This window comes from Rhodamnia argentea, chromosome 5 (genome assembly GCF_020921035.1).
Source record: "Rhodamnia argentea isolate NSW1041297 chromosome 5, ASM2092103v1, whole genome shotgun sequence".
Taxonomy (NCBI): Eukaryota; Viridiplantae; Streptophyta; class Magnoliopsida; order Myrtales; family Myrtaceae; genus Rhodamnia; species Rhodamnia argentea.
The window spans coordinates 27,318,415-27,390,503 of NC_063154.1; the positions used below are offsets into that span (position 1 = coordinate 27,318,415).

Here is a 72,089-nt window from a genome sequence, read left to right on the forward strand (position 1 = left end):
AGGTACACTATCAACTTACGAAATTACGGCACATGCGAAACGTGCAACTCTCCCAAACAATCAAGATTAGCGGGATAAAATAGTAGGAAGATCACGACAATCATTTCACAAAATATGATTTCATTAATAAAGCAATAGCAGATGAATTTTAATCCTACGGAGCTACAGTAAACAAATACAACCCCGTGCTTCGGGCGGCTCACTTGGGATCTCAAAAAGACACATTGTTGGGTAAGGTTAAACCCTCATCTACTCTCAAAAGATCCTATAACGACCCTCGCCTTAACATCCACGGGCTCCATCACTGCTTGAAAATGGTTAACAACGACGAGGTGAGAAATGAATCTCAGTGAGTCAACGCATAAGCTCGGCTAGGGCTCTGATTCGCTCGGACGTCCTAACAAACAATCACGTCAACAAAGAATAGATATTTCAACCACATGTAAGCTTACCCTCTAGGCCATACATAATGCGATGCAGATCCGACTCAACAGTCAAATCAACCAAACCAATTCAATCAATTGGCAAAACATCACAACACTTGCATGCACAGGACACCACATGTAATCCATTTATTATCAGTAACGACCCGTAAGTCCAGCACATTAGTCAATTGGTGCTCTCCCGATAGTACCAAGCATCGTTCCTTGTTTTCAAGGTTGTTAGAGCAAGCAAAGGTTGGACATATGGAGCAAATCTATGTTCCTACGACTGTTTCAAAGTGAGCCGTCCTGGTTATGCCCTAACAGAACAAAAAGGACCGTTGACTTGACCTGGCTTGAACTCCACCCATTAAAATCTGCCAACCGCAATTTGTTATTTGATTATCAGACTTTTTTTTAAAAATGCACTTGTCTAAATTGTGAAATAGACCTACTTTTTTTGGGGGGGGTCGAAAGAAATAAACCTACTTATCTGACAAAAAAAGAAAATAGACCTACTTATTTCTTTGCATTATTTTGAATTGACTGTGATTTTATCTTGTGAATCAGACACTTGTCCAACTTCGAGCAAAACAATAGAATAAGGCCAGGAGAATATGTGAAGAGAATATTCTAAAGCAGCACTTAATTCACGACTGAACTTTCATACAAATCAGTATTCCAAATTTTTTTTAAAAAAATCGCACTAGAAGTTTATTTAAACGAAATAGTGGCATTACCTCAAAGGCTTAACTTACAATATTTTTACTAGTAGGTGAAATGCGATGCCTGCAAACTCTATTATATACTCGTAGCCAAAGATTTCAAAACTCTATGGAATCAAGAATACTTTCGTATTCACATTTACATCATTTGGCTACTGCTTCGCACAAACACCTAGAAAGACTCAAGCTGAGAACAATCTGTTGCAAACCTCATGGACCTTCCCTATGGAGATCGGGTTTTGTCCAGGTTATTCTCGTGCCTAACCACTATCATTCTTCTGTTATGTAGTGTCCTAGCTTCAGCAGAAACTGGCAAGGACGAGACTGATCGGCTCGCTTTGCTGGAATTCAAGGCTCAATTAGCCGATCCTGGCGGTGTCTTGAGCTCGTGGAATGTTACTAGCCACTTCTGCAAGTGGTACGGTGTCACATGCGGTCATAGACACCGAAGAGTCACCGTATTGAACTTCCAGTCCAAGCAACTCTCTAGAGTCTTGACACCCCACATTGGTAACCTGAGCTTTTTGATGGAAGTTTATCTGCAGAACAATAGTTTCTATTCCGAAATTCCCCCGCATTTTGGCCGCTTATTTCGGTTGCAGAAGTTGTTCCTTAATAACAACTCGTTCAATGGACAAATCACTTCGAATCTCTCCCATTGCTCTAATTTGCTTGTTCTTAACATAGGCTTCAACATGCTGGAAGGAAAATTGCCTACACAACTCAGCTCCTTGTCCAAGCTCCAACGACTCATACTTGGTGTCAACAGCTTGACGGGAAACATTCCGCCGTCCTTTGGAAACTTATCCTCTCTTCAAGCCTTCATACCAGCAGAAAATAACCTCGGCGGTACAATCCCAGAGACTTTCGGCTGGTTGAGAAATCCAAACATCCTTGCTCTTGGTGGGAATAAATTTGTCGGTACGATTCCTATCTCCATTTTCAATATATCCACTTTGACGATCCTTGATGTGTCTGAAAACCAATTAGAAGGGAGTTTACCCAACGACTTAAGCTTCACTCTTCCGAATCTCAACAAAATTGGTTTGAGTGACAACCACCTCATTGGAGCCATTCCTCAGTCAATACCCAACGTCACAAATCTCGGTGTAATCGCAATCGGGTTGAACAACTTTAACGGAAAATTTCCTTCGTTTCCAAAGATGAGAGAACTCAATTGGCTTAACATCAGCGGTAACAACCTAGGATGTTGGTGATGTTCTGATTTGGACTTTCTCTGCTCTTTAACCAATTCCACAAACTTGAAAATGTTGGGAATAGCTGACAACGCTTTTGGAGGACCGATACCCGATTGTGTTGGTAACCTCTCTATCACCCTTTCCGTTATTGGGTTAGGTGATAATCATATTTCTGGAACCTTACCTTATGGAATCGGAAAACTCATCAATTTGGAGTTCCCGGGCATGGGGGGCAACAACATCTCGGGAAACATTCCTTTTGAGATTGGAAATCTAAGCAAAATGAAGTTTATGGATCTCGGCCTAAATAATTTTTTGGGGCAAATACCAGAATCTATCGGGAATTTAAGGATGTTAATCGAATTGTACTTGGATGGCAATAATCTTGGGGGCTCGATACCATCGTTTCTAGGAAATTGCCGGAATCTACTTCTCTTAGACCTTTCGACCAACGACCTTAGCGGTAACATACCCTTAGAAATTGTGGGCCTCTTATCATTGTCGATTTATCTCAACTTGTCTCAAAATAGTCTTATAGGATCCCTTCCAGGAGAAGTCGGAAACTTGAAAAATGTCGGCATATTAAGCCTTGACCGAAACAAATTATCTCAACAGATTCCAAGCAGTATTGGCAATTGAATATCCATTGAATTCTTATACATACAAGATAATTTCTTCGAAGGGCCCCTACCATCAACTTTGAGTTCCATGAGAGGCCTTCAGGTTTTGAATGCTTCCAACAACCGATTGTCTGGCCAAATCCTGAAATATTTAGGGTCCATGAATCTGATGAATTTGTGCCTATCTTACAATGATTTCGAGGGTGCATTGCCTACAAGAGGAGTTTTCAGAAATGCCACCTCTACTTCAGTTGTTGGAAACAAGAAGCTTTGTAGGGATCTACCAGATTTTCAACTACCGAGATGTGACTATAAAGAGTCAAAATGAAGGAGCATAAATGGAACATCAAAAGTTCTAATTTCCATAGTCTCTATTTTTGTAGGAGTGGCCTGCATGCTCTCTTTGTTATACTTCTTCCGACATGGACACAATAAGAAAACATCAGCTTTAAGCTCTTCTGAAGACGGGCTTTTGCATGTTTCTTATCATAGTGTACTCAAAGCGACAGCTGGATTCTCGTCCACCAATCTACTCAGCATGGGCAGCTTTGGGTCTATGTATAGAGGGTTTCTTGATCAGACTCAGTCAATCGTTGCCATTAATATTCTCGACCTTACACGTCAAGGAGCTTCCAAAAGCTTCATAGCCGAGTGTGGGGCGTTGAGAAGAATCCGACACCGTAATCTCGTGAAGGTACTCACGGTATGTTCTGGGTTTGATTTTAATGGAAATGATTTCAAGGCACTTGTCTATGAGTTCATGTCGAATGGGAGCCTGGATGAATGGTTGCACCCAAGTGCATCACAATGTATAGCAAGAAGCAAGTTGAGTCTACTTGAGAAAGTGAATATTGCAATTGATGTTGCTTGTGCACTAGATTATCTCCATCATCACTGTGAAACGCTGATAGTTCATTGTGATCTAAAGCCAAGCAATGTCCTTCTAGACGATGAAAAGACTGGACATGTAGGTGATTTCAGGCTTGCTAGGTTCTTCCCAGAAGCAACACATAAGTTACTAGCCGATCAATCAAGCTCTGTCGGAGTAAAAGGATCTTTTGGCTATTTAGCTCCAGGTAATGATGCGGAAGTTGAGTCTTTCAGTTTATATTCTATATTGAGCACGTAATTGGACAAAAAGGTATAGACATGAAACATCACCTATATTTCAATCTCAATTATTCACCTTGCATCAATATGCGCTGTTTATTGTTGTAGAATATGGCGGGGGAAGTGCAATATCCACAAAAGGAGATGTGTACAGCTTCGGAGTCCCCATTTTGGAGATGTTCACAGGCAAGAGGCCGACCGATGACATGTTTGAGAAAGGGCTGAACCTACATTGCTTCGCAAAAGCAGCTTTGGAAGACCAAGTGGAGAAGGCAATCGATCTGGTTCTACTTCAGGAAATTGAGGTGCTGGTCAAGAGACAAACAGTCACTCTGGAGGGGAATAACAAATGCTTGTGTAGTATTCAGGAGTGTTTGGTTTTGATCATTGAAATAGGCGTCACTTCCTCTTTCGAGTCTCCGAGGTCACGAATGGACATCAGCGATGCATCGAATAAACTCCAAGGAATCAGGAAGAAACTTCTTGAGTTCATTGTCATTGCCTAGTTTATGTAAAATGTAAACTTCATATGGAGTCGTGTGGTCTTCGTGGCCATTGCTTTGTCTGGAATTGGATATGGAATTTTACCATTCACAGACGATTTGACTCTGGCAACAGCAAAACCATAAGTAAAGGCGACTCGTAACTTAGCAGTCCAAGACAGATCAAAATTGGTTATGTTGTCTCAAGCAAAAGATTACTGTCCTTCAGCTGGATGAAAAACAAAGTAACCAGATTGAATATCTGCATGAAACCTCTTTTATCATGTATTCATACAAATATGGTGGACGCTCTTTCTTGTAAGCGATCTTTGATGTGGTACCCTTTTATTGACTATCTACATTTGAAAGATGAAAAAAACTTACCAGGATTGACGATTCAAATCCAAAAAGCTCGAGCTAATCAAAACTAGCATGGGGCTTTGGGAAAGTAGGCTGCCAATATGGAAAGATTGGCAGCCTACAAAGGCATGGGAATTGAATGAAACATTGCAACTACATGGAAAGATCAGAATCTGTCTCACCGTTAGGGAGAGGCGGTTAAAGTAAATTTCCTTGAAGTTGATTTACCAATTCTTGCTGATGATTGATCAGGTGTCCAGGCATTTTACTCGCGGGGTAATGGCTCTCTCTGCTGCTACATTTGCATTCTGGAACGTGTTTGGTTCGCGAATTCTACCTGCTGCTCGTAATCAAGGAAGTCCTGTATCTTTGGCACTGCAGCTTTCATGCAGTGTTCTGGTATGTCAGAACTTCCTCTGATGTTGTGTTTTCACCTCATGTGCTCACGTGATGCTGCGATGCTTTTGTTAATTCCGTTATATGGTCACCGATAATTTAGTGAACCCTCATTGCATTTCTGAATCTTGATGTCACGAGCATCCATTTCTAGTCCGGGCTATTACTCATCCAGCTTTCTTCTTTTGTCTTTTGAGATTGGTAAATTGAAATTAATTACAGTGAGATCATCACTTTGTACTTTTGGTTTGACATTCTAGTACCTTTTTATTACTTTTGATAATAGTTTAATGTATTTTAGTAGCTACATAATGTGCAATTGGTGTTGGTATTATATGTATTATCTTTTAATCCTTAGGACAGACCATGAGCTTCTGATATACGACAGGCTTGAACTCCGCCGGGGTAAGTTTTGTCCCTCGGGTTGGACCCTAGCCTAGCCACAATGAAGGACTAGGGGATGGGGTGTGCAATGTAGTCAACGACCCTGAGTAAATTTTTTGTTAAGTTGAATCCCTATGAAATGAATCCTAGAAGAAATTACTTTTCCGGAATACAGGAGAAAAAAGTTTGGGATAAATGTATCACAATGTGCATAGTTAAGGATTTTTGGTTACTTTTTTCCTATTTAAAATGGTCAATGTTATCCGTCGATCATGTCATATAGGACAGCATGTGCGCCATTTCCTACCCAAATTATGACTTTTAGTAGCAATCGCGCCATTGTCCCTCCAATGGATTGTCAAGAAATCATCGATCAAGACGGTGAACATGTCTTGTTATTAAAGGATTCACCCAACTGGCTCGAGCATATAAGTTGTTAGGTAAGGTTAGATAAGGATCGGTGATGTGTGTCCAATGATTAGTTAATTTTGGTATTGCTACTTTACATAATCCGGGACCTTTTTCAATTCATTGTTTTCACGGAAATGAAGGGCAAACGAAGGTTGGACATATGGAACAAATCCACGTGCCTAACACTTTCAAATGGGAGTCATGCATTTTTAGAACATGGAGAAGGAGGACCGTTGCATTGACTTGGCTGGAACTGCCGCACTTCTTCAATTAAATATCATGTGCTTACCGCGACTTGTTTACCTTTATAACAGCTATATACTATTCATTTTGTCCCACCGCCGGCAGCCGATCACTCGCCAACGGCCCATGAAAGTCGCAAGCTACAGGCAATGATTGTGATGCCTTTGTGCATATTTGGGCGAGGCTCCCAGATCGTCCTCACCCAAATCAGGTGACGGTGTCGCAGCCCTTGCCACACCCTTGTAGGCCATCACCGAGGTCCTGACGAACTGCAAAGTGAAGAAGATGAACCGTAGAAGGAAATAATAGTACAAAAAAGAAAGAAAGAAAAGAAAAGAAACTAGATTTAGAAAGCTTACAAAAAAATTGTAGAACGACGACATTTTATTTAAAATAGTCAATGTTATCCGTCGGACATTCCAAATAGGACGACTTGTGCGCGATTTCCTGCCTAAATTATGATTGTTAGTAGCAATAGTACAGTTGTCCCTCTAATGGATTGTCAAGAGATCACCCATCAAGACGGTCAACATGTCTTGTTATTATAGTATAATATTCACCCATCGGGCTCGGACATAAAATTTGTTAGGTTACGTTAGATAAGGACAAGTGATGTGTGTCAAATGATAAGTTAATTTTGTTATTACTATTTTACATAACCCGGGACCTTTTTTAATTAATTGATTTCAGAACAAGAAGAACAAGGACTGTTGACTTGACTTGGCTTGAACTGCTGCACTTCTTCAATTAAATATCATATGCTGACCGCAACTTGTTTACTATTATAGCATCTGTATACTATTCAATTTTTGCCCTCCGCCGGCTGTCGATTACTCGCCTATTCCCGTGAAAGTCGCCAGCTACAGGCAACGAAAGTGATGCCTTCACGCAAATTTGGGCGAGGGTTCTAGATCACCCTCCCTCAACACAAGTAATGGTGTTACAGCCCTTACCATGCTCTTGTAGGCCATTGCCGAGGTCCTAACGAACCGCAAAGGGAGAAAATGAACTGTAGAATCGTCATTGTTATCCGTTGCCGTACTAGCATGGGAAGGCCTAGGTGATTTCCTACCTAGATTATAGTTTTTAGTAGCAATCGCGCTGTTGTCCCTCCAATGGATTGTCAAGAGACCACCCATCTAGACGGTCAACATGTCTTGTTATCGTAGTGTAATATTCACCCATCGAGCTCGGACATATAACTTGTTGGGTTAGGTTAGATAAGGATAGGTGTTGTGTGTTTAATAATTAGTTAAACTTTACATAAACCGGGACCTTTTTCAATTTGTTGTTTTCAGGGAAATGAAGGGCAAACGAAGGTTGGACATATCGAACAAATCCATCTTCCTAACACTGTTGACTTGACTTGGCTTGAACTCCTGCACTTCTTCAATTAAATATCATATGCCGACCACAACTTGTTTACTTTTATAATAGCTATGTACTATTCAAAGAAGAAATCTAGTGACCAACTTGGTTTTCGAGCAGGTGGACGTTGTGGTGTAGCAACGTGAGCCCGATGGAGGTTGATGGAGATTCAAGTTAAGATATCTTAGTACGTAAGCATACTTGAATTAAGGGGGAGAAAACCTAATATTAGAGCTCACACGTGAGGGGAAGATTGATAGGATATACGTGTGAGTTCTGTTAGAGAACTCTTACATTAGAGAATTGATGTGGTATGAGACAGTTAATATGTCTAAGTTGACCCGTTTCTCATTGGCTTAAGCTCTTAAATAAAGGTGGGTCCAACTAGATTTATTGACGGGCTTGGATTTGGGCTCCTTCTTGGCCTTCTCTTTAGGTAAAGGTATCGGACTTAAATTGAGCTTCTGTAACTTTTCTAATCAAGTCCCTTCTGTTGTTTGGCTAGAACTAAGACCTGGGGGGGGGTGAATAGATTTTTGTGATCAAACTTGATAAAATAATGCAAAATAAACCAAGTCCCTTTTGTTGTTTGGCTAGAACTAACACCTAGAGGGGGTGAATAGATTTTTGTGATCAAACTTGATAAAATATTGCAAAATAAAATGAGCCGTGTAGTGCCTCTACTAAACAGTTAATAGAGGCAAGTAAAGAGTAGAAGACGAGGTACAAGAGATTATAGTAGTTCGGGAGGGGGTGAATAGGTTTTTGTGATCAAACTTGCTAAAATAAAGCAAAATAAAATGAGCTGTGCAAAGTTTCTACTAAACAGTTAATAGAGGCAAGTAAAGAGTGGAAGATGATGTACAAGACATTATAGTGGTTCGGTTTTCTTATTAAATAAAGGGATATGCACCAGATACAACATAACCCACTAATTAATCTATTTCGTCCAAATAAAGGAAAGTATTTATGGATAATTGCCAATCAAGAATTTTCATATGGAAAGCAATGAGAATATCTTTGTGACTGTCGATCAATTAATTTAACTTAGAGACGCAATTCTAACTAGATAATTGAACGTTTGTGAGGGAAATATAACCTGTTAAACAATTAAGACTAAAATAGAACAAACAATGAGGATTAAAAAAGATCAAAATATATCTCTCTATATGAATCTCATATGAACCTGTCTCTACCACGAATCCCGCCTACATCTATCAAAATAAAAGCGTTATGCACATTACATACAAAAGATGCAAAGATATATTTGTAGTAAATCCTCAAACTATAAATCAAAGTCTTTTTAACAAATTATGTGAGTTTTGTTTCTTTCAAAATCAAATATAATTTCCCAAAAACTTCAACTCCAAATCTTATTCCTGGACTTTCGCATTTCTTTTTCTATTTTATTTGGATGACCTATGTGTTCTTTCGATTCTCAATTCTTTTCCCAAAGCGTAGTATGCAAATTAAATTTTAGCATATATTTCATTAGTATTTCTCCCCTTACTAATTCTACGATCTACAAATGATTAATACAAACTTATCTAATAAGTCACAGGAATCTAATCCAACATAAATTAGAAATTTAATCATAGCCACATGTTAGGGAAGTGTGTTCCTTTTTGTTAGCGTCAAATTCAATCTCAATAATCTGTCGAAACTTTGCCCTCACCCAAATTAGGTGATGGTGTCGCTGCCCTTGCCACACCCTTGTAGGCCATCCCCGAGGCCTCGATGATCTGCTGAGGGAAGATGATGAACATTAGAAGGAAATAATACGAGAAAAAAGAAAGACAAAAAAAGTAAAATTTTAGAAAATTTAAAAAAAATGCAAAAAGATCGTTAACGTCAGCCCCCTGCCGGGTCACATAGAATGGCCAATACCGATTGGACTACCACATTAGCAATTGCCTGCCTAAATCAATTTTCTCTTTTTGTAGAAATCATGGCGTCGTCCCTTCAATAATTTATCGAGATATCACTTGTCAAGATGATTGACACATCCCCTTATCAAAGGATAATCTTCATCCATCGGGCTCGGACATTTAACTTGTGAGGTCACAAACAGACACATGGCGTGTCTAATTATTAGTTTTATTTTTATGAGATAGTGGTTAGTTAATTTTGGCCTTATTACTTTGCATAATCGGGGGACCTTTTTTAATTCCTGGTTTTCAGGGAAATGAAGGCCAAACGAAGGTTGAAAATATGGAACAAATCCCCGTTCCTAAGACTGTTCCAATGGGAGTCGGCTTGGTCATGCATTGTCAAGACAAGAAGAGGGACCGTTGACTTGACTTGGCTTGAACTTTCCAGACTTGTTCAATCATATATCATGTGCCGACCGCAGCTTCTTTACTTTACTAATAGCTACATACTTTTCATTTTCCCCTAGGCCGGCCGTCAATTACTCGGCAATGGCCCATAAAGGTCGCCAGCTACAGGCAATTGTCCCAGATCGTCCGAGCCCAAATCAGGTGATGGTTTCGCAATCCTTGTCAGCCCTCGTAGGTCATAGCCGAGGCCCGGGCGAATGGCGGAGGGAAGAAGATGAACGATAGAAGAAAATGACAAAAAAGAAAGAAAAGAAAAGTAAAGAAACACTCAAAATTTAAAAAAAAAAAATCTACAAATCGACATCATTTCATTTAAGATTGTTCGTGTCATCTGCCAGCCTTGCCATATAAGACATTTGGCACCAATTGAACTTCCACGTCCGTGACTTTCTACACAAGTTACTTTTTTAGTAGCAATCATGACGCTGTCCCTTCAATGATTAATGCAAAGCATAGGTTCGTCGAGAGATTACTCGTCAAGATGGCCGACACGTCCCGTTATCAATCGATAAACTTCACCTGTGGGGCTCGAACATGTAACTTGTTATTCCTCTGCTATCACTTTCCATAATTTGGGACCTTTTTAATTAAGAGCTAACAAAGGTTGGACATATGGAACAAATCCACGTTCCTAAGACTGTTCCAATGGGAGCCGGCACTGTCAGGACAAGAAGAAGAAGGACCGTTGACTTGGCTTGAACTCCCCCATTTCTTCAATTAAACTAATAGCTATATTAAATTGTTAATACTTATAATATAGTAGCTAAACTTTGTCGTTATTAACTAGGTTAAAAGCCGGCCTAAATTCTTGTACTAAATTTTTGCTCCCATTTCAGTATAAGCACTATTTCAACCGAATAAAACAATACAGTAAGGCCAAGAAATAGGTCAAGAGTATATTCTAAGGAAGCAGTTAATTTACGACTAAACTTACGTACAAATAATTATTCCATACAAAAACAAACAAAAATCGCATTAGAAGTATGTTCAAAAGAAACGGTAGCATCACTTGAAAGGCTTCATTTTCAATATTTGCAGCTAGTGGAAGGCGATGCCTGCAAACATTTTAATACAATCGTAGTCAAAGATTCAAAACTTCATGAAACCAAGAATATTCTGATATTCAACATTTATATAATTCGGATACTGCTTCGCACAAACACACAGAGAGACTCGAGTTGAGAAACACTTCGTTACAAGTCCTCATGGACCTTCCCTATGGAGATTGGGTTTTATCCGGGTCACTATCATGCCTAGGTACCATCATTCTTTTATTGTGGAGTGTCTTAGCTTCAGCAGAAACTGGCTGGGACGAGACCGATCGGCTCGCCTTGCTGGAATTTAAGGCTCAAATAGTAGATCCCGGTGGTGTTTTGAGCTCATGGAATGATACTAGCCACTTCTGCGAGTGGTATGGCATGACATGCGGTCGTAGACACCGAAGAATCACCATACCGGACCTCAACTCCAAGAACCTCTCTGGACTCGTGGCACCCCATATTGGTAACCCGAGCTTTCTAAGGGAAGTCTATTTGCATAACAATAGCTTTTGTTCTGAAATTCCCCCCCCCATTTAGGCCGCTTGTTTCGGTTGCAGAAGTTGTTCCTTGACAACAACTCGTTCAGTGGGCAAATCCCTTCAAATCTCTCCCATTGCTCTAATTTGCTCGTTCTCAACTTAGGCTTCAACATGCTTGAAGGAAATTTTCCTACAGAACTCGGCTTCTTGTCCAAGCTCCAACAACTTATACTTCAAGCCAATTTCTTGATGGGAAACATTCCGCCATCCTTTGGAAACTTATTCTCTCTTCAAGTACTCGCAACATATTCAAATAACCTCGATGGCATGATCCCAGAGACTCTTACCCTGCTTTTTAAATGGATCAGAGTTGATACTCCTTCCTCATTGGCTGAACTCACCAAGTTTTGGATTGGTGCTCTTATCTACAAGGATCGGTTTTGTGTCATCAATTAAAAAATGAAGACTCCTTTTATAGAATAGTCATCAGAACAGATCTAGAGATGGAAAAAGCTTGCGAAATTGTATTTCCCATTGTGATCTATTGTGGGTTCCCAGAATTTTGTAATTTGATCAGTAAGGTCTAGCTGAGTGATTTTGGGCAATAACTGCTCTAGCATTTGGTTAGTTTGTATGCTTAGGATCGATTAGCTCTAGAAACATAAGCTTTCTCATTTTTTGGAACATGAGATGCTTCTTTGCTACAATTTCTTGACATTTCATATGTTATCGTTACTATCCTCGACATGATAATGCCATAACGAAGTAAGGATATTCATATCATATAAGTGTAGAGGCAAAAATCACCTTGATTTTGCTTTTCATATGAATATCTTCCTCACATTTCAAAATCTACATTGTGCATCTCCTCAACCTAAATTGACCAATTTGCCCTTATGCACGCCTAAGATCTCCAACCAAAATGTTGAATCCAACGTTGAGGGGGTAATTCAAGAAATATGTGCGGGTGGGTAATGCAACTTGAAATCTATTTAAAAAAAAAGGGTTAATACCATGAAAAACTCTAAACTGGTACACATGTGACAAATTTACCCTAAATTATTTTTTTGACCACGAAAAACCCCAAACTGGTACACCTATGACAAATTTACTCCAAATTATTTTTTTGACCACCAAAAATCCTAAACTGGTATATCTGTGACAAATTTACCTTAAACTAATTCTTTTGAACACGAAATGCCCCAAACTGGTACACTTGTGATAAATTTACCCCCCGTTAAATTGATTTAATATCACGAAAAATCCCAAATTGATAAACCTGTGACAAACAGAGGGTGAAAACCCCATACTGGTATACCCGTCAACTGTCACATGTCACCAAATCAACAATTTGACAGTTAAATTTTAAAAAAAATCACGGAGGGTAAATTTGTCACATGTGTACCAGTTTATGGTAAATTTGTCACGAGTATACCAGTTTGGGATTTTTTGTGATAAAAAAAATGGTTTGGAGTAAATTTGTCATAAGTGTACCAATTTCGGGTTTTCCGTGGTATTAACCAAAAAAAAAAAAAAGCGAGAATGGCAATTGTAGGCTTTGAAATGTGAGAATGTGATGTTTGATATGCGGAGCAAAGTTGAGGACGATATGTGTAAATTTCCCTGTAAAACAAAATAACCCCGAGAATAATATTTTTAACGCAGGTGGTTGTTGACAAGTTTTCTGGTTGCTGTCGTGGATTTGGATTTGGAGATTTTGATGATAAGCAATTCAATGGAAGGGGCTATAGAGGCTAAGAATGGGATGAACTTGGATGGGAGAAACATCATTGTGGAAACGAAAGGTTGGAAGGGTGAAACACGTTGCTACTACTTTTCCCATTTTCCCATGTCAAAAGCAAACCAAAGGTTGGACAGATGAAACACGTTTTCTTTGACTTTTCCCATGTAAATTTGTCAATGGAAGAGTAAGGGGAAGAAGGATCGTTGACTTGACTTGACTTGACTTGACTTTAACTATGGCACTTTTCCAATTTAATATCATCTGCCAGCTGCTACTTATTTACTTTTTGACAAGCTATACACCTTTTGGATTAAATACGTACCCAGTTTTTTAACATTCCAATAAATTTTTAAATAACCCTGTGACTAGACATGGCCAAAATGAACCGGGGCTCGGAACCGGCCCGTTGACCGGGCCTACGGTTCCATAAATGTCCGAACCGGCCCAAAACCGCCGGTTCTAACCCGATTTTTTTTAAAAAAAGGAGGAGGCCCGGGAAAAAGAGCCGTTAAGCCTAAGAACCGGCGATTCCGAACCGGAACCGGAACCGGCCCTTCAAGGGCCGGTTCCTGTTCCACCTTTTTAAGGAACCGGCCACGTCTACCCGTGACTACATTAAAATGTCGAAATTCATAATATAAATAGCACCGAGCTTGTCATTATTAATTAGTAATTCATAATGTATATTACAATTTAAAAATGAAATTAAAGTTGATTGTCAATTGTGAAATAGACCTACTTGCAAGTTACATGTACGGTTAACAATAAGCTGCTTCCGAGCACCGGAAAGTCAAGATTTTATATGTTCGCGGAAAAGAATGAAGTCGTTGCCCCTACCAAACGGCCCGGAAATTCAGGGATTGGAAAGACGCCATTGACAATGAACAAAAGTAGAACCCCAATGGTGTTTCACCTTTCATTGACTGACTTGATCATCAATTATTAACTTGCTTGTCACGGCCTTATAATTTTCTCAACTTGAGATGACCATGAAAGATCTGTCATGATATTCTCCCATATGTTGTCCGCTATTATATAATCGCAAATTGTAATACTGAAAGACACTCGAGCTGAATGCGTTTTGCTATTGTCAGCACTCAAAATAATTCGCTGCCGAAACATATGATGCACATGTGAGAGATTGATACACGCATGGATCATGTGAGGAACCAACACACGCGCAAAGCATGTGAGGAGTCGACACACGATCGGGATACGTGAAGAGTCGACACACGTGACAAATTGACTATTAATGTAAAATGGAATTTGCATATTAATGCAATAAGTTAAATGCCGGTCCAACATGGATCTTAAAAAGTACTATTTTTTTTATATGAGCTCTTCTTCACCATATTAGAGATTTTGTTCTCGTTTATCTGTAAGCACTTCTTCAAATTTCACGCATAGCCTCTTTAAAAAATTTCAACGGAAAACTGTAACAATTGTTTCAACACCGTGTGGAGAAATGAACCATACTGTCCTAACATTGTAAATAATAGAAAATATTTACAATTGGAAGCAAAGTTGATTATGGGACCTTTCTTAAGAAATGCACTTGCTTAAATTGGGAAATAGACCGACTTTTACTTTAGGAAGAAAAAAAATGAAGAAGCTGCGGTCCTCAATAAGTTATGTAATTTGACTAAGATATGTTAGTAATACATTATATATCTTCATTATCTTTATCGTAACTAAAAAATCATGTCTCATTCCAACTACGTAATGGAAAAGACACATGCTCCGATCGCACCGCACTTTCGACAAGTGAAGTTCCGCGTACTCGTTTTAGAAAATCTTGGGAAACTTACACAAGTGGTCCCTATATTATTATCCACCTTTCTTTTTATCCTCAAGAAGTTATGTAATTTCCCGAAAAAGAGTTCATGGATCTGGAAACTGTCCCCGTACATACGTTACTTCTCTTTGACAAGCAAGGTGGCACGTAGCGAATGGGACAAGAACGTCCATGGAAAATGATAGTCTTGCCTGTGTCATGTATAGACAGAAACTACCAGTTGAATTTAAGGGCTTGGTTGGAAGACGGGGAAAATTGTCAAAAAAGTCTTAAATCTGTCGTACTTTTATCAATTCACTCATATTCTTCAGAAATCGCTGACGTGGATGCTGCTCGTCCTACGTGACACTGTTGGCGTTGACGTGGATAATTTTTAATAAATTCTAAATATCTTTATTTGAAAAAAAATCTATATTTTTTTCCCGTTTTTTCCTTTGCTAGCTTCAAGGCCGGCGACCCCAGCCGGATTGGGGCAGGCAGGGGTTGCCGGCCTCTTGGTGTGATATCATTAAGGGCATATTTGGTTCACTGAAAACTTTATGAAAAGGAAAATGATTTGTAGGATTTTATTTTCTAGGAAAACGGTTTGCTTTCCTTTGCTTGATAATATGTGATCGAAAATGTTTTTTGGTGTTCAATTCTCATTTAAAAAATAATTTTAATCTCATAACTTTATCTTAGGCCAAAAAATAAATTTGAAATTCCTAATTTTTTTTTTTATTTTTTCTTCTACTTCACTAGTCACCAGGCCACACCGAGGCTTGGCCTCATTCATTACGGGTGAAGCAAAGCCTCGCTGGGCAACCTCAAGATAGAGAGTCACCGGGATCCGGTGAAGTAGGCTCGAGCCTCGCCCGGCTGATCCAGTTGTTCACTAGCTTTCGCCAAGGCCCATGCCTATGGCTCATTGGCTGTCGGCAATGCCCGTGCCTATGGCTCACCTATCGTCGCCAAGGCCGGGTGACTAGTGAGGGAAAGAAAAAATAGAAAAAAGAAAAGATAATATAAGAAATATTAAAATATACTAAAATGTCAAAATAAATATTAAATAAAAATATTGAAACATTCAAGTGAAGGAATTTCAAAAAGTGTTTTCAACTCTTCAGATTAAGGAAATTGCTTCCTTGATCTTATGCATGAATACTCTCGTTGACACGAAAGTATTTACAGTTGATTTGTCATTTTCGACAAACAAAATGAGTGAAATCAAAAAATACAAGTCAAGATTTCCTGCACGGAAAAGACTAAAGTAGTTGCCCCTACTAAAGGTGCATGTGGTAACATTTCTGTTCTCGAAAACAACTTCTGTATAGAAATAGATTTTTCTATTTTTATTCCTTGGGTGAGTTTCCGAGCAGAAGAACATGTTTGGTAAGCGCAACAATTTATATTCCCAAATTATAAAAAAGAATAGAAATGTGTTTGGTACGACCCTAAAAATATCTATTTCTAATTTTTTTCATTTAATAATATAAATGACAATGAAGATTTAACGGTTCATGTTTGGATAAAACTACACTTTTGTGAGGATTTAACTGATTAAAATATTCTAAGATGGTCTCGGAAAATCCAACGTATTAGTTAGTATGGGTGTCAAAAATACTCTAACCAGCCCCACCAAAAAGTTTTAGGGTTTTTCAGTTTGGGTCGGGTTAGGCCGGGTTATGAGTAACTGATTTAGGGTAGTTTGATGGTTTGGGTCGGGTTTAGGTTTCTTTTTCTATTTTCTTCCCTTCTTACATGCATTCCCAAGAATTCTAGAAAAGCACTATAATTAACCAAAAATATTATATTTAAAGACTCAATCCAAAAAATTGATAATATAAACGAAAAGTAGGACTTAATAAAACTTACGTGTTAACATAATTCGTGTATGTAGATGCAAAGAATTCGAATATGTATTTAAATATTGTTATGTTGTTCTCAATTCTTTCTTGTTGCGTACAAATTTTTCGGTGCGTCTTCTGTAAAATGTATCAGAGGGTGTTGAAAGAAAAATCTTAACATAGAAATTAAAAAGAAATCAAGTTGATTATTTTAAATTTATCTTGACATTATTTTGATCGCAAGTACATTAAGGAAGCCAAAAGTATACATGCTCTTCTGCAAAAAAATAAATAAAAAATTAAACACAACCTGAATCAGCTCGACCCGAACCGACTATCTAGGTATTTACAGGTTGGGTTACACTAAGCTTTATTATTCTAAAATGACCTTGATTCTCTTTTTATTCCCAGGAACAAAAAAAATATATTAATTTTTTACTTCTCATTTCTGTTCCAAATCTTTTTCTTAGATAGTGATATATTATGGGAAATAGAAAAATTAATTAACGTACATAATGAGACTCTTTCTGTTCCTGAAATAAAAGAACAGAAAAACAGAAGGACAAAAATGTTACCAAACATGCCCTAAACGGCCAGGCAATTTAGGAATTTAAAGATCGATTATACGATAAAGGACACATTCGATAAAGAAGAAAACTAGGGCCCAATGGTGTTTCAATATTCATTGACTGACTTGATCATCCATAGTTACCTTGCTTGTCACGGCCTTCTAATTTTCTCAACTTGAGAGGACCATGAAAGATCTGTCACCACTATTCTTGCATTTGATGACATCACCGTAGCTTAGTATGGAAGATGATGTTGCCCGCTGTTATATATTCGCAAATTGTTTCGAAACAAGGTCGCAAGGAACCCAAAAAAGACTCTAGCTGAGAGCGCTTTGCTGCAAATCTTCATGGCCCTTTTCTATAGAGACCTGGTTTTATCCAGGTCATTCTTTTTCTTTACTACCATCATTCTTCTGTTAGGGAGTGTCCTATCATTAGTAGAACCTAGCGGGAACGAGACCGATCGGCTTGCTTTGCTGGAATTCAAGTCCCGAATAGTTCATCCTAGCATAGTTTCGGGCTCGTGGAATGATTTTAGCCACTTCTGCAAGTGGTACAGTGTCACATGCGGTCATAGACACCGAAGAGTCAACATACTAGATCTCCACTCCGAGAACCTGGCCGGGGTCGTGCCGCCCGACATTGGTAACCTGAGCTTTCTGAGGGAAGTATATCTGCAGAACAACAGTTTCCACTCCGAAATACCCCCACAATTTGGCCGCTTGTTTCGGTTGCAGAAGTTGTTCCTTAACAACAACTCGTTTAGCGGACAAATCCCTTCGAATCTGTCCCGGTGCTCTAATTTGCTCATTCTTAATTTAGGCTACAACACACTCCAAGGAAATTTGCCTACAGAACTCAGCTCCTTATCCAAGCTCCGAAAGCTTGGACTTCAGGACAACAACTTGATAGGAAATATTCCGCCATCGTTTGGAAATTTATCCTCTCTTCAAGTCATCGCAGCAGCAGAAAACAACCTTGGTGGGATGATCCCAAAGACTCTTGGCCAGCTAAGAAATCTAAGCGCCCTCGCTCTCAGCTCGAATAAATTTGTCGGTACGATTCCTATCTCAATCTTCAATATATCCACTATGAAAATCCTTTTTGCAGACGAAAATCAATTAGAGGGGGGCTTACCTAGTGACTTAGGCTTCACTCTTCCAAATCTTGAGACGATCGGTTTGAGTAAAAACTACCTCACCGGACCCATTCCAGAGTCAATTTCCAACTCCTCTAATCTCCGTCATGTCCAAATTGTGTTTAACAACTTTACTGGGAAAGTTCCTTCTTTCTCGAAGATGAGAGGACTGTACTGGCTTGAAATTAGCCGAAACAATTTAGGAGGTGAGCAACCTGCTAATCTTGACTTCCTCTGCTCTTTAACCAATTCCACAAACTTGGATATATTGAGTATAGTGGGCAATGCTTTCGAAGGACTCATCCCCGACAGTATCAGTAATCTCCCTATCACCCTTTCGTGGTTCACGTTATCGGAAAATCATATTTCTGGAACCTTACCTTCTGGAATTGGAAATCTCATCAATTTGGAGATATTGGAATGAGGGTCAATAACATCTCAGGAAACATTCCTCTAGAGATTGGAAATATGAACAAAATGAAGCTTTTGTATCTAAGTGAAAATAACTTCTTGGGGAAGATACTAGAATCTATTGGGAATTTAAGGTTGTTAACTGAATTGGACTTGGCTAGCAATAATCTCCAAGGCTCGATACCACCGTCTCTAGGAAACTGCCAGAATCTACTTCTCTTGAACCTATCAACCAACAACCTCAGCGGTAATATTCCCCCAGAAATTGCAGGCCTCTCATCTTTGTCGATTTACCTCGACTTGTCTCATAATCTTACCGGCTCCCTTCAAAAAGAAGTTGGAAAATTGCAAAATCTCGGGGAACTACGTCTTGACAAGAATATATTATCTCAACATATTCCAAGCAGTATTGGTAGTTGTATAAGCATGGAACGCCTATATATGCAGGATAACTTTTTAGAAGGGCCTCTACCATCGACTATGAGATCCATGAGAGGCCTTCGGGTTTTGAATTTTTTGAACAACCGATTGTCCGGCCAAATACCAGACTTTTTAGGGTCGCTAAATTTGACGAATTTGAGCCTTTCTTACAACGATTTCGAGGGCGCATTACCAACAAGAGGAGTTTTTGTAAGCTCCATTTCAACATCAATTGTTGGAAACAAGAAGCTCTGCGGGGGTCTACCAGATTTTCAACTACCGAAATGCGATTACGAAGAGTCAAAACGGAGGAGAACAAGCGAAACTGCAAAAGTTCTTATATCTATAGTCTCTGCTATTATAGGAGTGGCCTCCATGCTCTCTTTGTTATACTTCTTTTGGTACAAACACAATAATAAAGCATCAACTTCAAGAGCTTCTCAAGATGGACTTTTGCATGTTTCTTATCATAGTCTATTGAAAGCAACAGGTGGATTCTCCTCCACCAATCCGCTTGGCATGGGCAGTTTTGGGTCAGTGTACAAAGGGCTTCTCGATCAAACTCAGTCGATCGTGGCCATCAAGATTCTCGACCTTACACGTCATGGTGCTTCCAAGAGCTTCATAGCCGAGTGCGAGGCCCCGAGAAGAATCAGACACCGTAATCTCGTAAAGGTACTCACAGCATGTTCTGGGTTTGATTTCAATGGAAATGATTTCAAGGCATTAGTCTATGAATTCATGTCAAACAGTAGTTTGGATGAATGGCTACACCCAAATGCATCGCAATATATGGCGAGAAGCAAGTTGAGTCTACTTGAAAGAGTGAATATTGCCATCGATGTTGCTTGTGCACTGGATTATCTCCATCATCAATGTGAAATGTCGATAGTCCATTGCGATCTGAAGCCAAGCAATGTCGTTCTTGATGATGAGAAGAACGGACATGTAGGTGATTTCGGTCTTGCCAGGTTCCTGCCAGAAGCAGCACATAAGTTATTGATCGATCAATCAAGCTCTATTGGAGTAAAAGGATCTTTCGGCTATGTAGCTCCAGGTAATGATGCACAAATTGGGTCTTTCAGTTAGTTCCTTACACTGAACATGTAATTTGAAGATCGATCCTTGGACAAAAAGGCATAAACATGAAACATCACCAAGACTATATTTCAATCTCAATTATTAACTATCAATCACTATGCTCCGTTGATTGTTGTAGAGTACGGCTCAGGTAGTGCGGTAGCCATAGAAGGAGATGTATACAGCTTCAGAGTCCTCGTTTTGGAGATGTTCACAGGCAAGAGACCGACTAATGACATGTTTGAAAATGGACTGAACCTTCATCACTTTGCAAAGGCAGCTCTGGCAGGCCAAGTGCAAAAGGTAATCGACCCCCTTTTGCTTCAGGAAAACCAAGAGTGGGAGAAGAGTCAAACCGTTGCTCCGGATGGCAAGAACACAAGCTGGTTTAGTATCCTGGAGTGTTTGGTTTCAATCATCGACATAGGAGTCACTTGCTCTTCTGAGTCTCCAAGGGAACGAATTGACATTAGTGATGCGTTGACTAAACTTAAAGGAATCAGGAAGAAACTTCTTGAGTTCATTATCATTGCCTAGTTGATGTCAGATGTGAACTTGATATGCAGTGATGTGGTCTTCATGGTCATTGCTTTGTCTGGAATAGGATGTGGAACTCGGCCATTCACAGACAATTTGGATCTGGCGACAGCAAAACCACAAGTGATGGAGACTAGTGGCTTAGCATTCCAAGGAAGATCAAAATAGTTTATGTTGTCTTAAGCAAAAGATATCACCGTCTTTCAGCTGTGTGAAAAATAAATGTACTTTGTTTCGCTTTATACCAAGAGATAGAATTTTAAACTGTTTTGAGAGTTGCACCGAGAAAATGTAGTAAAACGAAAAATCACAAGCATGGATCCTAATACAAGTACCTTTAGATATCTGGTAATATGGACTTTCGTCTTTCTCTCTTGCAAACTTGGCCTGTTTGTTTTGGCTTTTAAAACAATATGAAAATATTACTGAATGACTTTCCCCAAAAAGTTAAATAATGTCTAGATTTATAAATGCTTATGAAAAAAGGAGTATGTGATGACATGGATCCATATTTGTTCATCTTATATCTATAGGTGAAGCCGGAACCGAGAGAATGTGAGTTTCTTTCATCTCTACATGGCAAACTTTACCTCTATGATTGCCACGAGACAAGTCGTATGGCTTATGTGGGTGAACAGTCATCTGCTGGCTTACGCATTTTGTCCGGTCGTAGATGTTAAGAGAAATAAGGTGTTGAGTGATCTCTTATGTGGTGGAAAGAATTGCGGGAGAACTGGCTTCCATCATATTTTTCTGTGGTGACATTTGAACCCAGCGTGTTTCTTCTTTTTTCTGCTCGAACATTAAACAACATCAAGTTTCCGCCGCCAGTGTCGATCCCACTGTTAGAAATATGCCCTAAAACAACTATGTGATAGTTACGTATTTGGGTATTTCAATTGAACTTTCAAATTATTAATGGCAAGACGTATTTATTCATTTGTCCAAATATTTATATATGAATAAATTCCATAAGATCAGTTGTGACCGGACTTATTCTTAAGACGTTGAGAATATGTATGTGACAGGTTCACGGTTAGACTGAATCTTTAAAGCTGTTCCCGATCGATGGATTATTGAAGGGATATCAATTATCCTGTTGAGATCGGTATGTTCTTAACTTCATAATTAAGTATTAGATACTTAAGGAATGACGAGTCACAAGTCATTGGATATTGTGATATCCGAGTTAGAACATAGGTGCTTGTACTGGACAAGTTCATCGAACGTGACAACACTGAATGATTAGCGACATGGAAGCTTTAAGCGTGGTCAATGACTAATCGTTCACGTTTTGGTATTGTGTAAATAATCCTTCGACTTGAGGCATAGTGTTGGCTTGTGTGTTGGGTGGCTGTGGTTCACAAATGCGCATATTGGCGGGTCGTTGATTCGTCTCTGTATTTGATGGTCATAGTTCATTCACGTACGAAGTCACACGTATGCGCAAAATAGAATCTGTCTCCTTTTTAAAGGTTTGATGTCCTATGTGATCTAAATTGTGACTGCATTGAAATCCTCGGCCGGGGTTGTTGTTATAGAGAATGAAATGTTCATGTCTCGTATAAATGCATGTCGAGTTAGATTTGTACATATGATCGAATTGGCGGCTTGACAAATATTCCATGGCCTTTGTTCGATCGGGACATGGTAAGACAGAGGGATTGAATTACACTGTAGCCAAAACCGACGGGTTCATTATGTTCTTAAAGAATTCACATTGACCGGGTAGCCATGACATATTGCTAGATGTCACTCATGGCTTGTAGGACCTAGAGGTTGATGGGGACAATCGATTCTCTTGGAAGTACTAATGTGTTAGTGCATTTCTTACTGCCAGCTCAATGATGAACCTAGGAATGTCACACACCTTAACCAAATTATGATGACGGAAAGACGACATTGCAAATCTGTTTGCAAATTTGTATACCGAATTTTTAGTAAAGTTAAAATTAAATGGGATTTAATTTTATTTCACATTTTGGTCACATGTGCATACGATGCACACATATGCTCTACGTGTATATACGATATACATATTTTTTTTACTGTATGGTAAAATTATTTTTTACTCTTGCATTAATAAATAATAATAATGATTATTATTTTTTAAAGAGCACTTTGTTAGTGCTTTTTAGATAGCATTTATTAAATTGTGCGTGCTATTTTTAGATAGCATTTATTAAATTGTTAGTGCTACTTTAAATAGCACTTATTGATTAATGCTTTGTTAGATAGCTAATATAAATTGTTAGTGCTATTTTAAATATCATTTATTTATTATAAATAGTGAGTGCTAATTTTAGATAGCATTTAATAATTTGTTTATGCTACTTTAAATAGCACTTATTGTTAGTGCTATTGTTAGGAAGCATTTATAAATTGATAGTGCTATTTTTAGATAGCATTTATTTATGATAAATTGTGAGTGATATTTTTATATAGCATTTATAATTTGTTAGTGCTATTTTTATATAGCATTTATTTATTATAAAATGAAAGATGTTCTTGGCTATTTAAAGAGGGCAAGAGTTTTGAGAAATGTTGATGAAGGTGAAGAGTATGCAGAATTTTTGAGAGCTTTGAGAGAAAAACACAAACACTCTCTTCATTCTCATATTCTTGAAGTGAACAAAATATAATCAAATTTGGAATACTGATTCCACAAACTGCTAGCACAATCGTTGTGGAATTTGTTGTCGTCTTCTTCGTTCGTCGATTGGTGGTGTGTCTGAACTAGAGGCCCGACGCTTGTGGGGCTCGGATCAAAGAACATTTGTATCTCTACCGGTTCAAGCACGCTACGAGAGGTAATATATTATCTCCCTCTGATAAATATATTTTCGATTAAAATGCACGAACTACGCCTCCGGAGATACATGTATGGGTTGTTTTTATTTCCGCTGCGCTTATTAATTTTTAAAGTTGCCCGTACATGTCTACGTGAATCCCAACAGTGGTATCAGAGCCAATCCTTAGGCGTTTTCGTGCATTTAATTGATTTTGTTCGTAGCAATTTTTGCAATACTATGGCCAATTTGTATTAACGAATTGTTCGTCTTACGTGGCTAATAGAGGTTGATTATTTTATACAATAAATTAATCAAAGTAGCAAAAATTGAGACTAAATCAATTTTGAATCGAAAATTTTATGGTTCTATTATATTACGTACGAATTGTGATTCAACGTGGAATTTTTTATTGTGCCTTCCGAAGTTTTAAATTGTGAATTTATTACTTACGTGGAAGGGTGGTGATCATGGAAAAATCCCAAATCAATGTGATTGTTGTATGGATGAATGTATGATGATTACAGGTATTCATTTGGGGATTGTAATTATTAAATGGAGGCTGCGCCCTTCTTTTATTTTCATGTAATCTTTAATTTTAGCATAGTCAATTGTTGATGTAAATGCTACAAGGATTACATGGAGGAGCCGTTAAGCCGGTGAGCTCTTTGGGCCCGGTTCACGAAGAGTTCAAGGAACCAAGAAAAAGAGTAGAGCGGCTCTCCATCATTAAAACATTAAAATGATTAAATGTGGTCTCATTGGCTCGAGACCCATTAAATCATAATTCCATGATCACCACGTAGGATAGATGTTTAATTGTTTGACATCTATTTATTTATTATGTTTACGTGAGCATGTTAAACCGGTTAATGTGCAAAGTGAGACCTCGATAATGACCGAAACCTCCTTTAAATTAATATTAAGTCGTAGCGGGTTTTGGACTCGTGGCCTTCCGTCGTCGTGGTTTGATCCTATATTATAGTGGTTGATTGACCGGTTATGGATACATAGGGGTCAATTGTCATATATAATACTGGACCACTCCATTAAATCATATGATGTTGTGGGGTTGAAACCGAACGATTTTCAATAACTGTTAGGTGAGGGGATCGTTTGCGTTTTCAATACTTACATGTGACGATGGGTTTAACTTAACTATGATCATGGAGTCAATAACCGTCAGGTGAGATTTTCATGATCTAGAGGCCAAAGTTATGATTGGGACTCGTATAAGATACGTTGAATAAGCTGATTCACTCACTAAGTTTATAGAACACCAATAACTGTTAGGTGAGGTGAACTATAGACTGGTGGGACTCCAATCCCCACTAGTAATCTAATCCCAACAAAGATTACCGTTTCTCATTTTAAGGAGTATGAGATCCGCGTATAAATTAGTGGGAGACTCTATTTCATTTAAAGGCCAAAGTGAAATAGTTATTTTGAAAGACAACTTCTAACAATTTAATTTTATGCACAGATATAAATTACTCTGAAAATGGTGAATACAAACCCGCTCGCTTCGATACTCGACAAGAATTGTTTGACTGGACCCAATTTCACCGATTGGGCAAGGAATTTGAGAATTGTTCTCAATTCTGAAAAACTCGGGTATGTGCTTGATGAAAATATGCCAACCTCTTTTCCCGAGGGTGGGACCCAAGAGGAACGCATCACTTATGATAAATGGCATGATGATGACTTAAAAGTTAGGTCATATATGCTTGCTTCGATGAACAATGATTTTCAAAAAAAAAAAATACGAAGCAATGGTAAATGCGAGGTCGATCATGATGCACTTAAAAGAATTCTTTGATGAGAATGGTCGAACCTCTAGATATGAGATATCAAAAGCATTGTACCGCATGAGGATGGCTGAGAAATCATCGGTTAATGATCATGTTTTAAAAATGATCTGGCACATCGAAGAATTGGCTAGGCTGAATCTTATCATGGATAATGACTTAGCTGTGGATTTGATCCTCCAATCTTTACCCGATTCCTTCTCTAGTTTTGTTCAAAACTTCCACATGCATAATATGGAGAAAACTCTTGCTGAGTTACATAGTATGTTGGTAATTTATGAGAAGGAAATGCACAACACAAGACCAAATGTTATGGCTTTGGCTAAAGCTTCTTGTTCAAATAGTAAGACTATTTTGAAGAAAAAGAACTGGAAGAAGCCTGTGAAAGCAGTTGTGCAACCAAAGCCCAAAATTGAAAAAGGGAAATGTCATTACTGTGGTGTCATGGGGCATCGGAAGAGGAACTGTAAGAAGTACCTCGCGGGCTTGAAAGTCAAGCAAAAGAACCAACCTTCTGAAGGTATGGTGTCTATGCTTATTGAAACTAATCTTATGATTAATGCTGAATCCGACTTATGGGTTCCGGATTCCGCTGCAACCTCACATATTTGTATGTCTCCTGAGAATCTAGAAATAAGCAAGATGCTGGGGCAAAATGAGATTATCCCGACATTTGCAAATGGGGCAAAAGTTGCTGCATTAGCTATGGGGACTTTTCGTTTGTGTTTGCCTTCAGGACATGTTTTGATTTTAAAGAACTGTTTGCATTATAAGAATGCTATTCAGAATATCATCTCAATACCTCGTTTGGTTAAAGAAAATTATGAATTTTCTTTTGTTGATGATATATGTTCTATTTACTATAATAGAATGTGTGTTGGTTCCGGATTATTAACGAATAATCTCTATACCATTACAATGTCCGGTAATACGATTACCAATGTCAATAAGCAAAATGTAAATGTCATAACCAATAAACGCTCTAGAGATAGTCCAAATCCAAAGTATGTTTGGCATCTCCGTTTAGGTCATATTGGAGAAGACAGAATTAACAAGTTGAGTAATGATGGATATATCGATCCAATTGGTTTTGAACCATACTCGACTTGTGATGCATGTCTCCGAGGAAAAATGACCAAATTGCCCTTTGTTGGACATGGTGCACGAGCTGCCGACATATTAGGATTGATACATACGGATGTATGTGGACCAATTAATGAAACTGCTAGAGGTGGGTATTCTTACTTCATTACCTTTACCGATGACCATTCACGGTATGACTATTTGTACTTAATGAAGTATAAATCCGAGTCCTTTGAAAAGTTCAAGGAATTTAGGTCCGAAGTTGAGAAACAGACGGGAAAGAGTATAAAGGCTCTTCGATCCGATCGAGGAGGTGAATACCTTAGTACTGAATTCCTAGATTATCTTAAAGATAATGGCATTTTATCACAATGGACACCTCCCGCAACTCCAGAACATAATGGTGTATCCGAAAGAAGAAACCGCACTTTATTAGATATGGTGCGATCTATGATGAGCTACACTGATTTGCCAGTATCCCTTTGGGGATATGCCCTTGACACAGCCGTATATTTACTGAATAGAGTGCCATCCAAATCTGTTCTAACTACGCCTTATGAGATATGGCATAGTAGGAAACCAAGTCTTAACCATATAAAGATATGGGGTTGTCCAAACTTTTGTCAAAAAGCGAGAACAGAAAAATTGGAGGCAAGGTCCGAACATGGTCGCTTCATTGGATATCCGAATGAGACTTTTGGATATTATTTTTATTTTCACTCTGACCAAAGAGTTTCGGTTAGTAGGCACGCTTCTTTTCCGGAGAATCGGTTCGTTCGGGAAGGAGGTCTTTGGGCGGAAAATAGTCTTACAAGAAGAAAATAATGAAGTATCAAATAAACAAGTTCGGACACCGATCTACGATTCGGTGGGAGCTTCTGATATACAACCTCTTAGGAAGAGTGCGAGAACGTCTCGTATTCCTATTCGTTATAGACACTCGATTGAAAATATTGAGTCACTATTCATTATGAATGATAGTGATCAATTGAGTGATCCGAGCACCTATGAGGAGGCGATGTTAGACATCGATTCCGGTAAATGGCTAGAAGCCATGAAATCCGAAATGGATTCAATGTATTCCAACGATGTTTGGACTCTAGATGATCTGCCTGATGGTATAGTACCAATTGGCTGCAAATGGATCTTCAAGAGGAAGATAAACGCTGATGGTCGGGTTGGAACTTACAAAGCACGGCTGGTAGCGAAAGGGTATCGTCAAAAAGAAGGGATCGATTATGACGAAACTTTCTCACCCGTGGCTATGTTGAAATCCATTTGAATTATGTTGGCTATAGCTGCGCACCTTGATTATGAGATATTCCGGATGGATGTCAAAACGGCTTTTCTAAATGGTTTCCTCGAGGAGGATATCTATATGGAACAACCACGGGGTTTTGAATCTAGTGGTGAAAGTCGAAAGGTGTGTAGGCTTAAGAGATCCATTTATGGACTCAAACAAGCCTCCAGAAGTTGGAACATCCGTTTTGATGAAGTAATCAAATCGTTTGGTTTTATTAAAAATCCGGATGAATCCTGTGTATATAAGAAGATCGGTGGGAGCGCAATTGCGTTTCTGGTCTTGTATGTCGATGATATACTCTTGATCGGGAATGATGTACCGATGATATCATCGATCAAATTATTCTTGTCACAGAAATTCTCCATGAAAGATTTAGGAGATGCAACCTATATTTTAGGTATCAAGATCTATAGAGATAGATCAAGACGATTGATTGGCCTCTCGCAGTCTACGTACATAGACAAAGTGTTAACACGGTTTAACATGCAATGTTCCAAAAGAGGATTATTGCCTTTAAGGCATGGAATCCGTCTTTCCAAAGAGATGTGTCCCAACACTCCTGAAGAAAGAGAGCGGATGGCTAAGATTCCTTACGCATCGGCTGTTGGAAGCATAATGTATGCTATGTTATGTACGCGACCCGATATTGCGCATGCTATAGGCATTGTTAGCAGATATCGATCCGATCCGAGAGAAGAGCACTGGATAGCGATTAAGAATGTCCTTAAGTACTTACGAAGGACTAAGGATTTATTCTTGATTTATGGAGAAGGAGAATTTAAAATTGAAGCGTATATCGATTCCGATTTTCAATCGGATACGAATGACTATAAGTCTACATCCGGGTTTGTTTTTACACTTAATGGTGGTGCAGTTAGTTGGAAGAGTTCCAAACAAAGTATAACCGCTGATTCCACCACCGAGGCAGAGTATGTAGCTGCTTCTGAAGCGGCAAAGGAAGCTGCTTGGATGAAGAAATTCATTTCTGAACTTGGTGTAGTTCCATCTATTGAGCAGCCGATTACATTGTTTTGCGACAACAATGGGGCTATAGCTCAAGCTAAGGAACCGAGGTCTCACCGGAAGTCTAAGCACATTGAGAGACGCTTCCATCTCATCGGAGAAATAGTTGGGAGAGGTGATATCGCCTTGCAGAAAATTGCCTCGGCGGATAACGTGGCGGATCCCTTTACTAAGGCCTTACCTCGGTCTTCTTTTGAAAGACACCTTGACAAAATGAGTTTGAGGTACCGGAATAGTTGGCTTTAGTGCAAGTGGGAGATTGTTAGAAATATGCCCTAAAACAACTATGTGATAGTTACGTATTTGGGTATTTCAATTGAACTTTCAAATTATTAATGGCAAGACGTATTTATTCATTTGTCCAAATATTTATATATGAATAAATTCCATAAGATCAGTTGTGACCGGACTTATTCTTAAGACGTTGAGAATATGTATGTGACAGGTTCACGGTTAGACTGAATCTTTAAAGCTATTCCCGATCGATGGATTATTGAAGGGATATCAATTATCCTGTTGAGATCGGTATGTTCTTAACTTCATAATTAAGTATTAGATACTTAATGAATGACGAGTCACAAGTCATTGGATATTGTGATATCCGAGTTAGAACATAGGTGCTTGTCTTGGACAAGTTCATCGAACGTGACAACACCGAATGATTAGCGACATGGAAGCTTTAAGCGTGGTCAATGACTAATCGTTCACGTTTTGGTATTGTGTAAATAATCCTTCGACTTGAGGCATAGTGTTGGCTTGTGTGTTGGGTGGCTGTGGTTCACAAATGCGCATATTGGCGGGTCGTTGATTCGTCTCTGTATTTGATGGTCATAGTTCATTCACGTACGAAGTCACACGTATGCGCAAAATAGAATCTGTCTCCTTTTTAAAGGTTTGATGTCCTATGTGATCTAAATTGTGACTGCATTGAAATCTTCGGCCGGGGTTGTTGTTATAGAGAATGAAATGTTCATGTCTCGTATAAATGCATGTCGAGTTAGATTTGTACATATGATCGAATTGGCGGCTTGACAAATATTCCATGGCCTTTGTTCGATTGGGACATGGTAAGACAGAGGGATTGAATTACACCGTAGCCAAAACCGACAGGTTCATTATGTTCTTAAAGAATTCACATTGACTGGGTAGCCATGACATATTGCTAGATGTCACTCATGGCTTGTAGGACCTAGAGGTTAATGGGGACAATCGATTCTCTTGGAAGTACTAATGTGTTAGTGCATTTCTTACTGCCAGCTCAATGATGAACCTAGGAATGTCACACACCTTAACCAAATTATGATGACGGAAAGACGACATTGCAAATCTGTTTGCAAATTTGTATACCGAATTTTTAGTAAAGTTAAAATTAAATGGAATTTAATTTTATTTCACATTTTGGTCACATGTGCATACGATGCACACATATGCTCTACGTGTATATACGATATACATATTTTTTTTACTGTATCGTAAAATTATTTTTTACTCTTGCATTAATAAATAATAATAATGATTATTATTTTTTAAAGAGCACTTTGTTAGTGCTTTTTAGATAGCATTTATTAAATTGTGAGTGCTATTTTTAGATAGCATTTATTAAATTGTTAGTGCTACTTTAAATAGCACTTATTGATTAATGCTTTGTTAGATAGCTAATATAAATTGTTAGTGCTATTTTAAATATCATTTATTTATTATAAATAGTGAGTGCTAATTTTAGATAGCATTTAATAATTTGTTTATGCTACTTTAAATAGCACTTATTGTTAGTGCTATTGTTAGGAAGCATTTATAAATTGATAGTGCTATTTTTAGATAGCATTTATTTATGATAAATTGTGAGTGATATTTTTATATAGCATTTATAATTTGTTAGTGCTATTTTTATATAGCATTTATTTATTATAAAATGAAAGATGTTCTTGGCTATTTAAAGAGGGCAAGAGTTTTGAGAAATGTTGATGAAGGTGAAGAGTATGCAGAATTTTTGAGAGCTTTGAGAGAAAAACACAAACACTCTCTTCATTCTCATATTCTTGAAGTGAACAAAATATAATCAAATTCGGAATACTGATTCCACAAACTGCTAGCACAATCGTTGTGGAATTTGTTGTCGTCTTCTTCGTTCGTCGATTGGTGGTGTGTCTGAACTAGAGGCCCGACGCTTGTGGGGCTCGGATCAAAGAACATTTGTATCTCTACCGGTTCAAGCACGCTACGAGAGGTAATATATTATCTCCCTCTGATAAATATATTTTCGATTAAAATGCACGAACTACGCCTCTGGAGATACATGTATGGGTTGTTTTTATTTCCGCTGCGCTTATTAATTTTTAAAGTTGCCCGTACATGTCTACGTGAATCCCAACACCCACAACCGAGACAGCAATTGTATGGCCTGCATCTGAAGCCAAGGCTGTACCTAACTGGCAAATACTCAACATGGAGGTGGAATCTCTGTTGCTCATTGAGATTTTGGGATTTTACAATCCACAGAGTGCCATCATGCGATACAGCAGATACTCTACTTATTGCAGCATTGATTTGGCAGTTTCAATGCATGATAGGAGAGAATAAAAGTTTATAGTTCTGACCAAACTTATGCATAGTATTGATTTATCAATTTGAAACCCTGTGGACCTAGCTAGGGAAAAGGGGCAAATTGTGAAGGATACAATATATTCCTTGCGCTAGCTTTTCTTGCGGGGAAACCATATTCGTCGCAACGGAGACTGAATTGTGGTCCCAGAATTGACTGAACAATTTAATTTGGTGGGTAGTTTTAGACTCCAAGAATCCTCGTTACTTATTCTTGCTGAACGCTTGCAACAAATCTAGTGATGGAAAATGTGTGGGAAGCTGTATTTCCCGTTGTGGGCTAAAGTAGCTCCCCAGCATTTTGTAATATTATCGGTAAGGTCTAGTTTAGTGAGTATGGGCAATAGCTGCTCTAGAAACCTAAGCTTCTCATTGTTTGGAACATGAGATGCTTCTTTGCTGCAATTTCATGAAATTTCATTTGATATGATGATGTGGTGATAAAGTGAGCATATCAATGTCGTATAAGCAAAATTGCAAAATCTACATGGTGCATCTCCCCAAATCATAATTGACCTATTTGCTTTTATGCACACCTTAGATCTACACTTAGAAATTGAAATCCAACGTTGAGGATGGGGTAATCTTTGAAATATGTGTGGGTGGGAAGTGCTTGTGGCAAGCATGGGCATTTTGCAAGGGAGTGTCCGAGTGAAATGGGCAGAGGAGGTGGGTATGGGGGGAGGCATGACCTGCATGGAGGAGGAGGAGGAGGTAGTGGTAGTGGGTGGTATGGTCCTGATCGAAATGGTAATCGATCTGGTGGACGCAATACGGATAGTGGTACTCAAGGACGATCAGGAAATGACTTCTATAATCGGCACCATTCTGGTCCCTATGAACGTCGTGGTGCAGGAAACTTGCATTCGTGACAGAAAGATTGCTCCTGATTGGTAATGCAGACAATTCTTTCCAGTTAAAGCAAAGCTGTTTTTTTTTTTTTTTTTTTTTTTTTTTGATGACCCAGGGAACCCCCGCACGGCCGGCAGCCGGGGGGTAAACCCTGGGGGCAACACGTGCTAGCCACCACACATGTGCCACCGGGTAAGTCACCCTGCGACGCCTCTGGGATTTGAACACTCGACCTTTGTTAAAGCAAAGCTGTTGATTATGTGCTGATTGGAAAAAAAAAAAAAATTGTGCTTGTGGCAGAGCAAATGGAGGTATTGCTATTACTTGCTGCTGGTGTCAAAGTCTCTTCTGTTGTATCTCTTCTTCATTGTTGTCTGGGTGGACAAATCGGCTTGATCAGTCTTTTGATGTGCTGACTATGGCTAAAGATTCAACTGTTTAATGTCCGTGAATGCTCGTTTTGATGTTTTGGTCTGATGACATTGCTTGCTTGACTTCGAGAATAAAATTGTTCTTACTCTATCAATGCTATGATGGGTCCTGGATTCTCTATGTTTTCTTATACACATTTAGCATGTGAGTTTTCTGTCTATAGTTTTTTTCTGTCTATAGTTTGAAAAGCATACAAAGTATGAAAAAGCAAAATAGCCCGAGCCGTATCGGATAAAAGTAACAGAAAGTATAATGGAAAGTATAATCAATAAGGAATCTAAATACCGGGTGTCTCAGGCTGCCTTTAGAGCTCCCATGCCCATTTGCAAGTCCAACCAAACACAGCCTTTATACACGTAAAAATCTAAGAGCATTCGAAAATCAAAACATGGAGAAAAAAAAATTCAACCTTTTTCTTTCTATCCATTTTTATCCCTTTCATTTATTTTAACGATAAAAGGCCAATCAGGTCCGAAGAATAAACTAAATGCTGATCAATCTTGTAATACGATCCCAAATCTTATGAAAATTAGCACCAATGAGGATGTAACCCAGTGATAGATCAACCTTAGGATGAAGTTGTATCCTACTATTTTACCATAGTGGAAGTTCGAAGTGGATTACGGCCCTGTGATTTTTCCCTTCACCTTAGAGGATTTTTCACGTTAAAATTTCGGTGTTATTTACTTTTAATATTTGCCGCTTTCTTCCGATGTTTATCTTATTTAATTTTCAAACAAACAGTAGTGGGAAAATTATCTGGGCGCAAATAACGTTCCTTTTTCCCAACAAAAATTTCATTAATGCCACCACCTTAAATGATTTTAGGTTCTTTGATTAGGGTGATGAGTAATTGCTTTGGCAACGTGTCTAACCCACTAGATAACTCCCCAGATTAGGTCGAGACTCCGGGCCATATATATTAGCAACAAAGCTGTGCTAGTGCTAAGAAAGGTGGAACGAGATTAGTCTCTCCTTTGACAGCGCCACGCTCAACAAGCACGTGCTTGCATTCAATGAATCTTTGAAGACAACGTCAGATTTAGACGAGGAATACCCTCAAGCCGCCCAACTTGGACCGGAAGGTATCTTAAAGAATAGAGGAAAAATAGAGTCCTCAAGCCGCCCAACTTGGACAGGTGGTATCTTAAAGAATAGAGGGAAAATTGTCAAAAGAGTCCCAAGTCTTTCACACTTTTGTCAATTCAGTCGTATACCTTTTAAATTTATCGACTCAATCCTAAACCTTTTCACATTTTGTCGATTCAGTCCAATTAGCCAGAAATCGCTGACATGGAATCGCCGATGCTAATGTAGATAATATTTAACAATTTTTTATTTAACATTTTTGAATTTTTGAATTTTCTTTTTTTTTTTTTTTTGGCTTAGGGGCTAGCGACAATTGACAGCCCTAACCCGACAGGGTGGCCAACCTTGAAGATAGAAACGAAAAAAAAAACCGATTTTTTTAAATAAAAGTATTAAAAATTATTCACGTCGGCGCCAGCATTGCTACGTGGGGCGATCGACGTTCTTGTCAGCGATACCCGGAAAATGGGATATTCATCTATAACTATTTAAGATGTGTAGTGAATTTGCGGAGTAATATAAGAAGACAAACACGGGTCTAAAATGGGTCTAAAAAGTAATATTTTCATATAGATACTTGTTCACCATAGTAGAGATTTTGCTCTTCTTTTCAATCACAGAGTAATATAATACTCGAACTAAAAAAAAACAAACAAACAAACGATATTCCAACCGCATAAGATGTGACATTTTGTGGAGAAATGAACTATTTTATCGTAACATTGCAATTTGTAGAAAGGATGATCTCAAATACTTCATTTCTATTGCAACTTTGACCTTTCTCTGTGCTTTTCATTTTACGCTCTCTGCATGGAAAAGACTGAAGTCGTCGCCCTACAAGACGGCATGGGCAATTCAAAGATTCAAAGGTAGAATGCAGGAGGATATGGACTGAAGTAATGAACAGGGCCACGTGATGTTTCAGCTTTCATTGACTGACTTGATCATCAATAATTTCATTGACTGACTTGATCATCACGGCCTTGTAATTTTCTCAACTTGAGGGGCCCATGAAAGATCTGTCATGGCTATTCTCCCGTTGACGACATCCCCTTTGTCTTAACATCGAATATCATGTTGCCCGTCAATGTATTACTCCAATTGCTCCGAAACAAGGTCCCGCGGACACCTAAAGAGACTTGAGCAGAGAAAGCTTTGTTACTAATCCTCATGGACCTTCCCTATGGAGATCGGGTATTATCCAGGTTACTCTCAAGCTTAACTACCATCATTCTTCTGTTTGGGAGTGTCCTAGCTTTAGCAGAAACTAGCAGGGAAGAGACCGATCGACTCGCTTTGCTGGAATTCAAGTCCCGAATGGTCTATCCTGGCGAGGTTTTGAGCTCATGGAATGATTCTAGCCACTTTTGCGAGTGGTACGGTGTCACGTGCAGTCGTAGACACCGAAGGGTTACTGTATTGGACCTCCGTTCCAAGAACCTGTCGGGAGTCGTGCCGCCCCATATTGGTAACCTGAGCTTTATGAGGGAAGTCCATCTGCAAAACAACAGTTTCCACTCGGCAATTCCCCCGCAATTCGGCCGCTTGTTTCGGTTGCAGAAGTTGATCCTTGCTAACAACTCGTTTAGTGGAAAAATTCCTTTGAATCTCTCCCATTGCTCTAATTTGATCTTTCTTGACTTAGGCTACAATATGCTCGAAGGAAATTTGCCTACAGAACTCAGCTCCTTGTCCAAGCTCCAAGAACTTGTACTTCAAATCAACAGCTTGATGGGAAACATTCCGCCATCATTTGGAAACTTATCTTCTCTTCAAGTCCTCGCAATATCAGAAAACAGCCTTGGTGGTACAATCCCAGAGGCTCTCAGCTTGCTGAGAAATCTAAACATCCTCTTTCTGGCCGTAAATAATTTCGTCGGTATGATTCCTCTCTCAATCTTTAATATATCCACTGTGACCAACCTTGACATGGCTGAAAACCATTTAGAGGGGAGCTTACCCAGTGACTTAGGCTCCACTCTTCCGAATCTGGAGGGAATCTTTTTGAATTACAACCACCTCACTGGAACCATTCCTGAGTCAATATCCAACGTCTCTAATCTCGGTCAAATCCAAATCGCTCTCAACAACTTTATCGGGAAAGTCCCTTCTTTCTCAAAGATGAGAGGACTCGATTGGTTTAGTATTGGTGGAAACAACTTAGGAGGTGGGCAATCTGATCTTGACTTTTTATGCTCTTTAACCAATTCCACAAACTTGAAAGTATTGGGCATAGAGGGCAATGCTTTTGGAGGACCGATACCTGACTGTATCGCTAACCTCTCTATCACCCTTTCCATGTTTGGGTTGAATTACAATTGTATTTCTGGAACCTTGCCTTCTGGAATTGGAAATCTTATCAATTTGGAGGTCTTGGGTATGTGGGGCAACAACATCTCGGGAAACATTCCTTCTGAGATTGGAAATCTAAACAAACTGAAGATTTTGTATCTCAACATAAATAATTTCTCGGGGCAAATACCAGAATCAATCGGGAATTTAAGGCTGTTGACCAAATTGACCTTGGATAGCAATAATCTCTGGGGCTCAATACCATCGTCTCTAGGAAATTGCCAGAATCTACTTCTCTTGGACCTTTCAAACAACAACCTCAGTGGTAACATACCCTCGGAAATTGTGGGAATCTCATCTTTGTCGATTTATCTCAACTTGTCCCGAAATAATCTTACCGGCTCCCTTCCAAGAGAAATTGGAAACTTGAAAAATCTCGCCGTATTAAGTCTTGAAGGGAACAAATTATTTCATCAGATTCCAAGCAGTATTGGTAGTTGTATATCCATGGAATGCCTATATGTACAGGATAACTTTTTTCAAGGGCCCCTACCATTGACTATGAGTTCCATGAGAGGCCTTCGGGTTTTGAATGTTTCCAACAACCGATTGTCGGGTCAAATCCCGAAATATCTAGAGTCGTTGAACTTGACGAATTTGAGCCTATCGTACAACGATTTTGAGGGTGCATTGCCTACGGGAGGAGTTTTCAGAAGTGTCATTTCAACTTCCGTTGTTGGAAATAAGATGCTTTGCGGGGGTCTCCCAGATTTTCAACTCCCCAAATGCAACTATGAAGAGTCTATACATACCAGAATAAATGGAACTGCAAAAAATTCTGATATCCACAGCCTTTGCTCTCCTAGGAGTAGCCTGCATACTATCTTTGTTATACTTCTTCTGGTTTAGACGCAGTAAGAATGCATCGGCTTCAAGCTCTTCTGAAGAAGGGCTTTTGCATGTTTCTTATCAGAGTCTATTGAAAGCGACAGGTGGATTCTCCTCCACCAATTTGCTCGGTGTGGGCAGTTTTGGATCAGTGTACAAAGGGCTTCTTGATCAAACTCAGTTGATCGTGGCCATCAAGATTCTCGACCTTACACGACATGAAGCTTCTAAAAGCTTCATAGCTGAGTGCCAGGCCTTGAGAAGAATCCGACATCGTAATCTTGTCAAGGTACTTACGGCATGTTCTGGGTTTGATTTTAATGGAAATGATTTCAAGGCACTAGTCTATGAATTCATGTCCAATGGGAGCTTGGATGACTGGTTGCACCCAACTGCATCGCAATATATAGTGAGAAGCAAGTTGAGTTTAGTTGAAAGAGTGAATATTGCAATTGATGTTGCTTGTGCATTAGATTATCTCCATCATCACTGTGAAACACCAATAGTTCACTGTGATCTAAAGCCAAGCAATGTCCTTCTGGACGATGAAATGACTGGACATGTAGGTGACTTTGGGCTTGCTAGGTTCCTTCCAGAAGCAACGCATAAGTTATTGGCTGATCAATCTAGCTCTGTTGGGGTAAAAGGATCTTTTGGCTACGTAGCTCCAGGTAATGATGTAGCAGTTAGGGGCTTTCCGTTTATTTCCTTATATCAAACACGCAATTGGAGACTGATCCTTGGACAAAAATGCATAATCATGAAACATCACCAAGACTATATTTCAATCTCAATAATTCTCTATGCATCACTACATTTGTGGACTGTTGTAGAGTACGGCTCAGGAAGGGCGGTATCTAGAGATGGAGATGTATACAGCTTCGGAGTCCTCGTTTTGGAGATGTTCACAGGCAAGAGGCCGACTGATGACATGTTTCAAAATGGGCTGACCCTTCATTGCTTCGCAAAGGCGGCTTTGGCAGGCCGAGTGGAAAAGGTAATCGATCCAGTTCTGCTTCCGGAGCACCAGGAGTCAGAGAAGAGTCGAACCATCGCTCTGGATGGCAAGAACAGGGGCTGGTTTAGTACTTTGGAGTGTTTGGTTTTAATCATTGAAATAGGAGTCGTTTGCTCTTCTGAGTCTCCAAGGGAACGAATGGATATTGGCGATGCAGTGACTAAACTCCAAGGAATCAGGAAGAAACTTCTTGAGCTCATTGTCATTCCCTAGTTGATGTAAAATCTGAACTTCATATGGAGTCATGTGGTCTTCATGGTCATTGCTTTGTCTGGAATTGAATGTGGAATTCAGCCATTCACAGACACTTTGAATCTGGCGACAGCAAAACCACAAGTGATGGAGAATACTGACCTGGCAAACCAAGGGAGATCAAAATAGTTTATGCCGTCTTAAGCAAAAGATTATAGTCCTTCAGCTTTGTGAGAAATAAATGCGCTTTTGTTTTGCTTGAGCTCAAAAGATAGAAGCTGTAACCTGTTTGAAAGTCGCACAAAGAAAATGTAATAAAGGAAGAATTACGAAAGCATGGCTCCTTATGTAAGTACCGCCAGACGTCTTGTAATATGGACTTTTGTCTTGCTCTCTTGCAAAACTTAGCCTGTTCGTTTTGGCTTTTAAAAGAAAACGAAAAGACTACTAAGTGCCTTTCCTCTTAAAGTCCTTCAGGTGTGTGTTGTTTTTTCTGCTCTAACATTGGACAGCCACAAGTATCTGCTGCCAGCGTCAATCTTACTACCAAGATAGCAATTGTATGGCCTGTATCTGAAGCCAAGGTCATATCTGATTGGCAAAAAAAAAAAAAAAGTTCGGAGAAACACTTGCAAAACACTTGACAAATTGTGGCCTTAAGTCTAACTCTTGTGGCTGTTTTATTCAAAGTCTGCTTGCTGCAGTTGAATGAGGCCTGGCTGACATTCGTGAATATCATGGCCGCATATAACCACAGATTTTCTATGTAGATGACCCCATCTACTAGTTGGAAGTACAAGCTTTTTAAATCTCTTTGGTTTGTCACTGGTGTATATCATGAGTTGGGGTTCACTTGCTTAAGGGGCGACCCCTTGTCGTCAATTTGAAAAAACCAAAAACAAAAAACAAAAAAAAAAGGCAAATGAGGGAATGGCAAAGAGGAAAGCTCTTGGGGAATGCTGTAAAAAGTTCTCTTTTGAAATGCAGACTGGCGACTTTAGGACACGAGTAAACCAAGACTAGAGTCGCCGCTAGTGCAGAAACGTTGCTTGCCAAATTATGCCAGCACTTGAGTCGCTACATTAGTCCAAGATGATGCTTGCAATAACTCTACCTTTTCCATGTCTTCTTGACCCAAGTTTCACGTCATTGGCCAGCCTTTGGCTTTACGAATCTCTGTTGCTCAATGAGATTAGTCCAGAAATTCTTACTTCCGGTGAGCTCAACACGGAGGTGGAATCTCTGCTGCACATTGAGATTTAACAAGCCACAGTGTGACATCATCACGTGATACAGAAAATACTGTACTAAGTTGAGTGTTGAAATTTGGCAGTTACAATGCATGACAGTATGTTCCTTTTGCTAGCTTTTCTTGTGGAAATGGAGACTAAATTGACGTCCCTGATTTGACTGAACAATTTAATTTGATAGTTAGTTTTAGATTCCAAGAACCCTCGTTACTTATTCTTGCTGGACGCTTAGATGCAGGTCAGTGGTTGGATTTGAATGAAATATCTCTCATGGTAGTTTTAGAATAGTATTGCTTTTTGAATGGATCAGAGTCGATACTCCATGTTCATTGGCTGGACTCAACATTTCTGGATTGGTGCTCTTATCTACAAATTGGTCTTGTGCATCTATTAAAAAATCGTAGACTCATTTTATAGATCAGTAGACAGAACAAATCCAGTGATGGAAAATGTGTGTGGGAAGTTGTATTTTCCATTGTGATCTAGTGTGGGTCGCAATATCTTGTAATTTGATCGGTAAGATCTAGTTCAGTGAGTACGGCCAATAACTGCTCCCGCATTATGGTTGGTATGTATGTTTAGGATATTAACTCTAGAAACCTAAGCTTCTCTTTTTGGAACACGAGATGCTTCTTTGCTGCAATTTCATGAAATTTCCTTCAGTATCTATACAAACCAACTCCAAGAAGAATATTTTTAATGCAGGTGGTGGTTGACAAGGTCTCTAGAAGCTCTTGTGGATTTGGTTTTGTAAATTTTGATGAGAAGCAAGCAATGGATAAGGCTATTGAGGCTATGAATGTGAGAAAAATCATTTTGGAATAGCTCAGCCTCAAGGTTCAGGTGGAGACCAAGGTGGTAAGTAAAGTCATGATGGTGGTCCTGATCGTGGCATCAATAGGGACTATGGTGGTGGAGGTGGAGGTGGATAGTGCTTGAAGTGTGGCAAGCCTGGGCATTTTGCCAGGGAGTGTCCAAGTGAAAGGGGTGATGGTCCTGATCGAAATGGTGATCACTCCGGCCGGCGCAATAGGGCTAGTGGTAGTCGGGATCAGGAAATGACTTCTATAACCGGGGACATTTCTGGGCACTATGAAGGTGTCGTGGTAAAGGAAACTTCCGCTTGGGGCAGAAAGAATGCTCCTGATAGGCATGCACACCATTGTTTCCAGTTATAGTGGAGCAGTTGACTGTGCTCTAATTGAAAAATATTTCGTGCTTGTAGCAGAGTAATTGGAGGTGCTGCTGTTACTTGCTGGAGGCGTCAAAGTCTCTTCTGTTGCATCTCTTCTTCATGGTTCTCTGGGTGGACAAATCTGCTTGATCTGTCTTTTGACGTGCGAACTTTGGTCAAGAGATTCAACCATTTTGTGTGCATGAATGCTCGTTTTAATGTTTTGGTCTGATGACATTGCTTGCTTGACTTTGACAATCAAATTTTGCCTTACTCTTTCACTGCTAAGATGGGTATTGGATTCTCGATCACTTGGATGCTTTAGCAATTGCAAATGCGTCTGAGATCGATCTTGGTCGACTTCTTCATTGGTATTTGCGACTGCAGAGTGCGGACAGCTGTTGGTAATGCCTTTTCTCTTTGCAAAAGAGAAGCTGCCTTAGAAATGAATGGCGTTTTGGCCGCGATCTTTCATATGTCTCAACTTTTTGAAAAGTACATAAGCGGATAAACTGTATGTTTTCTTATGCACGTTTAGTATTGTTGGAGTTGGCGAATACTTCGGGGACCCTTGTTTCTCACACCGAGTATGCCCACGTGAGCTTAGGGAAACCGAAGTGTTACCCAACGACATATGACCCCTACGCGCGGGATGCGGGGGTTCGGGGGCAACGCCCCGACACGGATGTCCCGCTGCCCGGTCAGCGGACGGCTGCCCCGCTCGCCGGTGAGCGGGCGGGGGTTCGGGGGCAGCGCTCCCGAAACCTCTACGGGTTTGGGCTTTTATTTAAGCTGACCCATATGGTGAAGTTAAGAGGTTTTAGGTTTTTTAGCCCGTTTTTGGGCATATATATTTTGTTCGGTTTTATCATTGTATTGAGTTGAATTGGCTGTAAATCGAAAAAATATAGTGAAATCTCTTTGCGGGACGTAGCCCTAATCTTGGGGTGAACACGGGTAATCTCGTGCGTCTTTCCAATTTTTCTCGATTCTCTGTGTGATTGTCTGATTCGGTTCCGATAAATCCCTTCAATTGGTATCAGAGCCTTGTGTTCGAGAGATTAGGGTTTATCGGAGATGTCGGGAGGGTCAAGGATTGAGATCGAAAAATTTGATGGGACGCGGTTCAATCTGTGGAAGATGAAGATGGAGGATCTACTTTGCGATCGAGATCTTTGATCGGCAATCGAAACGGAAAGGCCTGTTGCTGCGAAGCCTGGTGTCGTGATAAGGGAATCGGGCAAGGAAGCGGGGAAGGATGACGAGACGTCTTCCAAAAGGGCGGATCCAAAGGAGATTGAAGACCGGGATCGGATTGATCAGAAAGCAAAGGGCTTGATTTGGCTTTGTCTCACGTATTCGATTCTGACGAACATGATGAACGAACCTACAGCTAAGGATTTGTGGCAGAAACCGGAGTCTTTGTATCAAAGTAAGTCATTAGTTAATAAGCTATTTTTGAGAAAAAAGCTGTATAATCTTCTGATGCATGAGGGCTACTCGTTTTCTGCACATCCGTATAGCTTTAACACGTTGATTAATCAACTCGTATCAATCGGTGTTAAGTTTGAGGATGATGATAAGGCGATAACACTGCTTTGTTCACTGCCGGATTCATGGGATAACTTGATTGTTGTGATCGGTGGTGGGGATAAAGAATTATCATATGAAAGTATGTGTTTTGCTTTGTTATCCGAGGAGACACGAAGAAAGGGATCGGGAAATTCCGGTAAAGAGGCATTGACGGCTAGGGGAAGGCCAGCAGAGAAGACTACGAATCGGAAAGGGTCCAGGTCCAAATCTCGTGGGCGATCGAAGAGTAGGGAGAGGAGGGGTAAAAGGATCTTGGAGATGTGAAGAATGGGGCCATGTGAAGCGAGACCGTAAAAACAAGCCAGTTTTTAAGAAGGAAGCTGAATCATCCTCGGGTAAAAAGGAGGTCGATGCGGGAGATATGTATTTGGCTGCTGCATGTATGGCGCAATCGGATAAGGATATCCGGTTGATCGATACCGGTGCTTCATACCACATGACGCCTCATAGACACCGGTTTTGTGAATATGGGCAATATAATGGTGGGGATGTCATGCTCGGAGATGATATTGCAGTTCGGATTGTCGGGCGTGGCGGGGTGAAGCCGAGGATGAGTAATGGCACCGTGAAGACTATTCTAGACGTGATGCACATACCCTTGATGAGTAGAAATCTGTTATCGATCGGTACGATGGCTGATTCGGGGGTTACTTTTAGTCGTGATAAGGATTCGTGCAAGATGACTCGTGGTTCTATTGTGATTGCACGATGAGTCCGTTACGGGATATTATACAAGCTGCTCGGGGAAACAGTGACTGTTGGTAGCGGGTTTGTTTCTGAAAAGGCCAAGGAAGATGGACATGATATGTCCATGTTGTGGCATCGGAGGTTAGGGCACATCGGTGAAAAGGGGCTGTCTACCTTAGCTTCGAGTCGGATGGTAGAAGGAGTTCCAAAATGCTCTATGGGTTTCGGGTTACGTGAACACTGTCTCCATGGAAAATGTAACCGAGTTAGCTTCCAACACACCGGTACGAGAGCAAATGAGGTTCTCGAGCCGATTCACGACGACGTTTTTGGACCTACTCCAACTCCATCTATTGGAGGATCCAGGTACTATGTATCATTCATAGATGATTTTTCAAGATATAGCTGGATTAATTTTATTAAGAGTAAATCAGATGTATTCGAGAAATTTCGTGAATTTAATGCCTTTGTTGAAAATCAATTGGGCGGGAAGATCAAGGTCCTTCGTACGGATAACGGAGGTGAATTTTGTTCGGATAAGTTCGAGCAATTTTGTGTAGATAATGGTATTGCAAGGCGGAAGACGACTCCATATACGCCCCAACAGAATGGGATGGCCTAAAGGTTAAATCGGTCACTCATAGAAAAGGCGAGATGCATGCTGAGTTGGGCGGGTTTGGAGCCAGAATTTTGGGCGGAAGGAGCCCAAGAAAGTGGTAGTGCTTGAAGAAAGTTCTAAAGTTAAAACTATGGAGATGGTTCCACAAGACACGCCAGTAGACTCTAATTCTGAATCGGAGCAAGGGGACTCGGTTAATGAAGTCGAGGATATAGATTCGGATGAAGACTCGGATACAGATAGCATGCCGGCTCTCGGGAGATCGACGCGGGAAAGAAAGGTACCACTTCGATACTCCCTTAGTGCTTTGAGTACGTTTCATGCTTTGAGCATTACCGGAGATGATCCTAGTTCCGTAAAAGAGGCGAGATCCATGGATGATGCGAATCGGTGGGAGCTCGCGATGATAGATGAGATGCGATCACTTGATCATAACGAGACATGGAGCTCGTGTAAATTGCCTAAGGATAGAAAGGCAATTGGGTGTAAATGGGTGTTCAAGCGAAAGCTGAAACCGGATGGGACTGTAGAGAAGTACAAGGCTAGGCTTGTAGCCAAGGGGTACTCTCGGATCAAAGGTGTTGACTATGACGAGATTTTCTCTCCCGTGGCGAAATTGACCTCGATACGGTTTGTCCGTCAAGTAGCAGCTGCATATGATCTTGAGGTAGAACAGATGGATGTAAAGACAGTTTTCCTTCATGGGCACTTGGAGGAGGAGATATATATGAGGCAACCAGAAGGCTTTGAAGTAAAAGGAAAAGAAAATCTTGTGTGCAAATTGAAAAAGTCCTTATATGGGCTGAAGCAATCACCGAGGATGTGGTACTAGAAATTTGACACGTATATGCTCGAACTTGATTTTTTGCGTTCAAATTCTGACCATTGTGTTTATGTGAAGAGGATGGGCAATCGGTTTGTCATTCTCACGCTATATGTGGATGATATGTTGTTGATCGGGAATAGCATGAAGATGGTGAAGTCCGTGAAGAGTTTGTTGGCTAAAAAGTTCGAAATGAAAGACTTGGGGCCTGCAAATTTTATTTTGGGCATGCAGATTAGGAGGGACCGTGAGAAACGGAAGTCGTGGCTAGGGCAGAAGAAATACATCAAAGAAATTTTGAAGAAATTCAATATGATAGATTGCAAGCCTATTGGTACCCCTATACCTTTAGGGACCAAGCTATTTGCGGAGCAATGTCCTAAAACGGATGAAGAAGCTGAAGAGATGGCCCGAGTTCCATACGCGAGTGCAGTGGGTAGCTTGATGTATGCTATGGTGTGCACACGTCCGGATATAGCCCAAGCAGTGGGAGTCTTAAGCCGATACATGTCTAACCCAGGTAGAGAACACTGGAATGCGATCAAAAGAGTTTTCGGGTATCTTCGTGGAACTTCGAATTTTTCTTTATGTTATGAAAGTACAGGGAATGGAAATATGCTTGATATCGTAGGCCATGTAGATGCTGATTGGGGTGGGGATATTGATAGTAAACGGTCCACTAGCGGGTTTGTTTTCACATTGTTTGGTGCTGCGTTGAGTTGGATGAGTAAGAGACAAAGCGTGGTAGCGCTTTCTTCTACGTAGGCTGAGTATATGGCTCTTACTCATGCCGGAAAAGAGGCTGTATGGTTACGGCGGTTGTGCTCGGAGCTCGGTTTTGAGCAAGGTGCTGTAGATGTGAGATGTGATAATCAAGGGGCTATTTATTTAGCCAAGAATCCGGCGTTTCACTCACGCACAAAGCACATTGATATTCAATATCATTTCATCAGAGAAAAAGTGGAGAATAATGAGGTTCGACTTGTAAAGGTCGACACGGTAGAAAATAGTTCAGACTTCCTTACTAAAGCCGTCACGGGTGCGAAGTTTGAATGGTGCTCTGCTGCGATTGGATTGAAGAAGAATGATATTAGAAGGGCTCTCATTTGCGCGAAGTATCCACCAAGTGGGAGAATGTTGGAGTTGGCGAATACTTTGGGGACCCTTGTTTCTCACACCGGGTATGCCCACGTGAGCTTAGGGAAACCAAAGTGTTACCCAACGACATATGACCCCTACGCGTGGGATGCGGGGGTTCGGAGGCAGCGCCTCTCGACAGGGGTTCCGCTGCCCGGTCGGCGGACGGCTGCCCCGCTCGCCGGTGAGCAGGCGGGGGTTCGGGGGCAGCACCCCCGAAACCTCTACGGGTTTGGGCTTTTATTTAAGCTGGCCCGTATGGTGAAGTTAAGAGGTTTTAGGTTTTTTAGCCCGTTTTTTGGCATATATATTTTGTTCGGTTTTATCATTGTATTGAGTTGAATTGGCTGTAAACTGAAAAAATATAGTGAAATCTCTTTGCGGGACGTAGCTCTAATCTTGGGGTGAACCCGGGTAATCTCGTGCGTCTTTCCAATTTTTCTCGATTCTCCGTGTGATCGTCTGATTCGGTTCCGATAAATCCCTTCAAGTATGAGAGCTTTCTGTCTATAGATTGCACTATATTAACTCTGCTATTGGCAGGATTCTTGGCTGTTTGTGGTGGCTGTTTTGGTTCATGGTTCCGTTACTTTCATGTCATAGGACGTGGTTTAAGTCTTAAAATTTCTGAAAAGTCCTTTTGGCCACAAGAAGCTATTCCTATATGCAATTTAACTCAGTAAAATTCCATCTCACCTTCCAGGCTCCCGCCCATTGTACTGATGGAGGAGTTCTTTTCTCAGTAAAATGTGATCTTTTGGAAGCTTTGGTGATCATGGCAATTTGATTGCATTGTGCTTCTTCCAAAAGCGATTTCCTGTCTCTTATCACCATCTTCAGTTGAAGAGCGCTGGTCTCCGTCTCCTCCGTGCGCATTGTGCTGCTATCTGGTAAGGTTTCCTGGATAAGTTTCCCTTTCGGGTGTAATGACGGCTCTCCCCTGAATCGGCAATTTTGGTGATAAACACATGGCTCCTTTCGCATGGGCAGCTATGCGTGCATCGGCTTGCATTTCTGCCTTAATGATCATCGCCCCGCAGTTTCAGCTGATTCAGTTGTGCTTGATCATATAGTTTCCTCTAATTCTGTCAGAAGTTGTGCTTGCTCCAATCTGAGTTTGACTCTGGGTTTGTAACTCCTAGGTGGGGCATACTCTTGGCACAAGCAAAAGCTGGATCTGATCATGTCCTATTCAGTTGGCAGTCTCTTTCTCTGTAGTCGGCTTTTTCAATGGGAGTCGGCTTGGCCATGCACTGTCAGAACAAGGAGCAGAAGGGCCGTGGACTTGACTTGGCTTGAACTCCCGTTGGATAAGTCTAATAGCTATATACTATTCATCTTTTTCCCTCCGCTAAGGACTCGACAATGGCCTGTGAAGGTAGCCAGCTACAAGCAATGATCGTGACGCCTTCGTGCAGATTTGGGCAAGGGTCCTAGATTGCCCTCGCCCAAATTAGGCCATAGTGTCGCCCTCGCCACACCCTCGAGGCCCCAACGAATGGCAGAGGGAAGAAGATGAATAATAAAAGGAAAGTGTAAGACAAAAAAAAAAGAAGAAAAGAGAGAAATGACTCATAAAATTAAAAAGAAATGCAAAACAATGTCATTTCATTTAAAATTGTCCATGTAAGCCACCGGCCATGCCAAATAGGACGGTCGGCACTGATTGAATTACGGCGTTCACGAATTCCTGCATAAATTACATTTTTTAGTAATAATCATGCCATTGTTGAGAGATGACTCATTAAGACGGCCGACACATCCCGTTACCAAAGGATAATCTTCACCTTTCAGGCCTGGACATGTTACCTCTTAGGTCACGTAAGGATACGTAGTGTGTCTAATAATTAGCTAATTCCACTACTATCACTTTGCAGAATTGGGAACTTTTTCAATTCTTTGTTTTCGGGGAAGTAAGAGCAAAGGAAGGTTGGACATATGGGACAAATCCACGTTACTAAGACTGTTCCAATGGGAGCCGGCTTGGCAATGTACTGTCTGGACAAGAAGAAGAAGAAGCCCCGTTGACTTGACTCGGCTCGAACTCCCCCATTTCTTCGATTAAATATCATTTGCCGACCGCCATTTGTTAACTCTCTTAATAGATGTACTAAGTTGTTAATAATCATAAAATAGTAGTTAGACTTTGTCATTATTAACTAGTACTTCATATATACATATTTCACTTAAAAAAAAATAAGGATTTAGCCACGGATTTTGCCACGAAAAATTGACCAAAATTCGTTGCTAAACTGATTTGCGACGAAAATTAGCGGCTGAAAAATATTCGTCGCCAATTCGGTGTCGCGAAATTTAGCGACGAAAAAAAAAGTTCGTCCCAAATTAGCGACGAATACCTATCTGTGGCTAATTAGCGACGAATAAGTTTCATCTCTAATTGGCCACAAATTTTGCAACGAATTACCCTCCATGGCAAATTAGCGACGAAACTTATACGTCACTAATTAGTCACGAATTTTTCCACGAAAATAAATTTCGTCGCTAAATTTAGCGATGTCGGATTAGCCATGAATTTTTTTTTGTGGCAAAATTCGTCGCAAAACCCAATTAGCGACGAATTTTGCCAAATTTTTCGTGGCAAATTAGTGATGAAATTTTGATTTCGTCGCTAAATTTGATTTACTTTTGGACGAACTTTTCAATGAATTTTTTTTGTGGCTAATTAGTGGCAAATCAAATTTAGCCACGAAAATATCATTCGTCGCTAATGTGCCACGGACATATTTGTGGCAAAATTCAAGTGACGAAAATAAATTCGTCGCTAATTTGCCCGAATTCGTGGCAAAATTCATCGCCGATCACGAATTTGAAAGTTTAGCATCGACATTTGCAACAAAAATAGTCACGAAAAGTATTTAGTGTTGAAATTTAAAATAATTTAGCAACAAAATTAGCGACGAACTCTTCAATGAATATTGTTTAGGGATGAATTTAGCGACTAAATTTTAATTTTTTTCATATGATAAAATCATTTCTTTTACTTTTCGATTTTAAATTTAATTAAAAGCAAAATTAATTTCTGCAATTTATATTTAACATTGATTAAGCACTTAATAATATCAAAATTTTATAATAATATGAAAATGAGATACATTCATCTACATTTTTTACAAGAATGACATAAATATTTTTCTTTAGGGAATCTGCACATAATTAGTTCCTCATATTACAGTAGCTGAAGAATTCATTCTTCTATTGGATGGCAACGGATCTACCAAAGTAGCATTTAGTTAGGTAGTATGGCGAGAATAATGGAAGCAACCGGATATATAACAAAATCAATTTTCCCCACTACCGCAGTGACCGGAGCAGAACTTGCTTAAGAACCACAGCAAGAAGATCTCTGTAGTGCTTGAGCAGCCCTTGATGCCTGCTCCGGTTGATTGATCTTAATTGCTGCTTGAGGCTGCAGGAGTTCAACCAAACAAGAAAGAGGTCACCTAATTGATAGTCCAAAAAGAATAACAATAATAGTGAGCTAAACATAAGTAGAACATCTAGTTACCCGTACCTTTATAACAGTCCAATTCTCATACGCGCCAGGAGACCATGGATTTGGACTGAAGAGGCACCTTGGTATCCCCTTGGGAATATTTCCAACTGGTGCAAATGAAATTGCCGTCCATACCAGAACCATCAATGGCACACCATAATCTGCAATGAAGCCTGGAGGCGACCCTAGGGCATGTTGAAATCGTGGCTGGTTTTTAAGTCCCGTTATAACATGACATTGGACTAACAGAAAAGAAGAATTTCCATTTTAATATCTTTCATAAGTAAAATATAGACCATAAAATAAAGTAAATGATTGCACGCAGAATAAATGAACTTTTTAAACTGTGTATGTAGTCTGCATAGCAGAATGGGATTTCACATAAGACCTTTGAGGTTTTAGAAACTTGCCAGATCCATATTTCCAAGATCTTGCTTTTCTGCTTTTTTAATGCTGTAAACAGAAGCCCAAATGACAAGACCAAAGCAAACGTACCATTTGCAAATCTCCATGGAGGTAAGTAGAAGCACATCAAAACTTGACTTTTTTTTTTTTTGGGCAGAATCAAATCTTCATCGTCAAAAAGCTTAAAGACAGGTTGATGTCATGGATACTTGACTCACCTTGATAGCTTGCTACATGAAAAGCATCGCGATAAGGAGGCCAAATAATTCACCAGCGAGACGAGTAATCCTATTTATCATTGAGCAAGCTCCAAGGACAGCAAGCAGAAACAGTAAGATTGCAGTCCACACACAAACCCCGCAATTTTAAAAGTTTAAGTAATGCATAATTATAAGAATAACTCATGCCTAGCAGAGTTTCAGAACTGATATATATATATATATTTTGCAGGAAAGAGAGGAATACTGTACCGAAGAGACTTTATCATTCATTTATAGCAGGATACATTATATATAATACTTTGTGTCGTTCTTTGAGGACATCTTGTAACTATATTCTTGCATTCGATTATCTGCTAGGTTTTATGTACTAAATAAAGCAAGTAACTTGGACAGAAGAGACTTTATCATTCATTTATAGCAGGATATATTATAATATTCATTTAATCCTCAAAGATGTTATAATCTTATTCAGACTAGACATAGTGCTAAACAGAGGAGGTAATGGTGACAAAGTTTCCTGATCAAAGTATAAAACATAAAGCATATACATTTAAGGAGCATAGAGACTGAATTAGCTAGATTGAAACTGAAATTACTGAAAAACAAGTGGATGGAAACTTGCAAATGTGAGGACTTACGCTTGTGATACTTTGCATCCATCATCCCATTGCACATGCGAGATGTAAAACTAATCAGTTAGTTCTTCGGCCTCGGGGCGAGGAGACTAGCGACAAAATGTGTTGAGACTCACCAGGCAAGGACGGCGGACGTGAACGGCGGGGGTGGAGCTGCCAGGTCAAAGGAGCCGCAGACGAGAGTATGGACTGAGAGCCGAGAGAGAGCCGTAACAGCCGTGGACGGGAGAGTGAACTGAGAGAGAGAGCTGGCAGGTCACAGGCCCATGGCACTCGAGCTAGAGGTGATGTAGGGTCGATCAGAGACGATTGGTGTCACGGTTTTGTCATCGGGTCAAGTTGAGTCTATGGGTCGGGGTATCGGATTTTCGGGTTTGGGTTGAGGTCATTGGAGTCGGTGGGTTCCTCGGGTTCGGTCAACTTAACGGGTTCGAGTCGCGAGGCTCACAGTTCCACGATCGGCAGCAGCTGGTCAACGATGCAATGGACGGCTAGGGCTCGAGTAGGGGTTGGATAGCGGCGCCGGGGCTGCTGGGGACGATGGCACGGCACGACGGGACTGCTGGCACGCGGGTCGGTACTTGGGCCTCGCGGATCTCAGAGCTCCCGAGCTCAACTGGGCTCACGAGCGACGGCTCGAGCTCATGGCGTCGTGGTGATGGCGGTTGGAGAGGTGCGGCTAGGCCGCGAGTTGAGGGTCTTGGATTACAAGTTTCAGGTGGCGGCCAAGCCGAGCAGTGGCTACGGTGGTTCGGGTGGGCTTCGAGTTCACGAGCAGGGAGCTCAAATCATCGTCGCGGCGGGCTCGTCGTCAGATCTATGGGTCTCGGCCAGCTCAGATGGCCGGAGGTGGCTGGGTAGCGGTGCTCGGTGGTGGTGGAGCTCAGGTGGAGGAGGGTCGTGGGGCGAAGGTCTTGGGTTTACGGCGACCAGGCAACGAGGCTAGTGGGTGGTTGCTACAAGCGACTCAGCTGGTTGCGGCTCGCGCGAGGCCGGCTGGCCGTGAGGCATGGCTAGCTGGCTGTGAGGTGTGGCTGGTGACGAGAGTGAACGGAGTGTGGTGGTGCAGGCTGTAGTGGTCGGGTGGAGGTGGGTCGCTCGCGTGAACCAGAAAAAGAAAGCAAGAAGAAGAAGGAAGGAGGAAATGAAGAAGACGCAGAGGCGAAGAAGAAGATGAAGACGTCGTATAGGGTCACTCGGTCAAGGCAGGAGAGAGAGCACTTGGGACTGAAACTTGGGCAGGAGGGTTTTAGAAATTAACTTCAAAAGAAAGATTACATAAGATATGGGAGAGAAATCTAGCGACGAAAAAAACAATTCGTCACTTACTTAGCGACGAAAAAGCTAATTCGTCGCTAAATCAGCGAGAAAAAACAAATTCATAGCTAATATTAATATTTTATTTTTATTTTTATTTTTATCATATTAGCGACGAATAATACATTTCGTCGCTAAATTAGCAACGAAAATTAGTTTGTTGCTAAGTTGAAATATTTTCTTTTTTATTTGTATTCATAGTGCTAATTTTGCGACGAACAAAATTGGTCGTCGCTAAATTGGCGATGACAAAGTTAATTCGTCGCTAAATTGAATATTTCATTTTTTATTTATATTTCTATAAAATTAGAGACGAAAAATGTGATTCGTCGCTAATTTTAATATTTTCTTTCTTATTTTTATTCATAGTGCTAATTTTGCTACGAAATCAACGTTCTTCGCTAATTAGCAATGCACGGCAATTTTCGTCGCTAAGTTTTAAGAAGAGAATTTGCGACTAAAAACGTGGTTCATCACTAATTAGTGACAAAAATAGGTTTTCGTCGCCAAATGATAGCAACAAATTTGCAACGAAATTTGGTTTTCGTCGCTAATTAGCGACCAAAAACATTGCTCGTCGTTAATTATTTTTTTTATTTATATCGTATTAGTGACGAAAAACAAATTTCTTCGCTACCGTAACAACGAAAAAGCCAATTCGTCGCTAAATTGAACATTTTCTTTTTTATTTTTACTTCTATCATATTAGCGATGAATAATACATTTCGTTGCAACAAAAATAGGCTTCGTCGCCAATTAACGACGAACGATGATTTTCATTGCTAACTTTTAAGAAAAGAATTTGCGACGAAAAAAGACATTCGTCGCTAATTGGCGACGAAGCCTATTTTTGTCACAAAGGAGATTGCGACGAATAATCTTTTCACGGCTGTTTTCGTCGCTAATTGGCGACAAATTTTTTTTGTGGCCATTTTCGCCACAAATTAGTGATGAAATATTTTTCGTGGCTAATTTTTTCGCAAATTAGCGATGAATTTTTTTTCGTTGCTAATTAGCGACGAATATTCATTTTGTCGCTATTTTCGTCAGAAATTAGCAACAAATTTTTTCCGTCGCTAATTTTTCGTGGCTAAATCCATGTTTTTTTTTTGTAGTGTTTAAGATGTAAAATGTAAATTGAATATTGATATAACAGGTCAAAAACCGGTCAAACATGGTCTAAAAAGTTATTCAACTTTTTAGACAAATAGTTAAGCAGTTGTCCAACTTCGACCAAAACAATATAATGAGGCCAAGAGATATGTGAAGAGAATATTCTAAGCAGCAGTTTATTCCCGGCTTAACTTACCTACAAATCATTATTCCAAACAAAAACAAACAAAAATCGCATTAGAAGCCTATTCAAACGAAATAGTAGCATCACTTCAAAGGCTTAATTTTCAGTATTTGTAGTAGGTGAAATGCGATGCCTGCTAACTCTATAATATACTCTAGTAAAAAATTCACTGGAATCAAGACTATCTAAAGAGACTCGAGCTTATGACCCAAAAAAAAAAAAAAAAAAAAAAGAGACTCGAGCTGAGAACACTTTGTTGCCAATCCTCATGGGCCTTCCCTATAGAGATCGTCTTTTATCCGAGTCATTCTCTTGTTTAACAACCATCATTATTCTGTCATGGTGTGTCCTAGCTTTAACAGGACTAGACCAACCGGCTCGCTTTCTAGAATCTAATGCTTGAGTTGCCGATCCCGACAGTGTTTTAAGCTTAGGGAATACTACTAGCCACTTCTGTGAGTGGGCCGGTGTCACATGCGGTCGAAGACACCGAAGAGTCACGGTATTGGACCTCAGCTCCAAGCACCTCTCTAGGGTTGTGCCACCTCACATTGGTAGCATGTGTTTTTTGAGGGAAGTCTATCTGCAAAACAACAGTTTTCGATCCGAAATCCCCTTACATTTCGGTCGCTTTTTTCGGTTGCAAAAGTTGGCCCTTGATATCAACTCGTTCAGTGGACAAATCACTTTGAATCTCTCCCATTGCTCTAATTTGCTCTTTCTTAACTTAGTCTACAACACGCTAGAAGGAAATTTGCCTACAAAACTCATCTCCTTGTCTAACTTCCAAGTACTTATACTTCACGTCAACAACTTGATGGGAGACATTCTGTCGTCATTTGGAAACTTATCATCTCTTCGAGTCTTCGCAACAACATTAAATAACCTCAGGGGTAGGATCCCGGAGACTCTCGGTCAGCTGAGAAATCTAAACACCCTCACTATCGGCTAGAAAAAATTTGTCGATAAAATTCCTCTCTCAATCTTCAATACATCCACTGTGACAATATTTGATGTGACTGGAAACCAATTAGAGGGGAGCTTACCCAACGACATAGGCTTCACTCTTCCAAATCTTGAGAGAATCAGTTTGGGTGTTAACCACATCAGCGGAGCCATTCTTGAGTCAATATCCAACGCCTCTAATCGCGGCCAAATCCAAGTCTTGGACAACAAATTTTCTGGGAAACTTCTTTCTTTCTCAAAGATGAGAGGACTCTATTGGCTTGAAATTGGCATCAATAACTTTGGAAGTGGGCAATTTGTTGATCTTGACTGCCTCTGCTCTTTAACCAATTCCACAAACTTAAAAATACTGGGCATGTGAAGCAATGCTTTTGAAGGGTCAATATCCGACTGTATCAATAATCTCTCTATCACCCTTTTGTAGCTTCAATTTGGTAATAATTATACTTCTGGAACCTTACCTTCTGGAATTAAGGATCTCATCAATTTGGAGACAATGGAATTACAAGGGAACAACATCGGGAGAAACATTCCTTCCGAGATTAGAAATTTAAAAAAAATGAAGATTATAGACCTTGGCCAGAATAATTTCTTAGGGAAAATACGACAATCTATCGAGAGTTTAAGGATGTTAACCAAATTGTCCTTGTATGGAAATCATCTTCAAGGCTTAATACCATCGTCTCTAGGAAACTACCGGAATCTACTTCCCCTAGACCTTTCGAGCAACAACCTTAGCGGCAACATACCCCCGAAAACTATGGGCCTCTCATCATTGTCGATTTATCTCAACTTGTCTCAAAATAATCTTACTGGTTCTCTTCCGGAAGGAGTTGGAAATAGCAAAATCTCGGCGAATTACATCTTAACGAGAACAGATTATTTCAAAAGATCCCAAGCAGTATTGGCGGTTGTACATCCATGGAACACCTATACGTACATGATACCCTTTTTGAAAGGCCCTTACCATTGACTATGAGTTCCATGAGAGGTCTTCAGGTTTTGAATGTTTCCAACAACCAATTGTCCGGCCATATCTTGAAATTTTTGAAGTCATTGTGAATGGGTTATCTTTTGAGGAGACTCCAACATTTGAACACAATCCAACTTCTAAGGATACTCGGAACCATGCTGACTCTCAACGAGATTTTGAAGATGCAAACAAAGCTGAATCTTCTTAGGCACAAGATGAGAGGTTTAACAAGAATTAAAAGCACAAATCTAGTCATCCAAAGGATCTTGTGATTAGAAACATAGATGAAGGGATCATAATTGATGGAGTTTCGGGATTGTCAAAACGCAGCGGAATATAATTTTAAATCGAAACCCTAGACAGCATACATGCGTATATTGAAATCAATAGGAGTTCAAGACGTACCTTTTGCAGATCGAAGATAAATTGACGATCGGTTGTGTCTGGATTAGCGCCTCAAGTGTTGCGCCTTTACCGGTATCCACACACACGAACCGAAGTCTCCAACGATCCAAGTGCTAGCTTACGGATCTTGGAGTTTCTCTTGCTAGATTGCCTTTGATCTTTGAGACTCTCTCAAAGATCTAAGAATAGAGAACAATTCTCTATGTTTCTATTCTCATAGACGTCTCTAGGATTTTTCCACGTCTATATATAGCATCAATATTTACGCATAATAAAAGAAGTGGGGCCGGGCGATTCGGGTCCACCAAACCGTCTATCTCCAATCGTGCATTTCATCGTTATCTCATAACATGCACGATCGCATAGATATTTAGAATAAGAGAATAAATTAAAGTCTACTTCTTAAGTAGATCAAGGCACAGAGAACATATAAACTCAATTCGCTATTGTGTACGACCCTATAGGTTCACTAAACATTAGCAGTGTGTTCAAAACTCTTTTTGGCTCACAAGTCATAAGCGGTCTCTAGCAACACATTATGACTACCTAAGTATAGTAAATGTCGTTTTTCGACACAACCTAATCCACAACTAATGTTAGAGCAACAACCTTGATTAGTTCCTAGGGCAGACCGCTAACATAATGGTCGCTAAAATAATGTCATTTGGTTGAGACGAATGTTGTATGATTCGAACATGTGAGGAAATTTTACATGACAATTGATGGTTTGGCTTGAACGCATTTTTTTTAAGAAAATTATCCAAAAAATCATAAACCTATTATACAGTTGCCAATTTACTCATAAGCTTTCCAATTTAGCCAATATAGTTCCAAACCTTTTGATGATTTTTCAATGCAGCCCATCCGATCGATTTAAATTAGAAATAGTTGACGTAATGATCCAATCAACACCGGCCGTCTTATGTGACACGGCCACCGGCTTACGTGCATCATCTTAAATTAAACAACGTCATTTTACGATTTTTTTAATTTGTTTATTTTTTTCTTATTGTTTCCTAATATTGCTCATCTTTTTCCATCCGCCGATCGTTGTGGCCTCGGTGATGATCCATGAAGATCACCGGCCACGGACAAGGGCAAAAACGCGCTCGTCTAAATTAGGCGAGGGTCCTAGATCGCCCTCATCCAAATCAGGCGACGATGTCGCAGCCCTTGCCACGCCCTTGTAGGCCATCATTGAGGCCTTGATGAGTGGGAAGGAAGAAGATGACAACAGAAGGAAAGAAAAAATTAAATCCTCCAACAAAATCAAAAAGTAATAGAAAAGGATAGATAAACTTCTTAACATATCTTATGCTAGGCAACTATAAAGCCTCACCAATCCTTGAGAGAAATAAAACACTTTCTTGCGCGAATTGGTTTCTTGCTAAAACAGAATTGAAAGGCTCCAAAGGTTTGGCTGGATCACTAGAATCGTCCTCCTTGCAACGTGAGAAGAAATGATAGAAGGCTGCCTTGGTCCCGAGGGTGATGAGTGATTCAACGATGCCAAGATCAGTAAACTTCCTCCGGGTGGGACATCGACCTCTTCCCAAGGTAGTTATGATTATGGCCTTGTCGAGCACAAGTCAATGATCTTCTCCAAGTTTCCACTTTTGAGAGACTATGCTCTCGCTCAATCACCAGTCCAAAGATTAAGGTCACCTTATGCAAAGAACAACCGCATAGGCCATCTATTTCCCATCGATCGTCTTTGACCACCACGGAATTCATAAGTCAATTATCCTTAAGATTGTTTGGAAAATATTAGATAGCATGAAACATAACAATTGTAGGAAATATGTTGGAAAAGACGAGAAAAGTAAGAATAATTGTCTGAGGCGTGCAAGCACCGTCCTTAAGGATAATCCTGCCCATCGGAGTACGAAACTCGATGCGTAAGGCTTCTAGCAACTTTCCTCCCAAGATATAACAAACCTTAGCACTAAATATTAAAAGGAATAGAAACAACGTTATGAGTATAACCCAACAAAGAAGAAAAAAAAAAGCGAAATACTCTCTTATGTAATGCAAAGATCTCGGAAGATTGTTTCTTGAAATTCAATTTATATTCAACCAAAATAGAGCCGCTGAGAAACCATTATAAAGCCGTTGTAAAATAATGGAGGGTTTATGAAGAAATAAATCAGCCTTTACATGGTAGTTATAAAGCCGTTAGAAAATCATTACATGAACATTGCAAAACTATTATAGAACTGTTATAAATTAAAGGAGGACAGAAAATGTTACTTCTAAGACTCTCCTCGTAGTCCGAGCTTGTTAGCTTTTGAGTTCACCGTCATCCGAGCTCGCCGGCATCTAAGCTCACCAACATTTGAGCTCCCCAACATCTAAACTCATCATTAGAAGACCATCCATTGAAAATAATGATAGATAATCATTGCGGTCAAAATTCTATCAAAATCACTATAAAAGAGTATTTCAAAACTACTGAAATATTCAACGCATTAAGCGGTCGTGGATATATATAATTTGACAGCTAGTAGGAACTCGCCTGCGATCCCCCGCTGGTCTCTCCCTCTCTCTCTCTTCCCCTCCTTCAAGTTCATGCTCGTGCATGTTATACTTCTCTTTCTTCAAGTTCATGTTCATGCTCACCCTTTAAATACACAAATGTGTGTATATGTATTTTACCCACCCTTTTTTTTTCATGTATAGTTCATATTGAAGGGTATGCCAACTTTTTTCATTTTTTCCCCTTATGCCTTACTAAAAAAAATAAAACTATATTCTTGGTCTTTGAATTTGAGGTTTTTTTCCCGATCAAGTTCTCTCAACATTAGTTTGTCTCATCGACTCGTTAACCTTATATAACTTTTCTAATCAAAGTCCTTTGGCTCCAAATATAATTAAGTGGAACAACATAGGGACCTCGACAGCAGGATGAATTAATTGAATTTTGCTATATATAAGAGACTTTTCGTTTCATGGTCTCGCATGCAGATTATTTTTATAATTTTCTTTTCATAATAATGAGGTGTTTGGGAGTAGAGCACTTGAGTAATCCTTGTTAAAATCTTAATTTTGGTAACCAATTTAATCATTCATTGCATAAAAAATTAAAGGACTTGAGTAATTCAACAAGATTTGGCTGGGTCAACCCGGTTGACTCGTCCCTATCCGGTTCTATGGGCCGAATCAATTGAATTGGCCAAGCTAACATAGCAATTTAGAGAGAGGAAGGGAAAAAAAAAACAGACAATCGGGAGGCTCAAGTCAAACCGGTTTGACTAAAGTTGACCCGGCCCGATGAAATTCGGCTAACTCTTCCTCTAAATTGCAAAAATACCACTTGAATTAATTACAATAAATCATGACAACTCATCAATTCAAGTGCACCTTCATCTCAACCATTCTTTCCAGATTAATCTCAAACCTTGATTAATCCATGTCACTCATCCATGTGCTCTAGCAAGAGCCAATAGAAGCCTTTCTTAGCTATTAAGGAACGAACCTTGGCCATCTACTCGGGGGATGATGTGTAGGGCTAGGATTGAAGCAATTTCAAGTTTCCCTAAAAAAATTTTCCCTCTCTTTCATGCATGGCCGGGCCACTTGCTCTCATTGATGCACTCTCAAAGTTTTTGAGAACAAAATATCTCTCACTTGGTCTCATTGGCCTCGTCTTCTCCTCCACCGGATTCTTCCTCTAGCCGGCCAAATTGCAGCCTTCCACCGCTGGCTCCTTCATGCAAAAAGCTCCCCCTACGAGTTCCCAAGCCGATCGTGGTCGGCCCCTTGCTCAATTGTTACCGAAGCTCCACGAAATTGGCCAGTTTTGTTTTGTTTTTTGGTCTCTTGCCGGCGGTCTCAATTGAAGCTATAAGCAAATAATTTTTAATATCAAACTCAGAGGATCATCCAATGATCCTTGATCTCAACTATGTTGAAGTGAAGCATAGATTCCATCTATAGTTGATTATCAAGGTAGGATGTGATGAATTGATTAGTTAGCAGTTGTTCAAACTAGTTCAACTTTTTGGAAATCGAAGCTAATTGCATGTTTAGGATTTCAATTCTATGTTGGCCAAATAGTTTGAGATGATTATCTATATCAACTTTGAATGATATTCATGTGCATTGAAGTACGCCTTACATGTTTAGATGAAAATCCTTAGAATCTGGTTTAGCTCTAAGCTCAATCAAGGCTTTGCATGTTCAATTTCTCAGAAATTTGTGTTAGCTGAATTCTTGCAACGTAGATTTGAGGTGATTTGATTGTTAATTAATGTGTGTTAGATGAACAATAATCATGGATGACTAGAATGAGTTATGACAATTTGAAGGCTAGTTGGAATTTTCATAGGAGTGAGTTTGAAGATGTTCTAATTCTAGAAAAATACTAAGAACCTACATTGAAGATGATTGAAGATGTAAAGAATTTCTAGAAAATCATAGCACGATCAGACCTTTTTGTGTTGTTTAAATGTTTCAGAAAAATCCATAAGGCATTAGGAAAACAATGCTTAAGATGATTGGTATAGCTGACATCTATAGCTTAAATTGATTTGAAGAACATGAGATTTGAACATCGTTTGGTTGGTGAAAAATCTGTTCGACTTTACCGATGAAAATAAGTGTCCCTATGTCAGCTAAACGTGTTTTGCAACTAATAAATATTTAGAGGACTAGTTCGTAAAAACTTAAAAAATAAAAGTTGTAGGAGAGGTCTTTAATTCCAAGTCCTTAAAATTTCATAAACTACTAACCAGATTAGGTCGGTCAATTTAAATCAGCAATGCCAAAGTTGGAATTGGCCTTTAAAATTGTTCCTGATTGAGTCCTCAGGCAAATGTGTAATTACTCATAGATGGAGGACTCTTTTGCAAAATTTTGAAAAAAGAAAGTTAAAGAGCTTTTTGAGCTAGTTGTCCATAAAATTTGGCTCCATTTTGAATCTTTTTTTATAATTTTCTAAAATTACAAAAACCGGGTCCGAACAGGATCAAATCCTAAGTGGTCGGGTTAAATTGAATTAACTCTATTAATTGGGCCACAGTTTGGGAAATGACCTCAATGAAAGTTGAAGCATATTTCCTATGCTTTCATAAGCAATTAGAATTACTCAATCGGATCTTCGTTAAAGCCTTCAATTGGATTAAGACTTAATTGCTTAGAAACAATGGAAAAATAGAGAAGTTGCCCTTTAGGTTAACTAATTAATTTCTTGATTTCTATCGCTAATTAGCCTAATTTTGTCTTAAATTGACCTTACCTATGAGTGATTAATGATTGTTTGCCTTCATTTTGTTTTGCGGTGCATGAATATTCCGTGGGTTGGATTAAAGCTTAATTAAGCGCTTTGTGACTTAGCCCACCGCGTGTTGAACATTGAAGTGGGAGGTCAATAATAACTTGTCATTAACTAATCAATCCCTAGCTTTATGAGGTGGATGGGTAATCGAATTCTACGGTCAATATCATATTCTTGAACCAAATTGAATTTTCTTGATGAACGATGACTGGGGGAACTTGCTAATTGCTTAAAGCGAGTGGTTGCATGGTTTAATGTTGAATGAAATCAACAATGGAGACCGGCGGCCTGTGGCTGAGAGCTTATAGGTGGCGGCCTGAGATGGAGATTAGACTTAGGTTTATTAGCATAGATTAATGTTAATTAGGCTAGTTTAACTTATAGACTTATCATCAACTACTCAAAATAGCTTAGATGTTAGTTGATAGAGTTTAGCTAGAATTAAAAAAAAAAAAAAGACTTAGCATCATTCTCTTAACAAATGGATAGCAGCCTAGACTAGCATCGTCACTTTCAAGCTAATTGCGTAGAAATTAAGCTTACTCTAATCTAGTCTTAATCTAGAATTAGGCTTAGTCTCTAATATGAAGCTTATGGGATTCATGTCTCAAGGCTTGTAACAAGGCGATGTACATTCTTCGCCCGACTTGGTGTTGGGTCAAGCTTATAGGGGTGCATGCCCTGAGCCCTAGAACAAGGCGACGTAATAGTTTTTGCCCGACAAGTTTCTATTTCCGCACATTTCTTTCGAGCCTTTCGATAATTGGATATTTAACTTCGACACTTTAAGTACTTGTTTGTATATATTTTTTTTCTTTTTTGAGAATGGTTTAAGACAAGCTTAGGATCATAACAAACCCTTTAGGAACATTGCATGAACATGTAGAGACATCAAGACCTTTACAACTCATAATTGATTAAAAAAAAAGAGAGAGAATATTTGAACACTTAGATGAACAACCCCACCAAGTTAGAGTTACCGAAAGGGCGATAATAGGTTATTAGCGTAATCAACTTATCGAACTTGGTTAATCTCTAGTTGCATAACAAAGAGATAGACTCATATATCTCGTTTGGCTTCTAATCGACTTTGAAAGACAAATAACGACAACTCATGTTTCAGATAGAATTATTTAGGCTTAATCCAAACATAAAATAAATCCAACGTCACCTAAGATAAGGATTTGAGATAGCGCACGTCTAATTGAGGGCCATCAGCCCGCTTTTTGGACATTACCTCTAAACTCATTCCTTTTTTGTGACGTGGGAAAAGATGGGTCGCGATAAGGACAATGCAAGAGATTCTCCTTTCTATTCACGTGGTGATGGGATTGAATGACATTGAAATGAAGCTATTTTGGGAAGGTTGATGGAAAATTTGACATGACACTTGCTCTACCAGGCAGACCTTTTTGACGGTTCTCGAGTGCAAAGCCGCCCCTGAATTTGCCTCTCTAGTCCATCTTTGCACCTAGGCCGCTCCTAAATTTGACTCTCCAGTCCATCTTTGCATCTGCACGTGGGACATTACTCCCAATCCGGACAAAGACACTACTGTTGAAATATAAAACTTTGGGCAAGTTGTCTGGCTGGATCATCCATAGTTTCCTTGCAAGTCGCACCTCACGGCCTTAAATTTTCTACTCAACTTTGGAGGCCCGTGACAGATCTGGACTTTTTATTATTTTAATTTTCTGCTCAACTTGAGAGGCCCGTGAAAGATCTGGACTTTTTATTATTTTAATTTTCTTCTCAACTTGAGTGGCCCGTTAAAGATCTAGAGTTATTATTTTTATTATTATTATTATTATTATTATTATTATTATTTTGGTATCGTTGTCGGTGAGTTCAATCCATGATTTCTACCCAATGAATTATCGTTTAAAGTACGCTACAAGTGCCAAAACTTATGACTTTTTTTTTTTTTGGTAAGATGCCAAAACTTATGTCCGATGCTTTTTAGTGCCAAAACTTTTAAAACGATCACTTAAGTATCAATTGTTTTGAAAAAAGGCTCACTTCGGTGCCAATTTCAATTTGAGCTAACGTAGCAGCCTTTTTTTTATTATTAATATTTGAGCCGACGTGGCTCACCGGAATTAACACTGAAGTGAGCATTTTTCAAAAAATTTGATATTTAAGTAGTCGTTTTGAAAGTTTTGACAATGAAGTGATCATTTTCAAAAAATTTGACAAATTATTTTGAAAATTTTGATACTAAACTGAGCAACATATATGAGTTTTGACACTTGTAGTGTACTTAAGTCATGAATTATCAGTATGCTTGTCGAAAATTTCGGTGTGCACAAGGAAGATGAAGAGGAAAAGTAGGATTGAACGGCATTGAAAGTGAAGATCAATTCTATCCCTAAACAAGAAACATCCAATCCTAAAAGGCATGGGCAAAGTGGAATATAAGATGAGGACACGAGCAATAATGAACCGAACTAGGTCCCGCCATGTTTCAATTTGCATTGGCCGACTCGATCGTCACTAGTCTTGCAAGTTGGAACGTGCAGCCTTGTACTTTTTCTCAACTTGAGTGGCCCATGAAAGATAGCCACGATTATTTCTGCATCGATGACGTCGACATATCTTTACGCCCGTGATATATTTCGAGACTCGCTTCGAAACAACGTCGCACAAACACCCAAAGAGACTCGAGCAGAGAACACTTTGTTGCAGATCCTCATGGACCTTCCCTATAGAGATCAGGTTTTATCCGGATCATTTTCATGCTTAACTACCGTCATTCTTCTGCTGGGGAGTGTCCTAGCATTTGCAGAAACTGGTGGGCAGGAGATCGATCGGCTCACCTTGCTGGAAATCAAGGCCCGGATAGCCGATCCTGGCGGGGTTCTGAGCTCATGGAATGATACTAGCCATTTCTGCGAGTGGCACGGTGTCACATGTGGTCGTAGACACCGGAGAGTCACCGTGTTGGACCTCCACTCTAAGAACCTCTCCGGAGTCCTGCCACCCCATATTGGTAACCTGAGCTTTCTGAGGGAAGTCCAACTGAAGAACAATAGCTTCAGCTCTGAAATTCCCCCGCAATTCGGCCGCTTGTCTCGGTTGCAGAAGTTGGTCCTTAATAACAACTCGTTCAGCGGGCAAATCCCTTCGAATCTCTCCCATTGCTCTAACCTGCTCGAGCTTAACTTAGGCTTCAATACACTTGAAGGAAATTTGCCTACAGAGCTTGGCTCCCTGTCCAAGCTCCAAGTACTCGTACTTGAAGCCAATGGCTTGATGGGAAACATTCCACCATCATTTGGAAACTTATCATCTCTTGGAGTCTTCACAACATCGGTAAATAACCTCGGCGGTACAATCCCAGAGACTCTCGGTCGGCTGCAAAATCTTAACATCCTTGCATGCGGCTGGAACAAATTTGTTGGTATGATTCCTATCTCAATTTTCAATACATCCACTATGACAATACTTTATGCGGCCGGAAACCAATTAGAGGGGGGCTTACCCACCGACTTAGGCTTCACTCTTCCGAATCTCGAGATAATTGGTTTGAGTGAAAACCACCTCACCGGGCCCATTCCTAAGTCACTATACAATGCCTCTGATCTCGTTCAATTTGAAATTGCATCGAACAACTTCACTGGGAATGTTCCTTCTTTTGGGAAGATGAGAAGACTCACTTGGTTCAATATTGGCGATAACAACTTAGGAAGTGGGCAATCTGCTGATTTGGACTTCCTTTGCTCTTTGACCAATTCCACAAACTTGGAAACACTTGGTATAGAGAGTAATGCTTTTCAAGGGCCAATACCTAACTGTATCGGTAACCTCTCTATCACCCTTAGGCAGTTTGGGTTAAGTAACAATCATATATCTGGAATCTTACCTTCTGGAATCGGAAATCTTATCAATTTGGAGTTCTTGCAAATGTGGGACAATAACATCTCGGGAAACATTCCCTTCGAGATTGGAGGTCTGAACAAATTGAATAATTTGGATCTCAGCAACAATGAATTATCAGGGCGGATACCAGAATCTATCGAAAATTTAAGGATGCTAACCAAATTAAAGTTGTATAGCAATAATTTCAGGGGCTCGATACCATCGTCTTTAGGAAATTGCCGGAATCTACTTCTCTTGGACCTTTCGTCCAACAACCTCGATGGCAGCATACCATCGGAAATCATGGGCCTCTCGTCTTTGTCGATTTCTCTTGACTTGTCTCGGAATAGTCTTACTGGCACCCTTCCAGTAGAAGTAGGAAACTTGAAGAATCTCGGCGAACTACGTATTGACGGGAATAGATTATCTCAACAGATTCCAAGTACTATCGGCAGCTGTATGAGCATGGAAAGCTTATATTTGCAGGATAATTTCTTTGAAGGGCCCCTACCATCAACTATGAGTTCCATGAAAGGCCTTCAAGTTTTGAATGTTTCTAACAACCGATTGTCCGGCCATATCCCGGAATTTCTAGGGTCGATGAATCTAAAGAATTTGAGCCTATCTTACAATAATTTCGAGGGTGCATTGCCTACAGGAGGAGTTTTCAGTGATGTTATTTCAACTTCGGTTGTTGGAAACAAGAAGCTTTGCGGGGGTCTGCCAGATTTTCGGCTACCGAAATGCGACTACAAAGAGTCAAAAAAAACAGGAATAAGCAGATTTGCAAAAATCCTGATATCCACGGTCTCCTCTCTTGTAGGAGTAGCCTGCATTCTTTCTTTGTTATACTTCTTTCGGTTTAGAGACAGTAAGAAAGCACCAGCTTCAAGCTCTTCTGAAGTTGAACTTTTGCATGTTTCTTATCACAGTCTACTAAAAGCCACTAGTGGGTTCTCCTCCACCAACCTACTTGGCGTAGGCAGTTTTGGGTCAGTGTACAAAGGGCTTCTAGATCAGACTCAGTCCATCGTGGCCATCAAGATTCTCGACCTTACACGTCATGGAGCTACCAAGAGCTTCATAGCCGAGTGCGAGGCTTTGAGAATAATCCGACACCGTAATCTCGTAAAGGTACTGACTGCATGTTCTGGGTTTGATTATAATGGCAATGATTTCAAGGCATTGGTCTATGAATTCATGCCGAATGGGAGCTTGGATGAATGGTTACACCCAACTGTATCGCAATATACGGAGAGAAGCAAATTGAGTCTACTTGAGAGAGTGAATATTGCCACCGATGTTGCTTGTGCACTAGATTATCTCCATCATCACTGTGAAACGCCGATAGTCCATTGTGATCTAAAGCCAAGCAACGTCCTTCTTGATGATCAAAAGACTGGACATGTAGGCGATTTCGGGCTTGCCAGGTTTCTCCCAGAAGCAGCACATAAGTTATTGAGCGATCAATCAAGCTCCATCGGAGTAAAAGGATCTTTCGGCTATGTAGCTCCAGGTAATGATGCACAAGTTGAGTATTTCCCTTTATCTCTTTATACAGAACACATGACAATAGATGGATCCTTTGAATAGGGCACGTGAAACATCACCAACACAATATTTCAACCTCAACTATTCACCTTGCATCACTATGCTTTGTTAATTGTTGTAGAATACGGAGTAGGAAGTGCGGTGTCCACACAGGGAGATGTGTACAGCTTCGGAATCCTTATTTTGGAGATGTTCACAGGCAAGAGGCCGACCGATGACATGTTTAAAAATGGCCTGGACCTTCATCGCTTTGCGAAGGCAGCTCTAGAAGACCGAGTGGAGAAGGCAATCGATCCTATTCTGCTTCAAGAAATCGAGGAGTCGGAGCAGAGACGAATAATCGCTCCGGAGGGAAGGAATAAAAGCTGGTGTAGTATTCAGGAGTGTTTCGTTTCGATCATTGAAATAGGAGTCGCTTCCTCTTCTGAGTCTCCGAGGGAACGACTGGATATTGGCGATGCATTGACCAAACTCCAAGGAATCAGGAAGAAACTTCTTGAGTTCATTGTCATTGCCTAGTTGATGTAAAATGTGAACTTCATATGGAGTCTTGTGGTCATTGTTTTATCTGGAATTAGGTATAGAAGTTTACCATTCACAGACGTTTTGTATCTGGCAACTGCAAAACCACATATAATGGAGACTTGTGGCTTGACAAGCCAAGACAGATCAAAATTGGTTATGTCGTCTCAAGCAAAAGACCTCTGTACTTCAACTGTATGAAAAATAAATTCAGCTTGTTTTGCTTTAGCCCAAAACAAAGAAATTTGTTTACCTGCTTCAGAGCTGCACCAATAAAATGTAATAAAAGAAAAATCACTACAGCATAGCTCTTAATTACTCTTGCCAAAATGGGTCTTAAACCCATATATGACCTCACTTTGCTGGAATGGGTCACTTCAAATTTGAAGTGCCTATAATTAGTAGTCCCTTGAACAGAACTCTCACTCCTGCCCTGTACTTCTCCTTCGACTCTAAAAAGGGAGAGGTATTTTAGAAAGTAAACTTACTACAGATTGGAAAAGCAATTTGTAGGGATTTTCCGAGAAAATCAATCCGTAAATTTCCATTGAATTTCACCGGATTTCCAAACACAGAAAGCATAAATCTTAGTTTTTTGAGAAATACTTTGATTAAGAGAACAAAAGAAAACAGAACGCCACAAGCCATCGTTCTAGGTAGGTGCTGTGCCGAGCGCACCATCTTCCTCTTAACAGAATCCAACTCCAAAACAAGAGAAGCAAGCAATGGATGAGGCTGCTGAGGCTATGAATGTGATGGACTCGGATGGGAGAAATGTCATCGTGAAAAGGCTCAGCCTCAAGGTTCAGGTGGACACCAAGTTGGTAAACGCAGTCGTGATGGTGGTCGTGATCGTGGCCTTAATTGGGACTATGGTGGCGGTGGTGGAGGTGAAGAGTGATTTAAATATGGCGAGCCTGGGCATTTTGCCAGGGAGTGTCCTAGTGAAGAAGGCAGAGGAGGTATGTATGAGGGGAGGGATCCGCGCAATGGTCCTTATCGAAATGGTGATGAATTTGGCTGTCTCAGTAAAAACCCGGAGATCTTTCGGAAGCTTTTGTGAGCATGGCAATTTGATTTGCATTGTCTTCTTCCTAGCAATCTCCTGTCTGTTATCACCATCTTCATTGGAAGATTGCTGGTATCTGTCTCCTCCGCGTGCATGGTGCTGCTATGTTGTTAGGTTTCCTGGATACGTTTCCCCTTCAGGTGTAACGACGGCTCTCCCTTTGAATCGGCAATTCTGCTTGATGGTCGTGCTGATCTCTCTGTGTCTCTTCTCTTCAAGTTCATGCTCGCGCATGTTAATTAGCAAAGTAGCGCGACACTTTCGTTTGATTATTTTGTCCCTTTATTTCATGCTCCTCGTACGTTCAATTGAACTTGTGTAACTTTTCTAATCAAGTCCCTTGAGCTCCAAATCTAATCAATTGGAGCTGAGAAATCTTATTCCCGAACTTTCTCATTTTTTCTCTATCGTGAATTTTTTTCTCCGGAAACATTGTATTTGGGTCAATCGTCTCACTTTTCAATAGCTGGAGGAATCTATCGAATCTTGCTTAATTAAAGGGACTATCCATTCAATATTCCCTTTAATTAAATACCAGCATATTATTTCTCTTCTTACTAATTCTACCATCTATAGTTGATTTGTACAAACTTATCTAAGAAGTCGAAGGAATCTAATCCAATGTAGATTATGCATTTAGTTATAGCCTCATGTTACGGAAGGGTGTTCCTAGGGTAAAAGTCGGTCCGGAGGAATCTGTCGAAACTTTGGCCAGGAAATAAGCCGGTGTGTATGAGCACGAGTTAAAGCGTGTGGATTTTTATCCGTATTCATCCTTTCATATTTAAATTAGCAAAGAAACAATATGTTACGTGGTGTTGAAACCGCACTGAAACCCGAACGGCATTGAAAATTTTAGGTGTTTTCGGGTCGGGTTATGAGGAAAACAAGTCGAACATGGTGGAATGAAGAAGAACCTTCCTTGTTCCTTCGTCTCACGAAAATCCCTCCACTGACAAGCAGAGTGAATTCACTGCAACCACCACCCAAAGTAATCCAAGTTTTTTCCCATGTCCCTTAGCTCCAGTACACATCAATGTCACACAATATCCCCTTCAGCGGTTCTTCCCCCCGCTCCTTCACCGCCACTGAAGCTCTGTGCCAATGGCTTCGCAGCTCGGTTCCTGCCTATTACTGGTATTGCGCTCACAGAGCAAGCGATGGGACATGATGGTGCGGCGCGAGATGTGGAGCGTTAGGGTTTCGTCGAATGGAAGAGTGGGCTCGTACCTGAACATGTGGAGGGAGGTGGTGATCACGGAGAAGCCCGGCCATGGCAGCAACAACGGCCGTGGAGTGACTCGGCAAAGCTCAACGGTGAGACGGTTGCCGGAGGTGATGGGGTGGGATCTGTCCGCGGTGGTGGGTGGTCAAGTGGAGGAGTGTGGAGACAAAGGCCCGCTCAGGGAAAAAAAAAAAAAAATTGCCAAACTTGATTTTCAATTTGGGACTTGGTTCGGGTCAAAGCATAAGCACGTCTTTGATGGTTCAGTTCAGTTCAGCTTTTGAATGTTTGACCCTCCTTTATATTGAGCTTAAGATAGAGAAAATGAAGGAAAGACGAGAAATTTTTCTTGAGTCCACTATGCAGCATTTATAGGCAAGCCTATCCTGACCGATTAATGGTCGCTAAAATAATGTGATTTGGTTGAGACGAATGTCGTATGATTCGAACATATGGGAAATTTTACATGACGATTGATGGTTTGGCTTGAACGCACTTTTTTGGGAAGATTATCCAAAAAAGTCATAAACATACTATACTGTTGCCAATTTACTCATTAGCTTTCCAATTTGGCCAATATAGTTCCAAACCTTTTGATGATTTTTCAATACAGTCCATCCTTTAAACCAGAAATGGTTGACGTAATAACAGTCAACGCTAGCTATCTTATGTGACATAGCCAACGGCTTCGTGCATGATCTTAAATTAAACTGCGTCATTTTACGATTTTTAAAAAAAATTTCGAATTTTTTTAGTTTTTTTTCCTATTGCTCCCTACGAGTGCTCATCTTCTTCCCTCCGCCGATTGTTGTGGCTGCAGTGATGATCCGTGAAGATTGTCGGCCACATGCAAGGGAAAAGACGCCCTCGTCCAAATTAGATGAGGGTCCCAGATCGCCCTCATCCAAAACGGGCAACGATGTCGCAGCCCTTGCCACGCCCTTGTAGGCCATTGCCGGACTTCGACAAATGGGAGGGAAGAAGATGAACAACAAAAAGAAAGAATAGGACAAAAAGGAAAGAAAAGAAAAAAAATGTAAAAAATCATAATTTTTTTATAAATTGCAAAAGGACGTCATTTTATTTAAGTTTGTCAATGTTAGCAGCCGACTATACCACATAGGAAGGTTGGTATTGACTGGAATTGTTACATTCGCGATTTTTTTTACCTAAATTACGTTTTTTCTTTCTTTTTTTTTAGCCAATCATGCTTTTATTCTCCAATGGTTTGTCGAGAGATCGCCTATCAAGATAGTCAACACGTCTTATTATCAAAAGAGACTCTTCATCTGTCGGACTCGAACATGTAACTTGTTAGATCAGGTAAGGACACGTGATTTATGTCTAATGATTTCTTAATTTTAGTATTATCACAATGCATAATGGGGGACTTCTTTAATTCATTGTTTTCGGGTAAATGAAGGGCAAACGAAGGCTGGGCATATGGAACAATTACACTTACTAACACTTTTCCAATGGGAGGAGGCTTGATCATGCACTGTTAGGACAAGAAGAAGGACCGTTGACTTTAACTTGGCTTGAGCTCCCATTGGAAAAGTCTAAGAGCTATACAGTATTCATTTCTTGCCCTCCGTCGGCCGTTAAGGACTCGGCAATGGCCCCGTGAAAGCCAGCTACAGGCAACGGCCACGATGCCTTCATGCAGATTTAGGCAAGGGTCCTAATCGCCCTTGCGCAAATCAGGTGACAGGGTCGCCGTCCTTGCCACGCCCTCATGATCCATCGTTGAGGCCCAAATGAATGGCAGAGGAAAGAAGAGAAACAGAAAAAGGAAAGAATGGGACCAAAAAAAAACAGAGAGAAAATAAACTTCAAATAAATAAGAAATGTAAGACAATGTCATTTCATTTAAGATACATCCATGCCAACCGCCGGCCATGTCAAATAGAATGGTCGGCGCTGACTGAATTACCACATATGTAATTTCCATTCTTTCAGAAGCAATCTCGCCATTATCAAAAAATGACACGTCAAGAGAGTCAACGCATCCCGTTATCAAAAGATAATCTTCACCCGTTAGGCTTGGTCATGTTAACTTCTTGAGACACGTGGTGTATGTCTAACAATTAAGTAATTCAGGTACCACGTTTTTAATTCCTTGTTTTCTGGAAAGTAAGACAAACGGAGGTTGGACGTACGGGAGCCGGCTGGGTAATGCACTGTCAGGACAAGAACAAGAAGAAGGACCGTTGACCTGACTTGGCTTGAATTCCTGTTGGAAAAGTCTAATAGCTATACAGTATTCATTCTTCCCCTCCATCGTCGGCCGTTAAGGACTCGGCAATAGTCGCCGGCTACAATCAATGGTCATGACCCCTTGCGCAGATTGCCCTCGCACAAATCACACGACAATGCCGCGGCCCTTGCCATGCCGTTGCAGACCATCATCGAGGCACCAATGAACGGCGGAGGGAAGAAGATCACCAGTAGAAGGAAAGAATAAGACGAAAAAGAAAGAAAAGAAAAAAGACGGATAAAACTCATAAAATTAAAAAGAAATGTAAAATGATGTCATTTCATTTAAGATCGTCCATTTCAGCCGCCGACCATGCCAAATAGGTCGGTCAACGCTAATTAAACTACCACGTCTGAGTTTTCCTGCATAAATTACATTATTTTAGTAACAGTCGTGCCATTGTTGAAAGATAACCCGTTAAAACAGTCGACACATCCAGTTATCAAAAGATAATCTTCATTTGTCGGGCTAGGACATGTTATTTGCTAGGTCAGGTAAGGACACGTAGTGCGTGTCTAATAATTAGCTAATTCCGGTGAATCCATAATTGGGAACTTTTTCAATTCCTTGTTTTCGGGGCAGTGAGAGCAAAGGAAGATGGGACATATGGAACAAATCCACGATCCTGGGACTCTTCCAGCGGGAGCAGGCTTGGTAATGTACCCTCAGGACAAGAAGAAGAAGGACCGTTGACTTGGCTCGAACTCCCCCATCTCTGCAATTAACTCGGTATAATTCTGAAAATTCCTTTTGGTCCCGTTACTTTCATGTCGCAGGGGAGGCCGGAATCTCTTGCCGAGATGCTGCATCTGCCAGGTCGAGCTATCACGTGGGGGTTGGGGGGGGGG

General features: G+C 40.1%; 2 protein-coding genes and 1 pseudogene across 2 annotated transcripts; all 3 read left to right on the forward strand.

The window, feature by feature from the left end:
• The first annotated feature begins 19,070 nt into the window (after positions 1-19,070).
• On the forward strand, positions 19,071-21,167 carry LOC115730550 (putative receptor-like protein kinase At3g47110). The gene is made up of 2 exons (XM_030661172.2): positions 19,071-20,538; positions 20,701-21,167. Exons 1-2 carry the CDS (start codon positions 19,071-19,073, stop codon positions 21,096-21,098), a joined length of 1,866 nt encoding a protein of 621 aa, XP_030517032.2. The 3' UTR covers positions 21,099-21,167.
• An 11,162-nt stretch (positions 21,168-32,329) lies between these two features.
• On the forward strand, positions 32,330-41,042 carry LOC125315291 (annotated as a pseudogene).
• A 22,332-nt stretch (positions 41,043-63,374) lies between these two features.
• On the forward strand, positions 63,375-66,918 carry LOC115732164 (probable LRR receptor-like serine/threonine-protein kinase At3g47570). Its single transcript, XM_030662831.2, has 2 exons — positions 63,375-66,133; positions 66,290-66,918. The coding sequence occupies exons 1-2, from the start codon at positions 63,451-63,453 to the stop codon at positions 66,685-66,687; spliced, it is 3,081 nt and encodes a 1,026-aa protein (XP_030518691.2). The 5' UTR covers positions 63,375-63,450; the 3' UTR covers positions 66,688-66,918.
• The last annotated feature ends 5,171 nt before the right edge of the window (positions 66,919-72,089 follow it).

Coding starts and splice junctions, on each gene's coding strand:
- LOC115730550 (XM_030661172.2), top strand. CDS start 19,071: ATGAGGGTCAATAACATCTCAGGAAACATTCCTCTAGAGATTGGAAAT. Junction 20,539..20,700: donor TTTCGGCTATGTAGCTCCAG/GTAATGATGCAC, acceptor TGATTGTTGTAG/AGTACGGCTCAGGTAGTGCG.
- LOC115732164 (XM_030662831.2), top strand. CDS start 63,451: ATGGACCTTCCCTATAGAGATCAGGTTTTATCCGGATCATTTTCATGC. Junction 66,134..66,289: donor TTTCGGCTATGTAGCTCCAG/GTAATGATGCAC, acceptor TAATTGTTGTAG/AATACGGAGTAGGAAGTGCG.